Here is a 72,089-nt window from a genome sequence, read left to right on the forward strand (position 1 = left end):
GAAACTTTGACTTTTTCATTTCATGTTTTTATCCCCTTAATCTCCTTCAGTTATCTTATTGCTTTAGCTAAGCTGAAGAGACAAGGATTGAGAGAAGTGTGAGGAACAGAAACACCTAGGAAAAGAAGAATTAATTCAGGAGGAACATTGCAATGCCAATCTAGATAAATAGTGTGATCTCCTTAGTAGTAAGTGTAGAGAAAGTCTATTCCAGTCACCTTCTATCTAAGAAACCAAAATGGATAAAGATTAAAGAAATTTCTAGATTTGAGCACTTTGCGTTTGTGAAAGAACTATCATGAGAGCAAAAGAGTAATGGTGAACATTATTCATTTCAGATATTGGAAGAAGTTAGATTTCTTTTTAACATATTAGTTAAGGAAAAATAATATAAGCACAATAAGTAGGAAGAGATGAAAAGGATGTTGATGACCTATCAAAGAGAAATGTAAAGCAGTGGAATAAAGGCTTGCCAGGAACTAGACTTAAATTGATTTATAAGACATTACCATATCTGATACCTACTTCTCCTCAACCCAATGGCCATTAATGAGTGACTGGCTCTGCATTTCCTCACATTCATGGCTGTGGACTGGCTGGTAATGAATGAATTGAGCCTCCAAATCTGGGTATTTTAGAAATTTGCATTATGTCAATTTTTACTATGGATATAAACATTGTACCACATTAGAGAGATAATTTTGTCAAAGTCAGCCCTAAATCCACTTCAGATAGTAATCAGCTTTTAATTTCTTGCAGTATTGGTCTTTGAGGAAGTCTGGTTTGGTTGGGTGGTACTTTGCAGCTGAGACTGCAAGTATAGAACAAGGTTTGCTTCTATCTCCCTCATAGGCAAAATCTTCATTTAAACAGTGCCTCCTAGATCAAGTTGCTTTTCTACCTTAATCCTTATTTCCTATCAATAAGCTAAAGACTAATAACACAAATCTCCGAGTTCCTGGCCCAAATCTATTCTCATTACTTTAGAGACTAGTTGACTAAGTCACTCAACCTGAATTGGAATGGTAGTAGTACACGTGACTTTACTCTGCAACCATTGTGGGTTCAGTGCCAGGACTACCTCTATGAACTAGAAATTCCTAAGGGCCAGCTACATTATCACAGCCACCATGCCTGCACAGAAGGTCAACCTCAATACACACACACACACACACACACAAAACATGAACACACACACCTAAGGATGTCAGTGCATTGACAATTGCTCTGTCTTCTCCCATTTGATCATGAGCCATCAAAGAGGATGGCACAATCTATAATCTCTACCTAGCACACTACTCTGTACAAGGCACAAACATATTACAATGATGAAGGATTCTGGGCCCCTACTAGTAGGAACAGATATTTTCCAAAACTAGAAGCAGTTGCTTTGTTCCTGTATCTTGTCAGAGCTAATTGAGTCTTTGCTGATGATGTGACATGATATTGAGTATGACTTTTGCCTCTATAAAATGAACCCCCCATCTTAAAGAAAAGTTAATGAATTAGTTTTCAGATTTCTTCATTGCTCAGCTTTTCCAGACATCCTGGTTAGACCAACTTTTGACTTGCTTAAAGGAAAATAGTCTTCCCACTAAGACTTGAATTGTGGCTAGTGTGGGTATGACCATTGATGGGCCTATCTAGACTTCACTTTTCCCCCTCTGTAGAAATGTGGATGTGTTTGATTTCATTTTGTATACACTTCATAGATTAAAAAGGACAGATTAGTCATTTATTCAATTGAAAAATATTGTCGAGACCTTTTGTGTGTCAGGCAAATGGAATACAATGAAAACATCAGGGAATGATACAAACATGATCTTAAATTCATGAGATTTAGCAGTTGTTGAAGAAGTTGACATAAATAGGTGCATATTATAATACATTGTGATCACAGTACAAAGTCTAATAGATCTCTAGAAATTGTACAGAGTTTCTTTCTTCACCATTGCCATTTTCAGATACAGTCTACCCAGCATTCACATTCCTCTATTCTTTTACATCTCCTGAGTACCTGATTAGTGACAGGTACTGAAAATACCAGAACCAAGGCAACAATGACCTAGGCCCATGGATCTCACAGCAAAGTAGAAGAGATGGACAATAATGAAGCAAATAAATGAACATGAGCAGACTATTCAAAGAATAAATGTGGAACTGCTGAGATGGCTTCATTAAAAACTGTTTCCCACACAAGCATGAACCTTAAGAATTCATCCTCAGCACCCCTATAACAAGCAAAGCACAATGGTGTATGTGTTTAACCACAACTTGGTGGGGAAGAACTCACTAGCCAAACTTGGAAAATCCAGGCCCAGTGACATACTTTGTCCTCAAAAAGTAAGGTGGGGAGTGACTGAAAATGATACCCAAAGTCAGCCATCAAGTAAAATCACTCTAGCCATGAAACAAATGATGGGTTGTGGATTTCTCAGAATCCTTTCTCAGGCCCCACCTCCAGCCAGGTTTGTGACTACATCCTTCCTCAGGCCCCACCTACAGCCAGGTTTGTGACTACATCCTTCCTCAGGCCCCACCTACAGCCAGGCTTGGGGCTACAGCTCTGCAGGGCAGAAGAAGCAACTGATTACAATAGCCTCTGCTTTCAAATTAAGGCAGACCATTGGAAAGCAACACATTAATTTCTGAGGATTAGGTAAGATGCTAAGGAACCAAGATCCAGAAGTATCTTACTACCATGGTTTCTCTGACCTTGGCTTCTGCCCCACTATTTGAAAACCCCAACATTTTTCATTTTCCTGATATTCCAGTAGAATTTCTGTGTTGTTGGGCTAAAGATGCACCAACCAGGCAACTTTTTCTGCAAATCCCTTTCAGACAGGAAAGCCTGGGGCTTTTCTACATGTCTACTGATGACAGTAGGGAAGTGAGCTACTGAGCACATCCACAGCCAGTGCACACACTAGCAAAACCTTTGTATGCAAGGCATAGCTGACCTCTTCCTGTTGCTGGGCCCAGGATAAAGGGCTATGACTCTCGCCACCAGAAGTCATGGAAGACCTAAAGAGACCCTGGGCCATGCCCAAGGCCATGTTCTGAGCTGAGAGCCAAGCTAGGACCTGAGTATAGCTTTCCAGACTCCCAACTCCATACATTTTACTGCCCCACAGTGCTAATGGCCCATTCCAAAAAAAAAAAAAAATCAAGAGTCTGTGAATGTCTCTGGAGCAGGAAATCACAATTCCCCTGCCAAGCTCAGCTTTCCAGATGAACATACCCTTCTCATTTCTACCTTGGACATGTTCATACCTTCCTACTTCCCAGCTCTGAATTCACTCCAGGATGACCTGGGCTCTTGTTTAGCCATAATCAGGATGGGAAGACTATATTACACATTGAAAGGTTTCACTCCACTTTCCAGTGCTGCTACACATATTCCAGGTTAGAATTTGGATTTACAGGAAGATCACTTGTACCTATCTAAATGTTTGCATCTCTGTACTGACTGGGAAAAGCCAGCTTGCATCCTTCATCTAATACCTGACTTAAGAACTGGTCACAAGTGAACTGAGGTGGTGCTGAAGAAACGGCTCAGCAGTTAAGAGCACATACTGTTCTTGCAGAGGATCTGAGATCAATTGTCAACACACCTATTCTACAGTCCACAACTACAGAATTAATTATAGCTCAAATGAGACACCTATAAACTCTTTGGGCACCTGTATCCACTTGTACATATCCACACAGAGACCAAACACATACATATAATTTAAAATAATAGAAATAAATATTTTATTAAATGAACCAATATAACTGCTCTATCCTTCTACTGTTATTCTGCCTCCTTGTTAGAAAGGTTGTTTCCTATCGTCAGGCCTGAAATTAAACATGCCCTACTTTCTAACCTGCCTCCCATCTAGTGTGTCAAGTCAATGGACTGGCCAAGATGTTGGAATTTGTCTCTAAAATGGTAGAATTGAGTCACAACTCTGACCAAAATTCCTTGAGGACCTTGGTTAAAAGAGTATCCTCTGTGATTACAAGTGCATGACTTCCTGCATGTTGAGCACATTATGGTGGTTTGAACAAGAGTGGCTTCATAAGCTCGCTCATATATTTGAATGCTTAGTCACCAGGGAATACCACTATTGAGAAGGATTAGGATGTGTGGCCTTGTTGGAGAAAATCAGACACTGAGGTTTTAAAAGTACACACAGGCCGAGGCCCAGTACCTCTGTCACCATGTCTGTCTGTCTGTTTCTCTCTCCCCCTTCCCCCGCCTCTCTCTCTCAATCAATATGTAGATCTTACCTACATCTTCAGCACCACATCTACCTGATCCCATGCTTCCTGCCATGATAATGGACTAAGTTCCTGAACTATAATCAAGTCCCCCAATTAAATACTTTCCTTTATAAGAGTTGTTGAGAAAGTATCTGTGGAATAGGATGTCAAGTCCTTTGGGAGTATTCTAAGACAGTAGTTCTCAACCTCCCTAACAATGCAACCCTTTAATATAGTTCCTCATGTTGTGATGACCCCAAACCATAAGTTATTTTCATTGCCACTTCATAACTGTAATTCTCTACTGCTATGAATCATAATATAAACATCTGATATGCAGTATGGCCTTAGGTGACCCTAAGATATTGAACAATTCCAGCATTTCAGAGATAAAGTCAACCTGGTCATGGACTCTACCTTATAGTTTGAAACTGTCTCTTACTAAACCTGAGTCTCACCAATTCAGAAAAACTGACTAGCTAGGAAACCCTAGGAATACTCCCATATCTGCCTCCCCAATGCTGAAATTACAAGTCTGTGCTGCCCTGCCTCCCTTTTTATGTTAGTATTGGAGATCAAAACTAAGGTTCTCATGCTTACACTGCAAATATTTCAACAAGATGTTCTGGAACATGCCATATAGGAAAGGAAGACCTTGAACTTCTGATCCTCCTGCTGGAGTTACAGGTGTATTCCACCATGCTTGGTTTATACAGTTCTGGGAATCATTCAAACCCAGTGTTCTCGTGCATACTACATTCAAAACTGAAATTCACTGCTTTGTATGTTAACTTTTCTTCCTATTGACAGACATGCAATTAACACCCTTCCTTAAGTAGTGCCAAGGTGTGATAATCTCCATGGGCCACTCCTTCTGTGGTAACATTTGCTGTGCTATAATACTCTGGTACACTCTAAAGATTTGTCATTCGTATTGGTTAAATAAAACAGTGATTGGTCAGTATCCAGTCAGGAAAGAGAGGCAGAGTGACCAGACTAAGAGAATTCTGGGAAGAGAGAAAGTTGTCAGCCAGATGCAGAGGAAGCAAGGTGAGAATGCCTTACTGAGAAAAGGTACCAAGCCACGTGGCTAAACATAGATAAGAATTATGGGTTAATTTTTTAATTTAATTTTTTTATTATTTTATTACTTAAAAATACCAATCCAAGTTCCCACTCCCTCTCCTCCTTCCACTCATTCCACACACACACCCTCACCCCTCCCCCATCTGATGATAAGAGAGGACAAAGCACCCTGCCCTGTGGCAAGTCCAAGGTCCTCCCTACTACATCAAGGTTTAGCAAGGTATACATCCAGAGAGAATAGGATTCCAAAAAACCAGGACATACAGTAGAGACAAATCCCAGTGCCACTATCAGTGGCCCCTCAGTCTGCCCCAACTGTCAACCACATTCAGAGGGACCAGTTTGATCCCATGCTCATTCACTCCCAGTCCAGTTGGAATTGATGAGCTCCCATTAGCTCAGGCAAACTGTCTCAGTGGGTGAACCCCTTGCAATCCTGACTTCCTTGCTCATCTTCTCTATCCTTGCTCATCTGCTCTTCAACTGGACTGTGGGAGCTCAGTCCAGTGCTCCGATGTGGGTCTCTGCCTCTGTTTCCTTCTGTTGTTGGATGACGGTTCTATGGTGATATTTAAGATAATCATTAGTCTGACTACAGGGCAAAGCCAGTTCCAATACCCTCTCCTCTATTGCTTAGGGTCTTAGCTGGGGTCATCTTTGTGGTTTCCTGGGAATTTTTCTAGAGCCAGATTTCTTACTAACCCTGTAATGGCTCACTAAGTCAAGATATCTCTTTCCTTACTCTCATATCTGTCCTTCTTCCATCTTGACTATTTCATTCCCTTAAGTTCTCCTCAACCCTCCCCTTTTCCCTTTTCTTCTAGTCTCCGCCCCCATGCTCCCAATTGTGTCAGGTGATCTTGTCTGTTTCCGATTCCCATGTGGGTCTATATATATTTTTCTTTGGGTTCATTTTATTTCTTAGCTTCTCTAGGATCATGAAATATAGACTCAATGTCCTTTGTTTATGGCTAGTACCCACTTATAAGTGAGTATATACCATATTCATTTTTTTGGGTCTGGGTTACCTCACTCAGGATAGTATTTTCTAATTCTATCCATTTGCATGCAAAATTCAAGATGTCATTGTTTTTTACTACTGCGTAGTACTCTAATGTGTAGATGTGCCACACTTTCTTTATCCATTCTTCTGTTGAAGGGCATCTAGGATGTTTCCAGGTTCTGGCTATTACAAATAATGCTGCTATGAACATAGCTGAGCTTTTGTAGTATGATTGAGCATATTTAGGGTATAGTCCCAAGAGTGGTATTGCTGAATCCTGAGATAGGTTGATTCCCAATTTTCTAGAAACTGCCATACTGATTTCCAAAGTGGTTGGAATTATGGGTTAATTTAAGTTGTAAGATCTAGTTAATAATAAGCCTGGGCAATAGGCCAAACATTTTATAATTAATATAAGTCTCTGTGTGCTTATTTAGGACTGAATGGTTGTGTGGCTGGGAAGGACAAAAACTTCTGCCTACAACCATCTCCTTTAAAAGGGTAGTTTTTGCATCTAGGTTATCCTCACAAATAACAGCTTCAACATCAAATGTACTGACAGTTACTGAAGCATTTCACCAAAAGTTTTCAGGAGAGACAGGATGATGTATAGGAAGTAACTTCTCAAACTCTCTTGGCTTTTTTTCTGAGAATTTTACCTTCAGTGGCAGCTGTTTCTCTTCCCAGCTCTGCCCTTCTCATCCTTTCTAGGCTCTTGCTGTTGATAGGAGGTTCAAGGGAATATAGTCCTAAATTTTTCTAGATATGCAGTTCTGTAGCACCATTAATAAAAACCCAGAGACAGAAATTGGGAATGGTTCAACCTGAAAGAAAAGTGTGCACCACTACTGTGTGGTTTCTATGGCAAACTAGTGTAACTATTGGATTTAAAGTTGTGTGTTACCACTGCCTGGTATGTAAGGCTGACCAGTGAGACTGTTTCACTCTCTGATTTTCAGGCAAGCTTTATTTATTAAAATACAAATGAAATAATACTACACAGTTCCACACAGAATCTGCATATTATTGGGTATTGGGTGTAAAAATACCCCAAAGATGGTTTAAAGTACACAAGAGGATGTGCATATGAGATGTGCAAACACTTGGTGGTTTTATATAAGGCGCTGGGGCATCTCCAAACTTTTGTTATCCACAGCAGTAAGTTATCTTTGAATCAGTCCCCTGTAGGTAAGAAGGAAGTAGATGGCTGTCTATATGACAAGAAGACAGCTCTCACCATAAACAAATCATGCAGCCATATTGGTCTTAGACTTACCAAAATTTATGACAGCAAGGAAAGAAATGTCTGTTGTTTCAATCACCAGTTTGTAGTTTTTATTCTAGCATCACTAATAAGTATCCAGGGCTTTGCCTTTTATACGCATGTTCATCATCAGCTTACAAATCAATCATAGTGCGTTCCTCATTCTGGAGGGAGGAAATAAGTCCAGAAAGCATCCTCACTGATCCAAGGTCCCAGAGTGATGGTAGAGCTGTGACTCAGTTCTACCACTTCAGAGTTCATATCCAGTATCGTGGGCCTTTTTTTTTTTTTTTTTAAAGTGTGGCCCATGATTAAGAGAATCCCCTAAGGGAATCTTGTGCAAGCAGACTCAGGGCCCCTTCTCACGCTTGCCAAATCACTACTTTGGAAGATGCGCAAATGAATCTTCATTTTAACTAGTTGTCAATTTTCAGATTTCCTCTCACAAAAGAGCTGCTTTGTTTTACTCAGGATGCCATACAGAATGCCATGGACCAAGTGGCTTAAAAACAGACATGAATTTTCCCACTGTTCCAGAGGCTAGAGTTCTGAAACCAAAGCAGGGGCCGAGTTGGTTTCTTTTTTTTTTTCAATTTTTTTCTTTATTTTATTCTTTTTTAATTAAAATTTCCGCCTCCTCCCCGTTTCCCATTTCCCTCCCCCTCCTCCCACACATCGCCCTCCCCCCACTCCCCTCCCCATCCCCCCACTCCATTCCCCCTCCCTCTAGGTACTGAAGAGCAGTCCAAATTCCCTGCCCTGCGGGAAGTCCAAGGTCCTCCCACTTCTATCTAGGTCCAGGAAGGTGGGCATCCAAACAGGCTAGGCTCCCACAAAGCCAGTTCATGTATTAGGATCGAAACCTAGTGCCATTGTCCTTGGCTTCTCATCAGCCTTCATTGTCCGCCATGTTCAGAGAGTCCGGTTTCATCCCATGCTTATTCAGTCCCAGTCCAGCTGGCCTTGATGAGCTCAATAGATCAGTTCCACTATCACAGTGGATGGGTGCACCCCTCGTGGTCCTGACTTCCTTGCTCATGTTCTCCCTCCTTCTGCTCCTCATTTGGACCTTAAGAGCTCAGACCGTTGCTCCAAATTGGGTCTCTGTCTCTATCTCGATCCATCGCCAGATGAAGGTTCTAAAGTGATATGCAAGATATTCATCAGTATGGCTATAGGATAGGGTCATTTCAGGTTCCCTCTCCTCAGTTGCCTAAGGTACTAGCTGGGGACATCTCCCTGGACACCTGCGAGCCCCTCTAGAGTCAAGTCTCTTGCCAACCCTAAAATGGCTCCCTTAATTAGGATATATATTTCTCTGCTCCCATATCCACTCTTCCTATATCCCAACCATCCTATTCCCCCAAGCTCCCCCCATCCTCCCCTTCTCACGTTTCTCATCCCATTTCCCCTTAGCCCCATGCCACCTCACCCGCAAGTTCCCAGTTTTTGCCCGGCAATCTTGTCTACGTCCCCTATCCAGGCGGATGACTATACATTTTTCTTTGGGTTCACTTTCTTATTTAGCTTCCCTAGGATCACAAATTATATGCTCAATGTCCTTTATTTATGGCTAGAAACCAATTATGAGTGAGTACATCCCATGTTCATCTTTTTGGGTCTGGGATACCTCATTCAGGATAGTGTTTTCTATTTCCATCTATTTGCATGCAAAATTCGAGAAGTCATTGTTTTTTACCGCTGAGTAGTACTCTAATATGTATATATTCCACACTTTCTTCATCCATTCTTCCATTGAAGGGCATCTAGGTTGTTTCCAGGTCCTGGCTACTACAAACAATGCTGCTATGAACATAGTTGAACAAATGCTTTTGTCATAGGATAGGGCATCTCTTGGGTATATTCCCAAGAGTGGTATTACTGGATCTTGGGGTAGGTTGATCCCAAATTTCCTGAGAAATCGCCACACTGATTTCCAAAGTGGTTGCACAAGTTTGCATTCCCACCAGCAATGAATGAGTGTGCCCCTTCCTCCACAACCTCTCCAGCAAAGGCTATCATTGGTGTTTTTGATTTTAGCCATTCTGACAGGTGTAAGATGGTATCTCAAAGTTGTTTTAATTTGCATTTCCCTTATCGCTAAGGAGGTTGAGCATGACCTTAAGTGTCTTTTGGCCATTTGAATTTCTTCTGTTGAGAATTCTCTGTTCAGTTCAGTGCCCCATTTTTTAATTGGTTTAATTAGCATTTTAAAGTCTAGTTTCTTGAGTTCTTTATATATTTTGGAGATCAGACCTTTGTCTGTTGCAGGGTTGGTGAAGATCTTATCCCAGTCAGTGGGTTGCCTTTTTGTCTTAGTGACAGTGTCCTTTGCTTTAAAGAAGCTTCTCAGTTTCAGGAGGTCCCATTTATTCAATGTTGTCCTTAATGTCTGTGCTGCTGGGGATATACGTAGGAAGTGATCTTCTGGCCCACCGAGTTGGTTTCTTATAAGGCCTGCTGTGACCATGGATTGCTTTGTTCAACTTCTTGTGTCCTCACAGGTTCTTCTTCCTATGTATCCTAATTCATTCTCAAAAGGACAGCAGTCACATTGAGTTAGGGCCAAAATTAATATTTTCATTTTACTTTTATCACTGCTTTAATCACAGAACTTTACCATAGAAATTTTGAGAGAACACAATTTAGTTTCTACAGGAAATCTTAAAACAAAGCACAATTCTTAAGACATAAAAGCACAGTCAGTAGCAAATCATTTCTGTCTCTTTTTCCTCCTTTTAAATTCTTCTAAAATAACAGAATATATTTCACCCTTGCTGAGACAGGAGTTCTTACACTTGTTTCTACACCTCTAAACCCAATAGGGGTCTTTGGAAAACCTTAGGAGGCTGTGCCCAGCCTTTCTTCCAGGATATGTCTCTATAAGTAACACATAGCATATGACCTGGTTACTTATAAAGAAAGGCTCTTGTCTCAATGTGACTGCTGTCCTTTTGAGAATGAATTAGGATACATAGGAAGAAGAACCTGTAAGGACACAAGAAGTTGAACAAAGCAATCCATGGTCACAGCAGGCCTTATAAGAAACCAACTCGGTGGGCCAGAAGATCACTTCCTACGTATATCCCCAGCAGCACAGACATTAAGGACAACATTGAATAAATGGGACCTCCTGAAACTGAGTAGTTTCTGTAAAGCAAAGGACACTGTCACTAAGACAAAAAGGCAACCCACTGACTGGGATAAGATCTTCACCAACCCTGCAACAGACAAAGGTCTGATCTCCAAAATATATAAAGAACTCAAGAAATTAGACCGTAAAAGGTTAATCAATCCAATTATAAAATGGGGCACTGAGCTGAACAGAGACTTTTCAACAGAAGAAGTTCAAATGGCCAAAAGACACTTAAGATCGTGCTCAACTTCCTTAGCAATCAGGGAAATGCAAATCAAGACAACATTAAGATACCATCTTACACCTGTCAGAATGGCTAAAATCAAAAACACCAATGATAGCCTCTGCTGGAGAGGTTGTGGAGAAAGGGGCACTCTCATCCATTGCTGGTGGGAATGCAAACTTGTGCAACCACTTTGGAAAGCAGTGTGGCGGTTTCTCGGGAAAGTCGGGTTCAACCTACCTCTCGACCCAGCAATACCACTATTGGGAATATACCCAAGAGATGCCCAAACATACAACAAAAGTATATGCTCAACTATGTTCATAGCAGCATTGTTTGTAATAGCCAGAACCTGGAAACAACCTAGATGTCCTTCAATGGAAGAATGGATGAAGAAAGTATGGAATATATACATATTAGAGTACTACTCAGCAGTAAAAAACAATGACTTCTTGAATTTTGCATACAAATGGACGGAAATAGAAAACACTATCCTGAGTGAGGTAAGCCAGACCCAAAAAGAGGAACATGGGATGTACTCACTCATATTTGGTTTCTAGCCATAAATAAAGGACATTGAGACTATAATTCATGATTCTAGAGAAGCTAAATAAGAAGGTGAACCCAAAGAAAAACATATAAGCATCCTCCTGAATATTAACCTTCATCAGGCGATGAAAGAAGACAGAGACAGAGACCAACATTGGAGCACTGGACTGAAGTCTCACGATCCAAGGGAGGAGCAGAAGGAGAGTGAGCACGAGCAAGGAACTCAGGACCGCGAGGGGTGCACCCACACACTGAGGCAATGGGGATGTTCTATCGGGAACTCACCAAGGCCAGCTGGCCGGGGTCTGAAAAAGCATGGGACAAAACCGGTCTCGCTGAACATAATGGACAATGAGGACTACTGAGAACTGAAGAACAATGGCAATGGGTTCTTGTTCCTATTGCATGTAATGGCTTTGTGGGAGCCCAGGTAGTTTGGATGCTCACCTTAATAGACCTGGATAGAGGTGGGTGGTCCTTGGACCTCCCACAGGGCAGAGAAACCTGCTTGCTCTTTGGGCTGAGGAGGGAGGAAGACTTGATTCGGGGAGGGGGAGGGAATGGGGGGTGGTGGCGGGGAAGAGGCAGAAATCTTTAATAATTAAATAAATTAATTAATATAAAATAAAAAAATACAAAAAAAATAGCAGAATATATTTCACCCTTGCTGAGACAGGAGTTCTTACACTTGTTTCTACACCTCTAAACCCAATAGGGGTCTTTGGAAAACCTTAGGAGGCTGTGCCCAGCCTTTCTTCCAGGATATGTGTCTATAAGTAACACATAGCATATGACCTGGTTACTTATAAAGAAAGGCTCTTGTCCTCAGCTGTATAAGTCAGCTCTGTCTACATGTACCTAGAGCCATTATTAACACCAAACCAAGTGGAAGGTTCAATTCCAGAGGTAATTGTAAAACAACAGCTGCCCATTTGGTTATTCTACCTCCTGGTTACCCAAGGCTGATGTTTCAAGATTCACATTTTCCAGTGTTCCTAAATATGTAAGCGTGTGTGCACTTGACCTTTAAACATTCAAGAATCTCAGGGACATAACAAAGAGCGGGAAGGGCAGTTTTGAGGAGTTAAATGTGAGTTCTTACATACTGCTCATCCAGCAGCTAGAGGACCTTACTGCTACAGGATCAGAGCTAGCTGACAGGACTAAAGGGGCTTCTCAAGAAGCAGGAGGAAGGAGGAAGAAATGAGAAAAAGGAAGTAGAAAATAGAGGGATGCCATGGATGCTTTGCTAAATATGGAGTGTGCATGCTGGAGGAAACAAAAGCTCAGTTGGGGAACCTCTCATGTTTCCTGAGGCCACTCTGCTTATTCTTGCTGAGTTAAGATTTGGAGGTTACTCTGCAGACCTACTTCCTGATCCAGATGTGAACCCATTTTTTACTTTGATGGTAGAAATAGAAGGAAGGGAGATGAGATATCTGTCCCTGAGTGAACGTTTCTGAAGAGAGCCTGAGTATGCTTATGAGACCTATCCCCACAAACTCACGTTCAACAGACTGAGTATAGCAGCCCTGAAAGCAGCTGTTGCAATATCATCCCTTGAAGACAGATGTGTGTCCCAGTAGGGGTGTGATGTCATCCCCCAGGTATCTGCAGTGGGATTTGAGAGCTCCCTTCATCCTGTCTTTGCCTTATTTATGAGCACATGTGTTATTCATTTAACTGAATGCCCTTACAGACAACGATTGCATCTGATTCCTGTTTCTAGCACACTCATCCCACTGCTCACATCCCAAAACCTGGCTCTAAGTACATGGTTCAATGTCCACCAAGGAACCCAGTAATCCAAGAGGCCTATGAAGATGAAGTGTGAAGTCAACAGTGTAGATATGGGTCAAGAGATCACTAAATCTTGGACAGGCATCCTTTCTCCTGAGACACAGCTATGGCTAGCCCTGGGGCTGGGGCTGATGTGAGAACTATATGACTGTTTTTTGAGTGTAGAAGTGAATATTTTTAACTAAAATATAACTACATCCTCTCCCTCACCCTTCCAACCTCTCCCTTGTCACCTCCCCATTCTCTCTCAAAGTCATACCATCTTTTCGCTTACTTATTGCTGTTGCATATATATGTATTTATATACATATAAACAACCCATTGAGTCCACTTAGTATTGCTTGTCATATATGTTTTTAGGGCTGGCCTCTTGGTATTGGCCCAACTTACTAGGAATGCATTATCATCAGGAAACTTTTGAAACATTCTAAATAGGAAAAAAAAGAAGCAGAAAATGTCATCCACAGTCTAAGTCTAAAGATATCTCCAGTTAATATTATGAAACGTTATGCTCCTGTGTTCCATTGGATCTTTCTGAGCACTGAAAGTTGGTATATGTTTGCTTTATTTCTACTGCTTAGTGCCAGATGGCAACCAGGCGAAGGGACAAAGTAGAGTAAGACAATGCAAATGTCAAGAAAGCTTAATTTCAGTCCCAGCTGCTTTACTGATATGCTTCAAAGTATTGAGAACACATCAGATCTCTCTGAGCTCAGTGTTCTGGTCTGTATAATGGGTTATTGGATTATATGAGTTAAGAGGTTTCTTCCATCTTAGTGATCATGAAGTAGAGGATGTATCAAAGAGACGGTGAGACTAAATATGTCTGTTAAAGGTTTGGAAGAGAGCACTGTAGGATGCTTCTGTGAATAGGGTTGGAAGGGAGCATCCTTATGGAATGAAAAGGCAGGTGCAATGACCAAAAGAAATTGGAAAGCAAAGTTGACTCTGGAAGAAAGATCTGTAAACTTGATAATGTGGAAGATGTGGAAGATGAAACTTAGGCCAGACACAAGACAACTTCTGTCAAAAAATCACCTGGGCTGAAGATCCTTTTGCTCCAATGAACATGTAAAGCATAGCAGTTAGGAGATGACAAAGGAACAAAGCCAACTGTTCCCCACCCTAATTATGAGAGGTCAGGGCAACTCCAAGCTGACTGGCACAGCTGAGGTATATTTTGCAGAATTAGGTAAGGTTGCAGGCAGGAACCTTTGTAAGCAGTCCATAAGTCACAAATGTGGTAAAATCTGAGGGTAAAACTTTTAAAGTAACTAAAGTGAGAGAGGAGAGAGTGTTTGAAGGAAAGGGAGAGCAAAGCTTGAGTTATTTGATGACCTTGACACACAATTAAGAAATCACGTCTTCATCTCCACCAGCTATGGAAATGCAGGTAAAGGTGAAAATGTTTAAAGAAAGAGTTCTAGCAACAAATGTGCTTGGGATAATGATCTGGCATTCATTTAACTACCTATTCAGCAAGCATGACCACAGGGTCAATGAGTGGCCAACACTGGGAAAGATAACTAGTGAGTTCCCAATCCTCCCTTCTAAGACTCAAATCCGCAAGATGAACTTATCAGAAACAGTGTGCTATTGCCTAATACTTTGTTCAATTGAAATACATTTTGAGGGAATAATGGTGCTTGGGTTACTGCCTCAAGGTCCGAATAGTCTGGATTTTCATAAACATTAACGAGATCAAAGGAAATGTAGAAATTTCTTTCTATTTATCCATAGCACTTTATTATCATAAAACATAATAAGCAAATTTCATGGTGGAACTGGAATTTGAAAGCCATTTAGTTCAGATGCATTTTTACGCTGAGTTAAACAGATCAGTAGACACATTTATCAGCTTCAGTTGTTCTCAAAAAGAGGTAGTTTGCTAAATGAAACTAAGTACCCACCCACCCACCTCCCACTATTTGTCACCAAACAAATTACACAGCCAGGCTCAAGTGAGTGGCCCACAGAGATGTTTCTGGAAGCCTTAAGGTCTTTCATGGATTTTTCATAGTGTTTTCTTTCATCAGCATGACAGACCTGTAGCTGATAGCATAATTTGGAGATAAGCTTTCGGATAGCCCCAAGAACCTTTTTTCATCTCAGCTGTATTTTTATAGCCCCTTGATCTCTTGCTGCTCCTTTTGTATAGTGATGGGGGGGCAGTAAACTAGAGCCTATCATAAACACTCTATGGTGGACTTTTTCTGAAGGCAGTTACCTTCAGATAGTTGAAACATGCATCCCTGTATAAAGAGAATGCCAGGATCTAGAATCAGCTGTGAAAGACAGAGCCTTATTGATCCCATGGCTTATTAACCCCTACCCAGTTGCCACGCCTAACTCCCCTCTAGAAAAGGCAGGTAAATAATCTGACTCTCTATCTGTGGCCATTCTATTACCATTACTCTATAGGAGACTGGGTGTAAATACAGTCATTTCCTGATGAGTAGAAACAGTCCTGGTCATGGCCGTGGTGGTAGTTGCAATGGCAGAGGTATGAATGGGAGAAGCAGAGTAGCCTGACATGGTAGAATCACTAGGAGGAACTCTGCTTATCCCAGAAGACCCTCAACCCTGTCTATATCCTGGTGCTCCTCCTAGTCCTGGTGCCTGATTGCTTGCTTGCTGCCTTCCTCCTTTTAAATGCAGCACAGCAAAGGGCAGGGCCTGTAGATGTATGAGTTTTTCATGATGATCATAAAGTCACCTTTATTATTACCTCCCTTCATAAAACGTTATGGATCTCCCCTTACCTCTGTCTATAGCCATCAATACACTTAAAATTCAGGCTACAAATGATAAGTGGCGATGCAGCAGAGCAGAAATGCAAACCACCCTAGCATGGGCATTAACAGCTTATCCAACAGGTCGTCCAGATACAGGGAGCCCAGGCCCTGAAGAAATCATTTTCAGGTCTGTGGAAGTATGTCTAAGCTCACTTATGGTACATTGCTTCCCCAGGTCACCTCAAGAAGGAAGAGGCCAGGGAATTCGGTTGATACAATGAGATACTGGAGTTCTAGGAGAGCAAACCTACAACTCATCTCCATTTAATCACGAACAAGCATGGAACCCTCATTACAAAGATACACAAGGCCACCTATGCTGCAGCTGGAGCAAGGCAGAAAGTTACAGGAAAAGGTTTAGGTGAGGACCCATGGTTGTCTCTACTCCAGGATCCACACCAGTGGAAGGGGAGAAGGGATAGCCCTGTGGAAAGGGAAAGAAAAATGGGAACTGCTGTATTTGTGTGTTTCTACCACATACATGGTAGACAAATCTACTTCTGTCATGGTGTATAAATTCCCAGATGAACAATGAAGAATGTTAGAGACTCATGGTATGACTCAACAACTATATCTCAAGGGGTCCACCATGAATTACCTGCTTTTAAGGGAATTCCAAGGCATTTTCAAAATCCTTTCTGCTCTAAAATGAAAGATAGAGGTTGTGAATCCCCTGGGACCACATTGATGCACATACTAATTGTTCAATTCATCTCGGAGGCCTTTACATCATTGCAATCTGGCAGTTCTCATAGATGATTAGTCACACTTCCTTGAAGAAGGGCTCCCTCATGTCTCTGATGGCTGTGGTGTCACCAAATCTACTGTGGTTCTGACAAAGTGGAAGTGAGCATGCAATGCTGCCAATACTGTGGTGTGAATAATGACATACAGTCATGACTTAATTCCAGGCATGCTGTTGTGCATGGCTCCCATGGGTCTCTGTGTCCCTTCCCAGGATCATCCAAATCTCCTGAAGACATATTTCTCCCATCTTTAGCATAGGTAACTACTAACAGATGAAGAGCACTATATGAAAAGACTTATCTGTTCCCAAAAGAACCTTATTTAATGTATGGCTGTCGGGTCTTGGAGCCACAGGAAGCTCTTTGGCCATAAATCACCTTATTGACAGGATTTTCTTCTTCATGGATGAATGAGTAGATAACCAATAAGTAAAACAAACATATGATCAACAACATAACCGAAAGGCTTCTCCGAATCTTAAAAAGCATCGTATTGAGTTTGATAAGGTACTATCATGGACAATGGTTATTGCAATACTGAGTTGAAGTGTCACCCCAGCCCCTGGCCTGAGAATTGTCAAGCACTTGGACTCCAATTCCCAGCCTGCCAAGCACTTGGACTCCAATTCCCAGCCTACCAAGCACTTGGACTCCAATGCCCAGCCTGTCAAGTGCTGACCCCTCCCCTAGGGTGGGTCAGGACGACTCCCACAAGGTATTTAGGCTCCTTGAAAAAGGAACAGGTGGTTTCAGGTTTTGCAGGTGCTCTCCCTTTGTCTCCTCCTTCCCCCTACCCAGACACCTGAGAGCACGGTATTCATTAAACATGGTCATTTTTGATTTGGTCTAATCTGGTTTGATTGCAGTTCTTTGGGCTAGCGGAGAGACTAGGTTAGGAAATATTCCTAACAGTTATGTCTCCCATTCTAAGACTTGTTAACTTATGAGCCTTAACTAAAACTAGTCTGTCTTCATTTGAATCATTTATATTAATTTAGAATGGATTAATCTCCACACTGATTTCCAAAGTGGTTGCACAAGTTTGCATTCCCACCAGCAATGAATGAGTGTGCCCCTTTCTCTACAACCTCTCCAGCAAAGGCTATCATTGGTGTTTTTGATTTTAGCCATTCTGACAGGTGTAAGATGGTATCTCAAAGTTGTTTTAATTTGCATTTCCCTTATCGCTAAGGAGGTTGAGCATGACCTTAAGTGTCTTTTGGCCATTTGAATTTCTTCTGTTGAGAATTCTCTGTTCAGTTCAGTGCCCCATTTTTTTATTGGTTTAATTAGCATTTTAAAGTCTAGTTTCTTGAGTTCTTTATATATTTTGGAGATCAGACCTTTGTCTGTTGCAGGGTTGGTGAAGATCTTATCCCAGTCAGTGGGTTGCCTTTTTGTCTTAGTGACAGTGTCCTTTGCTTTACAGAAACTACTCAGTTTCAGGAGGTCCCATTTATTCAATGTTGTCCTTAATGTCTGTGCTGCTGGGGATAAACGTAGAAATCAGTGTGGCGATTTCTCAGGAAATTTGGGATCAACCTACCCCAAGATCCAGTAATACCACCATTGGGAATATACCCAAGAGATGCCCCATCAAATGACAAAAGTATCTGTTCAACTATGTTCATAGCAGCATTGTTTGTAATAGCCAAAACCTGGAAACAACCTAGATGCCCTTCAATGGAGGAATGGATGAAGAAAGTGTGGAATATATACATATTAGAGTACTACTCAGCGGTAAAAAACAATGACTTCTCGAATTTTGCGTGCAAATGGATGGAAATAGAAAACACTATCCTGAGTGAGGTATCCCAGACCCAAAAAGAGGAACATGAGATGTACTCACTCATAATCGGTTTCTAGCCATAAATAAAGGACATTGAGCATATAATTTGTGATCCTAGGGAAGCTAAATAAGAAAGTGAACCTAAAGAAAATCGTATAGTCATCCGCCTGGAGAGGGGAAGTAGACAAGATTGCCGGGCAAAAACTGGGAACTTGCAGGTGAGGTGGCATGGGGCAAAGGGGAAATGGGATGAGAAACATGAGAAGGGGAGGATGGGAGGAGCTCGGGGGATTGGGATGGTTGGGATATAGGAAGGGTGGATACGGGAGCAGCGAAGTATATATCCTAACTAAGGGAGCCATCTTAGGGTTGGCAAGAGACTTGACTCTAGAGGGGCTCGCAGGTGTCCAGGGAGATGTCCCCAGCTGGTACCTTGGGCAACTGAGGAGAGGGAACCTGAAATGACCCTATCCTATACTGGTGAATATCTTACATATCACCTTAGAACCTTCATCTGGCGATGGATCGAGGTAGAGATAGAGAGTCAATTTGGAGCAACGGTCTGAGCTCCTAAGGTCCAAATGAGGAGCAGAAGGAGGGAGAACATGAGCAAGGAAATCAGGACCACGAGGGATGCACCCACCCACTGTGACAGTGGAACTGATTTATTGGGAGCCCACCAAGGCCAGCTGGTCTGGGACTGAATAAGCATGGGTTGAAACTGGACTCTCTGAGCATGGCGGACAATGAAGGCTGATGAGAAGCCAAGGACAATGGCACTAGGTTTCGATCCTAATACATGAACTGGCTTTGTGGGAGCTTAGCCTGTTTAGATGCTCACCTCCCTGGACGTAGATAGAAGACCTTCGTCTTTCCGCAGGGCAGAGAATTTGGACTGCTCTTCAGTATCGAGAGGGAGGGGGAATGGTGTGGGGGGAGGAGAAGAGGAGTGGGGATGGGGGAGGGGAGTGGGGGGAGGGGGCAATATTTGGGAGGAGGGGAGGGAAATGGGAAACGGGGAGCAGGTGGAAATTTTAATTAAAAAAGAATTAAAAAAAAGAAAAAAGAAAAAAAGAATGGATTAATCTGAAGGCCTAAATTCTGCAATATATCCCTAAGGAAATGTACCTGGTGTTGAATTCCAACTATCCCTGGATAGTCTTTTGGAATTGTTGCTTAGAAAATACTGAGTTCACTCACTGGTATAACTAACCATTTAACTCAAGTTATGATACAGTTTCCTGAAAACGTCTGTTGCATTCAAAGAGACTGAACTTTTTCTAGACCTTGCATCCAAGTTAATAATATGCCTGAGATCCTTTAAGACTGTGTACTTAGCATATTATGTTATTATGGACTCAGCCTGTTTAAGTTTAACCTGCCTTTAAGAGAACAATGTAACCATCCATACTATATCTTTGATTGCAAAAGCAATCAGCTTTAACAATCTAAGTTAAAGGCATAGTTTTAATCTTACACTATATACTCTTTTGCCCCTGACCTAGGTGTGTGTGTGTGTTTTGTGGTAATCATTGCTGAAAGCAGCCAATGGGTTAAAAGCAACATTATACAACAAATACATCATAATGTTGGAAACAACATGTAGATATAACATCTGTTTGTGGTTTTGAGTGTTATTCTGGGTCAGTAAAATAACTTCTTGTCAGCTGACTGCACCATATTGGGCTGCCATTTGTCGGGGATGAGCCTCGACAAAAATACTTTTCTCCAGGGTAGAGGTGTAAAGATTATGAAGAGGTAAATGAAGATAGTAAAATGGAGAAACATATAGGATAGTATCGAAAGGGAATTCCAGTGAGTACTGAAAATTCAGCCGCGTTTAATTTCCAACTGCTTTCCCCTGACTCCATAATGTAGGACTGAGACAAAAGACTACATTAACATGATACAAGGAAATGAACATACCAATCAAAGGTTGTGGGCTACATTCACAACTAAACATTCTGTTGCTAGAACAAAACAAGTTACGCTTACATCCTACACCAAAACATTCGGTAAGCAAATCACTCCCTGGGTGGAATCCCAAGTTATCTCTATGAAGGGAACTGGAACTTAGTTGGATCCTTAGACTTTTGTTTGAGGTAGGAACAATCTACTTCTCTATTCCTGGAGCACAAGGGCTGGCTATTAGCCACACCTGTAGACAATAACCTTGAGAGAGCAGAACTCTCTGAGCAACCTCTAGGTAAGACCTTTGTTTGAGGTAGAAGCACAATAACCTTGAAGGAATGAACTAGAGGAAAGCTCCAACTGTCTGACCTTTGGTCAATGTGAAAACAGGCTCACATTTTTGGGCCTCCATGCTTCTTGTAAAACTTAGGAATTCTTATAAAGAATTCCCTGTTTCTTTTCCATACCATTTTTTTGCCGGGCGGTGGTGGCGCATGCCTTTAATCCCAGCACTCGGGAGGCAGAGGCAGGCGGATCTCTGTGAGTTCGAGACCAGCCTGGTCTACAAGAGCTAGTTCCAGGACAGGCTCCAAAACCACAGAGAAACCCTGTCTCGAAAAAACCAAAAAAAAAAAAAAAAGAAAAGAAATCCATACCATGTTTTCTATGCTGTTAAATGAATACAGAGCAAAGTCATTGGCTTGGAATAGGAACATATTCAGTCACATACACAGGTACACCACACAGCTATGCATCACAGGCAGCAGTGACATACAGATCAGACACACAAAGCAGACAAATTACAGACATGCCAGTAATCATAGAGTACAGATAAATGGAAGACATTAGAAGAGAAGTGGGCAATTCAAATCTAGGCTCGGCTCCCTCTTGGGCAGCAGTGGCAAGCCAGAAAATTTACATCCGTTTTCCTGCAAATGAGGTAATTTCATTTTTTTTTCTTTCTTGTTTCTCACTACATAGCCCCAGATAATCTAGAACTTGATATATAGATGAGGGCGTTCTTGAACTAAAACCATCTTCACGTGTCTTTATTTGTATTTGGATCTGGATCCCAGGATACTGCAGTGGTGATTCTAAGTAAATTGAGGTAAGGATCACAATGACTGGGGTAAGTGCTGGTGGTAGAATCTATGTGACATTTTCAGTAGCCTAGACCATGCGATAAGTAAGGGGAAAATCTCTTGGCAGGTGCCCAAACTATCATTAACTATGTTGAGCCTCAACTCTTACCTTCTTGTGTCATTTTCATAGGGTGGACATGAAAGAAAGAAATGGATGGGTACAAAAATCTTACTGGTAAGTTTCTTAACCAGATAACAAGCTTGTTTCTTCACCTGGCTTTCATTGTATGCTGGGTTTATTGCCTATGTACTCTCACCTCCTTAAGCTCCATCTCCAGACCTTATATATCCCTTCACTAAAAAAACGTCATTAATGAGAAGACAAGGAAGTCAGCATACTGTATCAAGCTTCTGAGCCTTTCTCATTGCTATCATCTCTCTCTGGCTTCTAGGCCCTTGGGCCTCACCAGTCTGGGCCTCACCTGTCTCTACAACTTGGTATACCAGCAAGTTTCAGTTTTCTCTAATTACCTTAGTATATATTCATATTTTCCACTCCCCTCTCTCTTTCCTCCTTCCCTCCCTTCTTCCCTCCTTCCCTCTCTTCCTCCCTCTTTTTCTCCCTCCCTCCCTCCCTCTCTCCCTCATTTCTGCTTCCTTTCACAGTGACTTTAGGCCCACTTTCCAAGAACTAAAACCTGAAGCCTGAAGTTGAGAGTATTGTAAGCTCCTCCCAGAAGCACCAACAGTTTTCCTACTGGATTTTTATTTTTAAAAATATTATTGTATTGTATGAGTGTTTAGCCTACAGAGATGCATATGATCCATATGATCTGTGGGCATGCCTGGTGCCTGTGGAGGCCGGAAGAGAGCATTGGATTCCTCTGGAACTGGAGTTACAAACAATTGTGAAGCTTTTATATGTGTACTGAGAATGGAACCTAGGTTCTTTGGAAGAGCACCCAGTTCTCTTAACAAAAGTTCTTGGAACATTCAGTGTCGGTGGTTTCACACAGGCATCATGAGGAGCCAAAGAAATTCTTCTAGGCTTTAGTAAGTGGAAAGGAGAGAAAAAAGCACTGGGATTCCTGGGGTCTTGTTCTGGAATATAAAAATGCATCTGTGCTTTTGATGTGGCATATAAGTAAGGGTTCCATTTAACAATTGTTTATTGAACATATTATGTACCAGACATTCTTCTGAGTATTATAGTCAGCTTTAAATAAGGCACAAAAGTTCTTTACAGTTAAAGACGTTGTAGGTTTATTGATATGAAAGAAAAAATAAAGAGGCAGATATTAAGTAGTAAAAGTATAAAGCTCTGGAAGATAGGTCCCAGGTGCAAGGAATATCTGTACGAGAAACATTGACCTAGTCTTAGTCAGGGAATTCCTCCTTGCAGGTGTAGTGTGTGAACTGAAACAGAAATAGGATGGATTGGTTGACTCTCATCCAAAGCAATCAATATGTGCATAAACCTTTCAGGAAAAGGCAGCATCTGTGTTTGATGACCAGCAAGGGAATCAGTGTAGCCAGAACCCAGTAGAATATGGGGAGAGATGCGGGAGATGGTGTCACAAGGATACCAGGTTTTGAAGGCCAATGGAAAAAAAAATGTCATTTACTTCTAATTGTGTGGAAAGCTATTGAAATGTTCTAAGGAGCAGAAGTTACAAGATTTGTAAAGATTCTACAGGATTATTTGCCAAAATACAATTAAGAAGACAGGAATACCACTTAGGAGGCTGCTGCAGACACCTAGAAGAGGGGTGGTGATGGTTGAAGGCAAGATGGTATCTAAGAATTTGAGATGACATATTTAACCTTAGGCCCACAAACCTATCCTGATAGCTGATGATGCCATGGACCTAGAGGAGAACCTACTACTGTCTCTTTCCTAAACCAGTATAATTCCCAACTGTATTCTAGATTTCTATCCTTATGTTCACAAATAAGTTTACCCATTGTGAAGCTTGTTATTTTTGAATGCTCATTTAAAAATAAGAAAGAAAGATGTGGGGCCCAAGAATTTTACAGACACACACATAAGCACACATACATGTAAACAAACTGTATCTCTGTCACAGAACATTTGAGATAATAGATAGATAGATAGATAGATAGATAGATAGATAGATTACAGACAGATAGATACATGTATTGCAAAAATTGACTCCCTCATTTCAGAAGCAGGCTATGCAAGTCTCAGCTAAAAAAGAAAAATGGTCCATAAGAAAAAGCAAATGAGAAACTCCCAAATAGGGAATAACACTGAAGTCTTTGGGTGGAATCTGTTCTTTATCAGGGGCACAGTTTTTTCTTAAGATTTCACAATTAATCAGCTGAAACATACCCATATTTACTAGAACAATTTCATTTATTTCATGTGGATTGATGATAAATGTTAACCGCAGCTACACAACACTTGCAAAACAGTACGTGGATTAGTGTTTGATCACTTGGAAACTCCAGCTGGTCTAAGGTGCACATAAAACCAGCCATTGGTCACAAGCACCTAGGAGAAGAATATGGAGGAACTTTCAACAAATATAGAGGGAGCACCATGCACTGTGGATGCACTTGTAAGCAAGGTAGAACCAGTAGAACCATATGCTTCTGGGATTGGAAATTAAAGAAAGCAAAACCTTTGTTGATGTTGCACCATTAGGACTTGTTGCCTCCGCCTCTCTACTACACTGTGATCTCGAGCTCCAGAGGTGGAGGCATGTGTGATTCGGTGCTGAATTCCCTCAGCCAGGGCTTACCATTGGATCTGGAAGCTCAAAGATGCTGAGTAAATATTGTGGTAATGAAATGAAGTGATGTGGGTCATGACTGAAACTTCCCTGCTTTGAGAAGATGCACAATCAGAACCTTATCCAGCACCCCTTTCTCAACCATGACACTCTGAATAAGGCAGCCTCAGCAGTAACTGGAGCACATTCCATTCCCTTGACTTAAAATGGCCCATTTCCCTCAATACCGTCTTCCCTTGGTGTGCCTTGGGAGCTTTTTGCAGCTGTTTCTCCACAGTCAGACACACTCAGATACCCCTCCACCCTTTGGATTCCAGCCCCTGGAGTGTTGCCAGAGAAATTATGACTCTGGTCTGAGAATTCCAATTTGGAAGCTACGGGGCCCTCTGGCCCAGGTTTAATCATTGCTAAGTCAGTATATATTTATCTCATAGAAAGCAGACTTAGAATGTTTGCCACCACAAAACAAATACAATACAGTGTTTATAAAACTATCACTGGTTTGGGGACCTTCAGAGAAAAGTGTATAGGATGTCACCTTCACATACAGGAGAAATATGAGGTCAAGACAAGCGTAAGGCAAACTGTAACTCAGTTGATAAAGTAAGCTAGAAGAGTGACAGAATAGCTGGGTAACCAGGAGCAGAAACACAACTGTTTGGAACCATCAGACTAGCAGTGACTCCTAAATAAATGACCCTGCCAACCCAACCTACTCTTTCAGGGAAGACCTATAAACTGCTCCACTGTCTTGGAGAACAACTCAGTAGTGCCCACTGAATTAAATATAATGAACTCTGATAACGTGAATTCACATCACGGTGTCTACCTTCACATTAACCCATCAAAGAATATCCGAATGGCTGCTGAAAACACTGTATGAAACTGGGAACAGACCTGTTCAACTACAGCTGGAGGACCACACTGACAGAATACTAAGCAGCATTGTGAAGTAAGCAGATGTGTTTGCAACATGGAGTGATCTCAAAATTATAGTGCTGATTTCTTTTTTTTAAGTAAGAAACAGAGCAAGATTTATAGCATAATAACATTTATGCAAATTAAAAACACATCCCCCCAAAACAACACTGTTATTTTATGAGAACTCATACATATTCAATGACTTATCTCAAATGCATTAGAGTGAGTACCCCTGGAGGGAGCAAAGGGTGTAGGGACTTGGGATAAAACAGGAAAACAATCAGATGGCAGGGGCTTTATCAGTGCCATATGTAATGCTGGCAACTAGCTTTGAAATGAGAAGTAGATAGAATTAATTCAACTCTGCACCTGGAGTCCACAAAGAAGTTTCAACGATAAATGATTTATTATTTAAAAAAATAAAGAGTAAGGGGAGACTGAGTGGCTGATTTGTAGAAATTTCGTTTGAGGTGCTAAATAAATGTTTCTAGAATTACAAAATCAAGATAGTCAGATTTTTTTAATTTGTGTGTGTGTGCATGAATATGTGCATGCAAGTGCCTGTGGAGGCCAGAAGAGGAAATTGGATCCCATGGAGCTGGAGTTACAAGCAGTCAGGCATGGAAGCTGGGAACTAGTGTCGGTGCTAGGAACTGAACTTGTCTTCTGGAAAAACAGAAAGAAATTTTAACTCCTTAGCCATCACTCCAACCTTCATATTTTACTGAGACAAGGTTTTTCTATGTAATTCAAGCTATCTCAAAAATCTGTGTGTAGTCCAGTTTGGCTTTAAACTCATAGAACCCCTCTGCCTGAGCCTCCTGAATTCTAGGATTAGAGATCTGTGTCACAACATGAAACTTTTACATATAATTTTGAATATGCTAAATGCCATCGGAATGTACACTTTGAAACAGTTCAAATGTTAGTAGAAGGTGAGAGGGGTTGAGAAGTCTGAACTTGCAGCTAAGTCTGCTCCCTTTTTGTTTCCGCTCTTCAAGGCAAGCCTGCTTCTCTACTTTTGGCCCTTGAGGCCAGCTTTCCTGCTGCAGTCCAAGGACTTTTGTCATGGACTGCAGTAATCAGAGCTGGAGTCATGAAGTCGGCTTGCTACCCTCATGTCTTTCTACCTCTCTGGTAGCTAATTCTCGGCCTATTTACCTCACAGACACATCGTGACAATTGAGTGGGCTGATGGATGAGAAACAGCTCAATGCCCGACAAAGCACAGCACAGTATGAAGGATTATTGAGGATACTTATGACCAAGCTGAATTGTTCACAAGGCAATTTTCTCTTCCTTATTCCTTTTCTGACATGGCAGCCAATTTCCATTTCAGTGACTTGGAATTTTGAGAAGACAATATTGCAATCTTTCCCTTCTTTTCCAGAGCTTGCCAAAAATTTGGTCATCCCTCCTGATGTCAAATTAAAACAACCGAGAGACATGCATTGTGTGCTGGGTGGAGGTGGTGCAGGGGTTTAAGATCCATCTCTCAAACACAAACAACCCCTCAAAGGTCACTTTTCCTCAGAGCCCTTGACGGAGCCTCCTGTTTCACAAGGAGGCTGTTCACATCTCCTCTCTTTTCTGTCTTCCTTTCTAGGAAAAAGCAATCACCATTAAAACTCTGTGTGGTGTGGTGTGGCATGTGTGTTTGTGTCTGTGTGTGTGTGTGTGTGCATCCACACATGCATACACATAAGTGCATGTATGCTTGTATTTATTTATGTGGAGACCAGTAGACCTTAGTTGTATCCCTTAATCACTGGCTATCTTATTTTTTGAGATAGTATTTCTCACTGAACCTGGAGCCCATCAATTCAGCTAGACTGGCTGGCCAATAAGTCCCAAAGATCCTCTTGTCTTCAGCTTCCCAGCATTGTGTGCGTGGTAGGTATGTATCACCATACTTATATTTTATATGACTGTTTGGGGATTCAAACTTGTGCAAAAAGGACTTTAATGACCAAGCCATCTCTCCAGACCTAAAGAGTAATATTTATTATACGTGTCCTCTGTATTCAAACATTGCAGGTGAACAACCTAACAACATGAATTCCTGTATGAAGCTTTCAAGGATATTTTAGTTTCTTTTCTGCTGCTGTGACAAAATGCTCTGACAAAATCAACACAAGGGAGAATGGGTTTATTATAACTCACAGTTCCAAGTTATCATTTGTCTTGGAGGAGAAATAAAGATATGGGGAGTTTCAAGCACCTTCATGTCTAGGGTCTGGGGCTCATAATGAAACTGGCTGAACCCCTCCATCTCTGCCACCTAAATCACACATAGATTTTCTCCTAGGTGGGCTCTATTTCATACACATGGCTCAAAATGGCAAATGCCCTAGAGTCTTCACTATTTTGGAGTCTTCACTGCAACTGAGACTGATTAACAGCTTCACACAGTTGACTCTCTGGCCTTATATTGGTTATTTTCTGTTGCTCTTATAAAATAATATAACCAAAAGCAAATTAGGAAAGAAGAGGAGTTATTTTGGCTTAGGATTCCAGAGACATGGAGTCCGTAATTGAAGAGAGGGAATAGTGACCCGGTGGACATGGTAGCAGGAATAGGAAGCTGATTGATTATAATTTTGTGCAGACACAGGAAACAAAGATAACATGTAGTGGGGCAAGGCTATAAACCTTCAAATTTTGCCCTCCGTGACACACTTCCTCCAGCAAGCCTCCACCTCGTAAGGGCTCCATGATCTCCTCAAATAGTACAACCAACTGGGTACCACAAACCTATGAAGGCTATTTTGCAAACTACAATAAGGCCTCTCTACAAGAATTATGACCCAGCTACACATTGCCTCAACTGCTCTACATAACATTCTCAAACTTGCATTTTTTATTCCTTCAAAATCAATGTATGACATTGCCAAGTTGTACTGCCAGCTTGGAATGGAGACTGGTGTGCCTGGGTCACCCTAGGGTACATTTTCCTAAGTAGTTGTTTTTGAGGAGCAAAGAACTCCTTCGGCTTAGGTTTTCTTCCTTCAAAAAAATCCATCTACATAAAATGGGAGCTCTGGTAAGTGTAATTTTGTCTTTAGAATATTTCTCTTATTGTCCCATTGCAGCACATGAAATTCAGAAAGCAGATGTAATTTTTAAAGATATCAACACCAAAATGGGAGCCAAGTGCAGCTTTTTAGTAGCCACATTTATTTTCACATAGGCTCCATTTGCTGGTGACAAGCAGAAGTGTGGCTCTTTTAAGAGAAGACTTCCTGATTCAGTATTAGCAGCAAAAATTGCATGGCTTAAGAGATGATGACTCTGGCTCTTTGGGGAGGTCCTGCACTTAAATAAGGTTTGTGCTACAAGTTGCTTAATGATGACATAGATCTGCTGCATCCCTGGAGCTAGGGCACTGAACATGGATCACAGAGATGGTGGTAAACATACCTCCATCATATTAAAATGCCAAGAGAAGCAAAACCAGTATCCATGGCTGCAACAATCACAATGCTTACCATTTTAAAATGCTTCTTGTCAGAAATGAATTTCAGATACACAATAGGACAGAGTCAGTCATATAAGACCTCTAAACAAGACAGTGTGTTTAAAAAATGTACATGTAAATAGAGAGTCTAGATTATCTATATTATTGTGTTTTCTTTGAATTTTTTAACTGCAGAAAGACATTTGATTCTGGGGACTGCTAAGTTAAACTAACACAAAGGTATCTTGACTTCAAAATTTGGATATAAGGATATGTTGCTTTAGAAAAGATGTTCTACTATTGCTTCCACAGAAGATATGAACCTATAAATTCCTTCCAGCCTAATATGGTTTGATGGAACAAGCCCCCTGAAAGGTCTCCATGAACCCTAAAATATTTTGCCCAACAAACAGCAGGAAGCAGTTTGGAGAAAACTACACCAAAATTCCCAAAATGATTGTTTATAAGTGTTTATTTTCATTTCAAGGGTACGGTAGAGTATAAGTGGTTAACGGTCACAGTCATTTTCTTTCTTAAAAAAGGAGGGGACATGATATAGACATGAATACTTTGCATTGGTATGGATTGTGGTCTCTTGATATAGATTTAAGGTTGACTTTCTTACATTGTGTATATATGTATTTCTGCTCTCATTTAAGCTATTGTGTTTGTGCAGCTCATTTTAAAATGTAATGTATAATTAAAATTGCAGATTAATAAATAATCATTTATAATAGCCAAACTTGTAATCATGCTAGTTAGGTCTTCTAGATATATAGAGATATATTGCAATTAGATAACCTTCAAAGACTTCAAAAACCTACAGAATATGGCAATTAAAATGTTTTAAGAATTTAGACTTTTCTTGATAGTGAGACATGTCTGCTTCTAGCAGCACCAATTGCTTCAGAGAGATTGATGGGCATCAAAGAAACTCATGCGATGAGACCAGGAATTTGAGCAAGAAATTGGTCTTACCTGGACTGCTTGATGTTATGCAAAGTTATGCTGTATAAACTGGAAATACAGGACTCACAGAAAAATGACTGCTGAACTTGCCTAAAGGTGAGATGGTCCATCAGGGTTTCTGCTTCATGAAAGAGTCTGCCAGACATTCTTCAGGACACAGAAAAAAGCAACAGATGAACTTTGTCATTACAAGGCAGAGAAGATCTTCAAATTTCCTGCTTCATGGAAAAGTCTGCCAGATACTATGGGCCTACAGGCTGAAGATGAATGCCCCAACATTACAGAAGAACTTTGGGTGACTGTCCAGGTAGTGAGATGTCTGCCAATTCTAGAGTTTTGGAAGTTGCTACAAGGCACTTCCTGTTTACTTGGCTAATAGTATATCCTCCTGGGGTCTTTGATGGAGTTGAAGACTAGATTGTTAAAATTATAGTTTTCCTTAGTTATGATAAAATATAAATTAGATATAAAACTTTAGACTTGAACATCAAGGTTCATTGTTGTTTTAGTCACAAAAGCTAGGAAATGGAATCAATTGATGAATGGATAACAAAAATGTGTAGTGCATATACACAATAAAATTTTATACAGCAGTAAAAAAAAGCATAAAATTCATGGGTAAATGGGTATAACTGGAAAACATTGGAGTAAGGTAATCCAGACTCAGAAAAACAAACATCACATATTTGTCCTTGTATGCAGATTTTAGCTGTGTGCATGTGCCTGTGTGTTGTGGAATATTACTCTATTTAAAGATGTGTTGCATTTGTTTATGTTGCAGAATATTACTTTAACTATGTAAAGGTGCATTACACTTGTTTATGCTGCATTTGTTTAACTATGTAAAGATGTGTTGCTTTGCCTGCCTAAGACACCTGACTGGTCTAATAAAAAGTTGAACATCTAATAACTATGCAGTATAGGGATAGGCGGGGCTGGCAGACAGAGAAATTAGGTAGGAGGAGGAATCTAGGCAAGAAAGATATGATGGAGAAAGAAAGGGAGACTCCCATGGCTATCCAGGTAGGCAGCTATCAGTCAGCCAGACATGGAAGAAGCAGGAAAAGTAAGACATGCAGAAGGAAAAAAAGGTAAAAAGCCCTTAGGCAAAACATATATGAAAAGAAAAAGATTAAATTAAGTTACAAGTGCTAGTGGGACAAGCATAAGATAAGGATGAGTATTCGTAACTAATAGTAAGTCCCTGTGTCATGATTTGAGAGCTGGTTGGTGGCCCCAAAGAAAGCCTGCTCTGTGTGTCTGTGTGTCTGTGTGAGTATATGTCTGTGTGTCTGTGTGTCTATGTGTGTGCCTGTGTCTTTGAGTGTGTTAGTTATGAAAGTAGAAAAGTGACCATAAGAAGGGAGAAGAGATATTGAGCAAAGGGACAAAATAGCAACATGTGACATGAAAACACTACAGTGTGGGGTTGAAAGATCCAAGGCAGGGGTGGTATGAGAGAATTTGGAAGTTAGTGAGAGTTTAACAAAAGTAAGTTATGGTTGAAAACACCATAATGAAACATAATGAAACAGGATACTTTGTATGATAATTAAAAAATAAAAGTATTTTTAAATCATAGGCAAGTGTATTAATGTAGTGGGAGCTGCGGGCTGTGTTCCTGTTGCCCCAGCTCCTGGTCGCCTGGCTACCTTATGCCCGGAAATAACAACACACAAACTGTATTCTTTTAAACACTGCTTGGCCCATTATATCTAGCCTCTTCTCAGCTAACTCTCGCACCTGGACTAGCCCATTTCTAATAATGTGTGTAGCACCCCAAGGTGCGCTTACTGGGAAGATTCTAGCCTAAGTCCATCCTGGGTCGGAGCTTCATCGCATCTGCCCCAGAGAGGAGCGCTATCAAGTCTGAGCTCACTTCCTCTTCCTCCCAGCATTCTGTTCTGTTTACTCCACCCACCTGTGTTCTAACCTATGAGGGCCAAGCAGTTTCTTTTATTTTTTAACCAATGACCTTCTTCCATCATTTCCCCTTTTTCTGTTTAAACAAAAAAAAGGAAGGCTTTAACTTTAACATAGCAAAATTACATATAACAAAACAGTTATCAAGTAAAAATTACAATATTTACATCTATTTTATCTTTATCATAACTAAGGAAAACTATAACTATAACTAACTATTCTTCAACTCCATCAAAGACTCCAGAAAGATACAATATTACCTAAGCAAACAAGAAATAAGCAACTTTCAAACTCTAGAAATGACAGAGACATCTCGCTGCCTGGACAGTCACCCAAAGTTCCTCTGTACCATTGGGGCATCCATCTTCGGCCTACAGGCCCATAGTTTCCAGCAGACATTCCCATGAAGCAGGAAATTTCAAAGGCAGTTCAGTCACTATCTGCTGTGTCCTGCAGAATGTCTCTTTCATGAATCAGGAACCCCGAAAGATCATCTCACCTTTAGGCAAGTTCAGCAGTCCTCTCTCTGCGGGTTCTTTGTGTCCAGTTTATGCAACAGTCCAGGCAAGAGCAGTTTCTTGCCCAAATGGCTATCAAATTCCATAAGGATCCTCTTTGATGCCCATCTTCTTCTTGAAGTAGATTGGTGCTGCCAGGAGCAGAGTGTCTCATTGTCATGAAAAGTCCTAAGTTATTAAAACATTAAATAGCATATTCTGTAGTCTTTGAAAGATATGAAGAATGCCTATCTAAAATATATCTATGTACATCTAGAAAATCTTAACAAACATGACTACAAACTTGACTATTATGATTATCTATTAACAACCTATATACATTACATTTTTAAATGAACTACACAATCACAATACCTTAATCAATATCGGAAATACATATATAACAAAATTGACCTTAAATTAATATCAGTAAACCAAGATTCATATCAATGCAAATTATTCACATCTATATCATCTCTCCCTTTAAATGTAAAAGAACATTTATAAACAATATTTGGGAATATGGGCACAGTTATTTCTCTCCAAACTGCTTCCTGCTGAATGGAGGCACTGTTATTTAGGTCTTTTATGGTATAACCTGTGAGCTAGATTCATCTCAGTCTCAGTCAGCAGTTGAGTGAAGTGATTTTTTGAAGGTGTTCACAGCAACCATATTGGGATAGAAACAATCCACAGGGTGTCATTGTCTGTGAAAACAAAAGAAGAAACTCTTTTCCAAAGTATCATATCCTTAGATCCAAATTCTGAAGTCAAGGTATTTTCAAAATATCTATGTTGGATTAGTTCAGTAGCATTTATAAACAAATATCTTTTAGCAGCTGTTGCTCCTTCCTCAGCATTCAAACAATTCAAACAGAGCATAATAGCATACAGTATCAAAATTCTCTGTGTATTTTCCATCTTTGTGTGCTTCATTTTAACCTCTACTTTGTTTATTTTTACTTTTATTTTTTGCTTTTTGAGACAGGTTCTCTGTATCTTTGACCTGGAATAACTCTGTAGACCAGACTGTCCTTAACCTCTCAGAGATCCACCCGTCTCTGCCTCCCAGGCATTGGGATTAAAGGTGTATGTTACTACACCTTGAACTCACAGAGATCTGTTTGTCTCTGCCTTTTAGGCACTGGGATTAAAGGCGTGTGCTACCACACCCTGAAGTCACAGAAGTCAATCTCCCTCTGCCTCCCAAGTGTTGGGATTAAAGGTGTGTACCACCACACCCAACTACTCTCTTTCTTCCTTTTTTTTTTTTACTTTTAAGTACTTTAACTTTTAGCTTGCATATATTTTTAACACACTGTAAATCATTTAAACATTTTCTTTGACTTTGAATCTTTCTTTTACTGTATAGCTCTCTTTTTCTGACCACACAAGCCTTGAAATTACTGAGTAATATGGGTAGGTTTAAAGCTGTGGCTTTGACGGCTGAATCCAGCCCATTCCTTAGCCTCCAGCCTCATGGCTGAGGTACCGGCTGTAGCCACGTTTATCGCTACAACTCTAGGCATTTCAAGGTCCCTGCCAACAAGCAAACTGCAACAGTTATTAAGCAACACTCAAAAAGCTCCGTAGTCAGGACCGCCTGCTTGAAAGAGTCAGAGTTTGCCCTGGCAGGACGGCCCACAAAGCCGGCATTTTAAAACAGCACAATTTTTTTCCTGCTACATCTGAAAACAAACAAGCATTCAGTCAGCTTTTATCAATACCATTTAAGTGTTTCGTGGCAGGACCTCTTAAGAGCTGCAGGGTTTTGCTGCTAAAGCTGAGTCAGGAAGCCTCTCTCAGATGAGAGCGCTTGCTTGCCTCTAGCAAGCAGAGCAGACCCAAGAAATTGCTGCTACCAAGAAGCCAGGTGCAATACTTTCATTTTGTTCCGGAATTACTTTCCAAGCTTTCTCAGGCTTCACGTTGGGGGCCATTCTGTTGTGGGAGCTGCAGGCTGCGTTCCTACCGTCCAGCTCCCAGCCACCAGCTAGCTTTACCCGAAATAACAACACACAAACTGTATTCTTTTAAACACTGCTTGGCCCATTATATCTAGCCTCTTCTCAGCTAACTCTCGCACCTGGACTAGCCCATTTCTAATAATGTGTGTAGCACCCCAAGGTGCGCTTACCGGGAAGATTCTAGCCTACGTCCATCCTGGGTTGGAGCTTCATCGCATCTGCCCCAGAGAGGAGAGCTATCGAGTCTGAGCTCACTTCCTCTTCCTCCCAGCATTCTGTTCTGTTTACTCCACCCACCTATGTTCTAACCCATGAGGGCCAAGCAGTTTCTTTTATTTTTTAACCAATGACCTTCCTCCATCATATTAACAAGTGGCTATAACTTTCACAACATTCAAAATGATTCAACACATGATAATATTTGAGAACACACAAAAATCAAGTTTGAGCCAGCTCCAAAAAAATCCCCGAATGTCTCCAGTTGGCACAGTGCATCTGACTGCACTGTTGTCTCTGTAATTGGGTTAACACCTCATCAGAAATCCAAGTTTCAGGATCACAGTGCTGTCATCTGAGGGATCAAGGCACTTTTCGGGGGCCATACATCCAAGACTGTCCATTTCAGAAGGGTGTCCTGCAGGCAGAAATGAAACTGTCCTGTAGCATGGACAATCACTACCTTGCCCAAATTGGCTTCAACCAAGAAAATCTGGGGTCAGAAGAGAAAAGAAGGGGCAATATGGAGCCTACGAAATGAACTGTGTTCCCAGGACTCTTTGCAGGCTAATTTTTTCTTTCCCATATACTATGGGATAATGCTCTTGTACACTCTAAAAATTTGACACTTGTATTAGTTCAATAGAATCCTGATTGGCCAGTACCCAGGCAGAAAGTATAGGTGGGGTGACCAGACTAAGAGAATCCTGGAAAGAGGAAAGGAAGAGATGTAGTCTCGAGCCAGATACAGAGGAATCAAGATGAGAACACTGCACTAAGAAAAGATACCAAGCCACATTGGTAGCATAGAGAAGAATTATGGGTTAATTAAAGTTATAAAAGTTGGTTAATAATAAGCCTAAGCTAATAGAGCAAACAGTTTATATTTCGTATAAGCTTCTGTGTTTATTTGGGGCTGAACAGCTGCAGGACTGGGTGGGACAGAAACTTCCATTTACACCCATACTCTTTCACTGTCAGCTATCCACTGGCTCACATCTTCACAGATCTCCTCTAATTGCCTAAAAATTTCCTGTTGTAAATGTAACTTCTTTCCTAAAGATTATACTGTACTGGATAAATGGAGTAGGACACAGACAAATCCACACACCTAGAAATCAAAATGATTCAGTGGTAAAAAATAAAAAAATAAAAATAAAAGCAAATGCTTTTTACCTGAGGACCCAAGTTCAATCCTGGGAACCACAGAATTGAAAGAGAGAACCAAATCCCAAAAGTCATCCTCCACATATGCAGCATTCCCTGCCCCCAGAATACACACACACACACACACACACACACACACAATCATGAAACACAGCAGGTTTTTATATCCTTTCAGCAAACATTTACTGGCATCTAAATTTAACGAAGTACTGAATAGAAACAGCAACAGGAAACTTGATCAAACCCCAGGAGGACTGCAAAGGGCCTTGAGCAGGAGTCTCAAGACAACAGAAATTGGATTTGTTCAAGAGGAAGAGGGTGAGGAGGCCTGGGACCTAACTTTGAGGCCTACAGTGAAGAAGCAATGCTCCTGGGCCACTGATGCTGTGTCCATAGCTTTTCCTCCATTTTCAAGGAGGAGCTCCAACCCAGCAGCTCGTTTGAAGCACATTGCATATCATAGTGCTCGGAGCTGAAATCGATCTGCAGCAGTGACTCAGAGGCAGACAAGCAGTGCAGTCACAGATCTCTGTCTGCATCCCCAATTTGCCTGCTCAGGTTCTCGCCTTGTTAATGTTATTTACCAAGCCCTATGGTCCTAATGGTTTTCCCAGCCTTTGCAGGAGCCCTCCAGCCAATATCCCTGTATGTATGTCACATCTTGTCACTGCCTCTGAATTCAACAGATTCTGGCAGCCTGTCTGCACACCTGCTTGCTCACTCTGGCATCCCAAGAGCCTGGAATATAGCCTAGTGTCCCCAGTCCTATCCCTCCCACAACAGACCCCAACCCTACACCTTCCCAGAACACAGCCCAGCACTATCCCTTCCCAAAACAAAGCAGAGAGCTGAATGGCCCAAAACTAAACAGCTCCTCCGTCTTCTAGGGCAAGAAATGGAATAACCTGTCACCAACAGTGCTGCAGCATGGACTTGTGCTACTAGCATATGTGACCAGAGGTTCCAGCAGTGACAGAATGGGGCAAGGGGCAAAATCACCAGAAACATGGGGATAGGGAGATTTAGAGCCAACATTTGGAAAGCTTATTCTTGCTTGTGCTCGTGTCTGTTCTTCCCAAATATTTTGATAACTAAGGGTTTTAGTGTAGCCCCCTCAGTGAAATCCAGGTCACAGATAAGGGCTTCCGGTATATGGAGAGCAGGTAGAGGCTTGGTATCACCTGTGGTACTACTTGTGGTGCTAGAGCGCCCCCACGATACTCTGAGACCAGAAACAGAACAGCACATGGGATGGCTTTCTGGAGCTTTGAGAGCAGCCTGTAAACTGTAAGGCAGTCAGCTAGGAGAGCAGCCTGTAAACTGTAAGGCAGTCAGCTAGGAGTCAGCTAGGAGAGCAGCCTGTAAACTGTAAGGCAGTCAACTAGGAGAGCAGCCTGTAAACTGTAAGGCAGTCAGCTAGGAGTCAGCTAGGAGAGCAGCCTGTAAACTGTAAGGCAGTCAACTAGGAGAGCAGCCTGTAAACTATAAGGCAGTCAGCTAGCTGCAGGACTAAAGTGCTGTTTGGCTCCACCCACGCAACATGTTCACACCACCTGGTTTGACCTCTGAAGGTATGTGCTTCAGTACGGAACAAACCAGTAACAAAGCAGCCGCTTTACCATGAACAACATCAGGAACTTATGATTAGTAACATCTCACTAGTGTTCCCATCCAACCCTGGTTCTAAAATCCTGGAACTACCCACCTTAACCATGCTTTTAGATCAGAAAGAAGAGCTTAGTCCCAAGAGTTTGACCCCCAAGAACTAGAGGGATACCCAATGACCCCAGGATACCCACTCCTCTGGCTTCTCTCTGGTTCCATCATTCCAGGAGAAATTGGAAGGACTTGAATGTGGCATAAGATCAGGTTATGAAATCAAGTTGGCATTTAAATGACCTAACAACAAATTGTTCAATTTAATTTGCTTACTCAATCCAATAAAGGAGAAACAAGAAAACCTATCTAATTAAAAACATTGATCCACAGGAACTGGCAACTCCAAAGGCCTTGCTGGAAGTTAGCACTCCAACAATGTGATACAAGAATATGAGAGAAGACAAATAGATTCTCTTCCTGCCTCCAGGAGGGCTGCAAAGGCCCCTGAAAAACTCTGAGCTCAAAAGACAAATCAATTTGTTCAGCTTAACCAGGGAAGCAAGGTAATTCTCAGAATTGTAAAGCCCAAGAAAGAATTAAATTCTTGTTCCACCCTACCCACTGGCAGCCACGGGCTCCACCAATTCCCAGACATAAACTGGGACCCTTCTTGTGGTCTTACATCTTTGCTTGGTTGGCTCCCTGGTGTGAAATTCTATCTGGTTTGCCAGACTGCATCTTTCAAGACCAGTATAAGATTTTCAGGAAAAAGTAAATATGTCCACAAAACAAAACAGTCACAGTCTCAGGCTCTTTTATAGCACTTTATACTTTGAGCTACATTAAAAATGCCAAAAATAGCAGGGTCTCACAAAGCCTGGGAAAAAAAACACAAGAAGCAGTGGCTATAAAGATGATGCTCCCAGCCGGGCGGTGGTGGCACACACCTTTAATCCCAGCACTTGGGAGGCAGAGGCAGGTGGATCTTTGTGAGTTCGAGGCCAGCCTGGTCTACAAGAGCTAGTTTCAGGACAGGCTCCAAAGCTACAGAGAAACCCTGTCTCCAACCCCCCCGCAAAAAAAAAGATGATGTTCTCTCCCCCAGATTCTGCTTCTACTAGATCTTCCATAGGAATGGTCCTGGTTCTAATCTCAGAGCTGAGACCATTCCTGAACTGTGCAAACCTTTTAGCCCCACATGCATCTTCATTGTTACCCTTCCCATTGAGGCCAGCTATAGCTGGCTTGCTGAAGGACCCTTAATCAGGACTAGATTGTTCTTCCAGGGAAATGTCCAATTCAAAGAGAAGCAAAATCACTTAATATTTGGCAGCTCCGTTCCTTTCAGAGGAAAAGTGACCTGCAAGTGAACCCATAGCCAGTATGGCACATCATTCCTCCTGCTGGGACCAGATGGCATCCCAACCCTGCTTATCCCTGCTTCTTGTTCTGGTTGAAGAACTCTGCCTTCAGCAGAGCCCTCCAGAGCCTAAGTAAAGCAACACAGATACACACCACAATACACGACAAAGAAGGCTACAGGCTGGCAAGATTAATTCCCCAGAGATCTCTCCTTAAAGAAGAAAGGGGGAGAAAGTTACCAATACCCATGAGCACTAGCAAGAGGAATATACATCTACTTTTAAGAGATAAAATGAAGTTTTGGCGAGAAGGTGACTTTAAGAGGTGGCCTTAAAGACAAAGAACAATGTTTCAGGCAAAGATTGGAAGCAGGGAATAGGAGTAAGCTGAATACCTTGTAGAAGTATTCTGGGATAGGCCGTGGAATGCCCAGGAGTTGTGTGTGGATAAAGCACACCCAGAACTGAGAACAGGCAAAGAAATTCAGTGGAGAAAGAAGAGAAAGTCAGTACCTTAAGACTCTACCAGCATTTCCAGTTAGAGACATTGACATTCCAACGGCTGCTCTAGACCCTAAAGACGCAGTGGGAAAGCAACAGTAATGCTTATCTTGGGGAGTTGATATGATGGGTGCTGAGTACTAAAAAAGGAAAGTCAAACAGGATAGCATGACTGAACACCATGGAGGAATTGGGATTCTTTTCATGGTTAATCTATAAAGGATCCTGTAGAGTCCTAAAGGGAGAAGAACCAATCTTGAGAAGATCTAGAAGATGGAAGAGCAAATATGAGGCTACAGAGGCAGAAAGAAGCTTGGTGTGGATGAGGAATCAAACAGAGACTAGAAGCCTGGGGTGGAGAGAAGTAGGTTGTAGAAAAGTCAGCAGTGTCAGAGACCCTGGCAGGGCCATATCTATTAAAACTGGAGACATGAGTTTAGATTTTATCATAAGAATAATGGAAACTTACTAAGAGATTTTAAGTAAAATGACAGGATATGGTTTTCTTGTGGATAATGGACTGAAAAGAACAAGGTCAGAAGCCAGAACATCTCTTTAGATGTGACTGAAGCAGTTATGACTGTCCAGAAGAGACCTGGTGGTAGCCTTGACCAGAACAACAGGAGTACAAGTGAGAGAGGTTCTGGGAAAGAGACTGTTCCAGCAGCCATGTGAGGCCCTGAAGGCACCACCTAACTGTTAAAGTCGAGCCTGGTGTGGTGCGGTGTGGTGGTGGTGGTGGTGGTGGTGTGTGTGTGTGTGTGTGTGTGTGTGTGTAATAGAGGGGATGTGACAAAGAACCCACCACATTTTCTTGATGTTGGTGTGCCCTCTGGTGGCTGGGTTCCTTGTCTGTGCCTTGAGGACTTCCTTGGCCTCTCTCCAAGGAAGAATGTAACAAGTGGTTTATCTTTCAGCATCCAGCTAAGGAACAGATAGCTTAATGCTGCAGATGCTGGAGCTCAGTTCGGGCCAGGATGGGGTGGCAGTCTGTAAGAAAGGCAGGGGCCAGCAAGGGCCAGACACAAAGGGAAGCAGTAGGAGGCACTGGGGGGCTTTTGTTTCTATAGAAAGTCACCAATACAAAAGAAATTTGATGACCATGGATGAATGTGGCAAATTATTATTGGTGGATATTTTCAGAGCAAAACAAAACCATTCCAATTTAAACATTTGTAAATTAAGAGCAGAGAACATCAGGTTGTACTGAATAAACACAGCACATGATGGAAAACGTACTTCAGTTCCTACACTACAGTCACAGGAGAGAGGCGGGGGTGGCGGCCAGCAACAGGCAGCAGAGAGTCACGATCTTGCTGAGAGAACAGAGGAGGGGGGTGGATAGGGCTTGGTCAGAAATAGACACTGTCTGACTAGGCTGACGTCCAAAGACTCACCGGATGTCTGCAGTGTGTCCAAACAGACGCACAAACACAAATAACAACTCTCTCTCTCTCTCTCTCTCTCTCTCTCTCTCTCTCTCTCTCTCTCTCTCTTCCTCTCTCTCGCACGCACACACACACACACACACACACACACGAGAACATAGAATTTGAAGCACAGCAAAAAGTGGTGGAAAATTAAATACAAGGATGTCTGGGGAAAGAGAAGCTGAGCCCTAAAGTCTGTGCCTTAAACCCGGTGAAGCAGAGGGGCACCATGCTTTGTCAAACCAAGTAGCTGTGAGGCGTGATTAAAGGTGAGCCAGACTCCATAAAGAAACTATCACTTTCTTGCTGATAAGAAGAAAAGCATTTTCAATACAGCTATCCACCTGTTTCTGGCACCAGTGATCTTCTGAGCTTACAAGAATAACAACTATAGGTTCCAGCGCTTGGTAAAAAATGAATTTAGTGCAGCCTTAGCAACAAGCATCATGGCAAGCCATTGCCTAGGGCTCCAGGGGCTCCTCCTTAGCTTGGCTGCATCTTTCTTAAGCTGGAGAACTTAGAGTCTTTTTCCAGCACAATACCAGAACTGAGAAGCCAAATACACACAAAGTGGTGACCCTTCATCAGTGCCATCTCCCTACTGCCACCTCCATGGGCTCAGGACCTGAGTCTGTGTGATATTCCTCCAGGTAAGACTTCCTCTAGCTAAAGCTTCCTGCTATAGGCCAAGAAATAAGCATTAAATTTAAAAGAAATACAGTTAAAAGTATTAAAATTCATACATTGAAATATACAGTCAGAGGAGTAAAAAGACAACTTGAGGGAGAGAAAACACATATTTGCAAATGTGGTAAAGAGTTAATATCTATAATATATAAATGACACTTACAGTTTGATGACTCAAAAGTGGCCAAAGAATTTGAAAAGATATTTTTCCAAAGAAGACATCCAAATGGCCAGCAAACGAGAAAAAAAAACTGCACAGATTCATAACTCATAAAAGAAAGGCAAGCCACACTAAAATAAAGAACTGTCTTGCGCCCAGTAGAAGGGCTCATATCCAAAAACTGAAAATAAATGTTGGTGAGGATGTGGAAAAATTGGAAAACTGAACAAGCGTGGCAGTTCCTAAAAATGAAAGAAACCACAGGACCCAATAATTTCTCCTCTAGACATGTGTCTCCCCAAAGGAACTAAAAACAGGATCACAGAGAAATTTGCATATCCATATTCCCAGCAGTAATTTCAATAGCCGAATCATGGTCAGAAACCGCATACTCATCAGCTGGATGAATAAGTAAAATGTGTCATATCTATACACTGGAATATTATTTGGCCTTTGTAAAGGAAGGAAAATATGACATGAGATGTAACATGGATGTATTTTAATGATGCTATTTGATAAGTTGACACGGAACAAATGCTACAGGAGCCTATCTATGTGACCTTTGTAGAAATTAAATGAGTGCTGCAATGAAGCTGGTGGGGTGGAATAAGGAGTTGTTTAATGCATATTGAGTTCTTGATGTGGAAAGGGTTTGATGATCGATTTTACACAATGATTAAGATGCTAATTTTTACAGCTATTTTCCTATGGTGAGTGGATGAGTGAATGAATGAATGTAGGAGAGAATGTTCATGTCTGACCATGAAACTGGGGTTTGTATGTAGACGGTACCCAGTAGCCAGGACTTATTTCTGTAACTCCGGATCATCTGGCAACACCGAATCGGATGCATACCTTGTCCTCCAGAATCAGTATGTGACTGTTTGCAGGTGGAAGCATAGTGACTTTCAGACACTTCTGGTTCTTCTTTTCCACATTCATTCACTTGCACATTCCCTTACTGTCTAGGTGGATAAACATTGAATGCCTCCTCTGTGGAAGATGTGTCACCAAGACTGCAGCCAAAGCAGTGACCTTTCCTTCAAGGAGCCCACAGTCTGTCAAAACTGACCCAGGAAAGAAAGTGCTCTGAGAAGCACAGACACCTAGAGAAGGTGTGACTGCCTAATTAGAACAGGGGTGGAGGCAAGAGGATCTTCTCCAAGATTCTGGTTCTAAAGGCCAGTAAGGCTCAGGAGGGTAGAGGAGGATGCTCACATATATGCCAGGAAAACTCTTGGGAGAAGAGAAGAGAAATGTGAGGAAAGAAAGAATTGAGCAATAACCACAAGTACCTGAAAGGAATTTATTAACTTCTAAGTGCCTCTAATTCACAGTACTATAGACTTCACAAACTCTTCAGAACTTGTGTGCATAGAGAGGTGGTGCCCAAAGCTGCCAGCCACCTCTTTCTCACAGTGACATTGTCTGATAAGGAGGTAATGACTCTCAGCAAACACACTCAAGCCCACCCTCCATTCCCTCACAGACCTTGCATACCTTGGAAAACAGTATGCAGGGCCCAGTGTCTGCAGCCACTTCTTAAATGCATACACATGCATGAAAACAGACTGTTTAGAGCACATGTTAGAAAAGTATGGGGCAGATAGGGAGTGGCTAGATAGAAAGAAGCCAAAAGCAGGAGTCAGGCATTGTGGTGCACACTGTTCTTCAGAGAACACTGTTCAGACTTCTGGTCCCAGGAAATCCCCCCGAAGGACAGTTCAGTTGTTCCCTGGTTCCTTTTCAGACTTGGGCAGTAAGAACTTGGAAATCCAACCCACAAAACCTACACTGTCCACAAGCTTGACCATTTTCTGGGTTTGGAGGGGGACTCCAAGACATTGTAGCCAAAACCTTAAGCCCTAGCAAGGCTTTGGGGGAGAGCTCAGAGAGACATGAGGACAGGTGTTTGTAAACGTGGAGTTCTATTCAGGACTTCTAACTCGGGGTCAAAGCAAGGCTGGATAGGCATCTCTGGCTATTCATCAGCAGCTGCCTCGGGGGTATTTATTCCATCTGATAGGTAATCGTCCTCATGGTTCTGTTTCATCTTGGTCTCCAGCACTGTGATGCGTTGCTTGAGCTTCTGCTGGGCCCCAGTGTACTCAGCCAGCAGGCGGGCAAAGCGAGTGTACAAGGTCTCCATGTTTGTCTCCAGTTGCTCCAACTTCTCCTGAACATCTACCTCCATACTGGCGGCCACCTCATTCTCATCCAGCAGACCTTCCTTCATCAGGATCTCCCGACCCCTCTCCTCAAGGACTTTCTTGGCATCAGGGTACTCAGTCACAGCTTCCATGAGATCATCCTTGGACAAGCAGAAGAGATCTGAGTAACCCAGGCTACGGATATTGGCAGTGCGCCGATTGCCCATTTTGCTGCCCTTAATGTTAAGGATGCTAATCTCTCCAAAGCAGCTCCCAGCTGAGAGCAAGGCATACTGAGTCACACCATCATCGGCTACTACTGCCAGCTTGCCCTCCTTAATGATGTACATTTCCTTGCCAATGTCCCCCTTACGGCAAATATAATCCCCAGGACTGAAGACCTGGGGACGAAGCTTCAGTACCAGTTCCACCAGCAGGCCAGCCTCACAATCCTGAAATATGCGTACTTTCTTCAGGGTGGACAAGTGAACGTTAATGGCTATCTCAGCCCTGAGCTTTGCTGGCAGGTTTTTGAGGACTTCTCGTTCATCTACTGTCTTCTTATTAGTCCACAAGTAGTCAAACCATTTGATGACCTTAGCTTCCATTTCTTTGCTGACCTTTCGGAACTGCATGTAGTGTTTGACAGCATCAATCTTGGCCTGGAATTCTGCTCGTGTGGCATTCATGTTGGAGATCATGGAGCCCACATTTCCCACAATAGTGGCAAAGATGAGGACACCGATCAGGAAGTCAAAGATGACAAAGAGATACTCTTCATCCTTTACAGGGGGTGGTGTCTCTCCAATGGTGGTGAGGGTCAGTGTCGACCAGTAAAGACAGTAAATGTATTCCCTAGCCAGGTAGCCATACTCAGGGTCAGTAATGTTGGGGTATACCCAGGTGTCAACCCCAAAGCCGATGGATTTGGAGATGGCATAGTAAATGCAGGCATTCCAATGGATGATGACCAAGATGTAGAGGACCAGATTGCTGATTCGAAAGATGTTGGGGTAGCTGGTGCGTGTCTCAGTGCGGTCAAAGAATTCAAACATACGGGCAAAGTGCAACAGACGGTTGAAGCGCACCTCAGGGCTGTGGATACCCACAGCAAAATAGATGAGGTCAGTGGGGATGATGGAAGCCACATCAAGTTTGAACTGCAAGGTGTGGATATAGTTGTCACGCAATTTCTTGGGATCTTTGACCAGGAGTCCCTGTTCTAGGAAGCCTGATAGAAATATAAAACAACATGTCACTTCTGTCCTCAGTCCAGTGTCTCCCTAGAAGATAATTCTCAGCAGGGAACAAACTACTACTTAGCTTTCCTTCCCACAGAGGACTATAGATCGCATAGGGAGACTGGCTAGAAGAACCCTAAGAAACCACTCTCAGATATAAACTTCTGTAAGTATGTGAGTCCATAAGAGTATCCTAGCAGAGGTCCACTGAGGAGATGGGCTTCAATACCATGTCCAGTCAGTTTCTTCAAATTTTGCCTTCAGTTCTTTGGATTTAGGAGTCCAAATGCTGCTGTGCACTCACCTGTGCGCAGTCGGATGAAGACGTCTGCAATGTAGACAGTGTCTGAGAAGTAGTCCAGCACCAGCCACACCACAAAATAGTTTCTCTGGAGATCACTGAAGCAGGCTCTGTAAGAGGACAGGGCTGGGCTTCACCGACAAAGCCCTAGTGGCTCTAAGCCATATACATACTTCTGTGGGGAGAGCTTCACATGGCCTCCAGGGACACCAGTGTGTCACAGGCCACTTGGTAACAATGACTAGTGACTTCTACCTCAACCCTTATTACTAAACCAACATTGCTGCATGTGCATCACCATTGATCATTGCTAGTCTTCCTCATCCCCTGGACTGTGAGCCTCAGAAACAGGACACATCTTAGTCACTACTATATGCCAAATCACTGTTCCAGGGCCTCAGATTGCACGTCATAAGTAATTTAAATCCAATAAGTAAGTAAATAAATAAATAAATAAACAAGGCATTAGAAGACCAGCTGACTCGCTTCTGTATTCATTACTTCAATGGATTCTTATTGAACACGTCATCGAACCCTGGCAGGATGAGAATATAGATAGTAGTGGGGTTTAAGCTAGAGGTGCTGAGACCAGAGAAAGATTGGTGGCTACAGGAGCTTTGGAGGAAGAAATCGGCAAGATTTTGAAAATGAATGAGTAGTACCTAGGGAAGGGCCTAGGGAGGGGACAGAGGAAGGGAAAAATCTGATTATGTACTAGTCCAAGGGAAGAATGGTCACATTTAGAACCAAACTCCCATAAAATGTGCAGAACAAAGTAGACCACAGCCTTCAGCCATACTGGGCCATCAAGAGATTAGGGAGCCTTGTTCAAGTTAGTCCTTCTGTCCAGAATGCCCTCTCTGCCAACCTCATGTATTTGAACCAATTGCTACCTCCCACCAAGATCTCAACTAAGGTCTCTGTCAAGCCCATTATGAAGGCCTATTTCTCTAGCAACTTGCTATCTCCAGTCCCTGGTAATATCTTGCTCATTTCTTTTGTTGCATGTTTATATTCGGTCTAGCTGAGAACACTGGGGGAAAAGCAGTGATTGTGCCTGTCCTGTTTTCCATTGTACACCCAACACAGAGCACAAAACCCAATTGTAGGGATAAGCCCCACCCATTAGGAGGCATGTTCGCCTTGGGCTAATGTTTACTGATAAATCTGCCGGGCATGATCCCAGCAGCCCCTTTTCTGCTTTCCTGTTCTCCACGGGAACCTGTGGTCCTGTAAGTCTATTTCCCCATTAAAGCTGTATATATTTTTATAATCTGTCTGCATTCATTTACGCCGTTACACCCAATTAGTAGGCAGGTCATTCTTCCTGCATGAATGACTGGCATAGGGCAGTAGTATGTGGACTGCTGTCAGGAAAAGAGAGGACCACGTTCAGTGGACCTTGAAGGTCAACCTTAGAGTTTTATCATGAGAACAATGGGGAGCCATTACATGGTTTTGGAAGAGAGAATAGTATAACCCAATCTCAGTCTCTACATAGAATATTAGTTGCAAGTGTGGAAGATGTATTTGAGGGATTAAGTATACCTCCAAGGCATAGAGGTGGGACTACTGTAGTTTTCCCAGAGAGAGAAGGGAGATGATGGCCTAACCAAGGACAGTACTGAATGTACATGAAAAAGCAGCCGAATATTATAGGAAAGGAGCAGGAAAAGGACCAACATGAAGACTTGATGGCATATTGAATAGCGGGAGCATTGACAACAGGGGGGGTGAAAAGAGAATTCAGCAATCAGAGACTTCAGAAAGAACATTGGACTGTTGCATACTCTTTGTTCAGAGTTTAGATTTTTGTGTGATCTTAATTCCATTTGCTGTGGACTCCGCTTCTGTAATAAATTCCACCTAGACCCCTCCATGCTTACCTGGCCACCAGCAGGCACCAGTTGTAAAGAACAGGCATGGCAATGACAAACAACCAGCGGTAATACCAGTCTCCAGCTGGGTCCAAGACAAACAGCTCAAACTTCTTCCTGTAGAGACAAACAGTGGTTACTAGAGTTCTAGGGCTCCAGGTTTCAGAACCACAACCTACCCCTGGACCCAGCAATACCACTCTTGGGAATATACCCAAGAGATGCCCTATCATATGACAAAAGCATTTGTCCAACTATGTTCATAGCAGCATTATTTGTAATAGCCAGAACCTGGAAGCAACCTAGATGTCCTTCAATGGAAGAATAGATGAAGAAAGTGTGGAATATATATATATATATATATATATATATATATATATATATATATATATATATGTACTACTCTGCGGTAAAAAACAATGACTTCTCGAATTTTGCATGCAAATGGATGGAAATAGAAAATACTATCCTGAGTGAGGTAACCCAGACCCAAAAAGAAGATCATGGGATGTACTCACTCATAATTGGTTTCTAGCCGTGGATAGGGGCCACTGAGTCTATAATTTGTGATCCTAAAGAAGCTAAATAAGAGGGTGAGCCCAAGGAAAAACATATAGTTATCCTCCTGGCTATGGGAAGTAGACAAGATTGCTGGGCAAAAAATTGGAATCTTGGGGGTGGGGTGGGATGGGGGTAAGGGGAGATGGGGAGAGAAAAGTGTGAAGGAGAGGATGTGGGGAAGTTGGGGAAACGGGATGATTGGAGATAAAGGAAGGTTGGATAGGTGAGCAGGGAAGCACATATCTTAGTTAAGGGAGCCACCTAAGGGTTGGCAAGAGACTTGAACCTGGAGTGGCTACCTGGTGCCAGGGCAATGTCCCCAGTTATTTCCTTGGGCAGCTGAGGATAGGGAACCTGAAATGACCCTATCCTATAGCCATACTGATGAACATCTTGCATATCACCATAGAACCTTCATCTAGCGATGGATGGAGATAGAGACAGAGGCCCACACTGGAGCACCGGACTGAGCTCCCAAGGTCCTAACAAGGAGCAGAAGGAGGGAGAACATGAGCAAGGAAGGCAGGACCACGAGGGGTGCACCCACCCACTGAGACAGTGGGTCTGATCTATTGGGAGCTCACCAAGGCCAGCTGGACTGTGACTGAAAAAGCATGGGATAAAACCGGACTCTCTGAACATGGCGGACAATGAGAGCTGATGAGAGACCAAGGACAATGGCACAGGGTTTTGATCCTACTTCATGTTCTGGCTTTGTGGGAGCCTAGACAGTTTGGATGTTCACCTTCCTAGACCTGGATGGAGTGGGGAGGACCTTGGACTTTCCACAGGGCAGGGAATCCTGACTGCTCTTGGGGCTGGAGAGGGAGGAGAAGAGGAGTGGGGGGAGGGGAGAGGGGCGGGAATAGGGGGAGGGAAATGGGAGGCGGGGAGGAGGTGGAAACTTTTTTTTTCAATAAAAAAATAAATAAAAAATAATTCTCAAAAGTATTAATGAATTAAAAGATTATGGGTTGAGGTGTAAGCTGTCTTCTGGTTTCCTTTTGCTGTGACCCACAGCCAAATAGCAGGCGTCCATTCTGACTGAGAGCAGGCCTCTGATCCGTTCTGATGCTCCCCTGCCCTCTGAAAGGGCCTTGCCCAGAAGATACATCAAAGACAGAAGTTGTAGCACAGATAGTCTTTGAGGGGATTTGAGGAGGGTGTATCTTAAGATGGTGAAAGAGCTTTAAGCCTGTTCCCACAGTCCCTTTGGGGAAAGAAAGAAACTCCAGGCTAGCGTATGAGCTTCCTCCCCTTTCCATTCTTTAGACTTCAGCCTCTAAACCACTTTGCCAGATGCTTCATCCTAAATTGGCAAGAGCCTTTTCCCTCCGCTGACCAGACGTGGGGGATGTCAACTTGGCCAGACATTCACTATCTTCTACTGATTCTTCGAATATCAGCCCCTCCAATTATTCTGCTTTACTTTCCCTCTCTGTCCCCCCTCTTCTGTTTAATCATCTAGGTCTCATGTGTCTGACTCCCACATAAGCCCCTTCAAAAACCTGTTTTCTTGGGCATGGTGGAGCTGGAATGGGCAGGGCTTCAACAGTACTATGTGACTACAGCCTCCCTTCCTGATCATCACATACTGACTGTTGGAGCTAGGGCTGAGGTGGTATGCCCTTGGATGAGTTCCTCTCCTGTCGAAATCCACTCCATGGGCAGCAAGAGAATGTATAAAAGGGTACCACTATGGCATGCAAAATATACTCCAGTTTCCCGTGGAAAAATCACTACTGTTTGAAAGGCCCTGGGTGAGGACAATGGGAATGTTTAGAGTAAAAAGAAGCATAGGCGGTCATCTCCATCCGTTCTTTATCTGCTATTACAGAGCTTGGCACAGCGCTGGAACCACCCCTGATGATGTCTAGCATCCCCACTGAGCTCTCCCATGGCAAGTATGGGAACTTTTGGAGATCCCAGAGATTGGATAGATATACTTGGTGCCCTTTCCATCGCCGTCCTTGTCGCCTTTGCCATCCCCCTGATGTGTTGTCACAGTCTGGAGCTCAGGCCCACGGAAACGCTCTAAGAATGAATCGGGCCTTGGTTCCTCCTCACGGAAATTCTTGTTGGCCCAGTCTCTGATGACCTCCACCAGGCGAACAATCCTAAAGGGGAAAAAGAAGAAGTGTGTGCCAAAGAAATGACCTGTGCTGTTTAGACAAGACCGGTCCAAGAGTGTTCACTGCCTGTTGAGGAAGAGGAGAAAAGAGAAAAAGCCGGAAATAGAACAGGCCATGATTTTCTGTATGCTAAGATCTGGAAAGAGGCCAGCATTGTGGGCAAGACTTGGGGCTTAGGCATTATCTGAAGTACGTCCCGTGGGGGAGGATAGCCCTCCAAAGATTTCCTATGTAATGGAACTTTACAGTTACTGTGAAACACAAACAGGAGGTCTTCAAGGCAAGATTGAGACTGTAAAGAGTCAGGACAGGTCAGTATGAAAACAGCCCCAGGCTTCTTTATTTCTCTATGAGGCCTATGATCTTAAGACCCTATATATAGTCCCTTTTGCCATAAGGACTCCCCTCTTCCCAGTGCTAAGGCAGCCAAATATGAAGGGAAGTCTACTCCCAGCTTGCCTCACAAGAACCTCTAAAGCAGTGGAATAACACCCAGGCACTGGAATTTCTAAACGCTCTCCTGGTGATTCTAAGTCAGTGCTTCTCAACCTTCCTAACACTGTGACCCTTTAATATAGTTTCTCATGTGGTGACCCCCTCAAGCATAATACTATTTTGTTGCTACTTCATAACTGTAATTTTGCTACTGTTGTGAATCATAATATAAATATCTATGTTTTCCAATGGTCTTGGGTGAAAGGGTAATTCCACCCCCTCAAAAGGAATCGCAACAAGTTGAGAACCCCACTGCTCTAGAGTCTTGTAAAAAGGCCTAGTGCAGCTGTGAGAAGAGTTCATAGTAACCATTTGACAGGCCCCAAGAATGGAAGGGGTAGCAGCAAGTCAGCTGAAGCGGAGAACTCACCTTTGGAAGCCACCCCTCCCCCTCTGTGGGGTATCCATCTCCGCCAGCCTTTGCAGTTCTGAGGAAGTATCATCATCAAGCGCCACAGACTGTGGTCTGCATAGAAAGAAACAGAGTTGATCCAGAGTCTCTCAGAATGAGTTGTCTTTCCTCTTAGGACATGCCTATACATCTCACAGTTCCCTTGGAAGATATCTTGGAGCAAATGGAGCTTGCTCTATGAGTGGTAAGCCAAAGCTCCAAGGAGATAGTGGAGACTCTGTGTTATTGATGAAATCACCCAGGCTGAACTGAGAGTGCAACTCAGGGGTAGAGGGCCTTCCTGGTAGGTACAAGGCCCTGATGTTCTGCCCTAATTCTGGCAAAAGGAAAAAAGAGGGTGGGGTAGGAAATGAGAAGGAGGAAAGAAGAAAAAAGATAAGAAAAGCAAAAGTCACCCAAGTTCAGTTCACTCACCTGCTACCTGTCCTGTGGTCATCTTTGCCATTGGCCTTAATGGAAGGCGGAGGGTGATGGTTGTGGTTATTAGCTGGAGAGCTCTTCACACCATTGGGCTTTTCAGTCATCCTCCATGTACATGCAGGGCTCTCACCTGACAAGGAGATAACCAGTGGACTCTATTACCCATAGAGAGCAGGGCAGCTAGAGGCGAACAGAGTGACCTTAGTAGTTCATGCATCAAAACATTCTCTAGGGTAAAGGTAAGAAAACTGCATTGTATAGTTTATCACCATTTAGATTTTATTTTATTTCTTTTTATTTTTTTTCACCATTTAGATTTTAATAACACACCAGAGTAAGGAAGTAGAATCACTTTCTTGGCCCTTAAGGGCCTGACACTGAAGCTAATCCTGAGTCTGATGGCTTCAGATTGCTATAGCAGTTGTTATTCAGGCGATTGTGAGGTTCCTTCAGACATGAAAGAGATGTGCAGAAGAAGACATATTCACAAGATAGACTGAGAAAAAGAAGCTGAGCAAGAAGCTTGTGTACTACAGTATTTCTCACCACAGTCAGGAAGAACGGGGGTCAGAGACCCTCACAGTAGCTTTTCTCTTCTAAGGCGGATCCGCATGCCCCACTAGATCCGCATGTAGAAATTGTCAACATGCCTCGGTTTCTCATCACTTCTTCTGGACTCACAGCTACCTCTGACTCCACATCACTGCTGTGAATTCTCAGACCCAAGAGAGTTGAGTAATTAAAGACTCCTGTGATGCAAACTGGGAGTGGGCAGGGGAAGGCTTTTCTTCGTGCTTGGATGTCTCAGTACTGGGAAAGATGAAATATCCTTCACAGCAGAGAAGCCTACATATAGGATCCCAAAATTGTCGTCACAGAGCCAAAACTCCATTTGGAAATCAGGTAGTGTGAGGTAACCTTTATGCTGGCCTCATATGACTGAACACAATGTCCATCTCATCCTGAATATCTTCCTGTTGTTACACAGGAAATCTTGTGAGGACATCCACCCCCACAGCATGCCTGAACCCCAGCACTTGCCCTCAATGCTGACCTCTTTCCAGCTTCTTTCATTTCCTCCAGCATCTGAAGCTGTCACCATGGTGACAGCAGGCACGTCAAGCAGCCTCAGAAATGCTCTCCTTGTGCTCTCTGTGGGACTATAGCATCAGGATGCTAATGAGGACACCTGAGGGAAAGGAACCAGCATCCACAAGTACTTGTTTGAACCCTGGAGGCAGTAGACCATGGAGACAGAAAGTTCCAGGCAATGCAAACAAATCCAAGGCCGCTCACACTGGTCAGTTTCAAGGCTGGTGGTGTTGAAGTGCAAGCTTTCAGACCAGGAGAGACTGTAGTACATGTGTTCACTCTCTATGCTTCTGACATTAAAAAGGTTTCCTCTCCTGTGACCCCCTGCATTGTATCTACCAGGAACAGGCCCTTCTATTTTTCTGATTCTCTTGTGACATCACTCAACCACGCATGCCCTTTCATCAGAAAAGTCCACTTAAGGGAGCAAGGACAGGCAGCTAACCATTGCTACAGCTCACCCAGTCAGCCAAGTGGTTCTCGCAGGCACACTGCACACACCTCACCTACTCCCAAGGCATTTGTTACCAACGGGTTTCTAATCAGTTTGTGCACACATATCTATTGCCTATTAACCAGTTCCTTTGAGTCACCTCCGACCCTCAAATCCCACATAACAAAAACCACATTTGAGACATTCACTAATAAATTAGCCACCTTTTCATTTTGCCAGTCTCCTAACACGGACTTCTTTCTGTCAAGTCACTCAAGCCTGAAACCTGGATTTCACCACAATTGTTTGCTTCCTTGATCTCATCCATGAGCGTCACTCAAGAGCTAATCCATCCTCCTTCAAATTATTGAGCATCTGTCTTTCAATCACCCTCTACCAATGCTGCAGTCTCATTGAGGCTCCCAAAACCTGTTGCAACTGACTCTTTGATCGGCACACCCTGGAGTCTGGCCTGGACATTGTCAAAGTTTAACTGAAAAGAAAATTAACTTCTCTTGGGGACAAATGCACTCTCATATCATGAATGGACAAGGATGGAGGATAAAAGCAGAATTTGGAAAACCTGAATCTGTTCAAATAGTCCAAGTAGTTAACCAAAGTGAAAACAAAGATGAGGACAGGCAGAAGCCTTGAAAAAGCACAAGAAGCACTCCTAAAGAAGACAGATGCCTAAAGGTCAATGCCCACTCTTAATAGGGAGTCAATGCTTCTATCCCCTGAGATGAGAGGTGGAATAGAAGGTGGAGAGAACAATAAGTTCCTCTGTGGGAGAAGAGTAAAAACAGCATAAATGAATTATCTCTCAGGAGGTGAGGAAGTGTAGGAGTTTGAGGGACAAGAGATAGAGCTGTAACTAACTCTGCAATCTTGGCTCATAAAGGGCAGAAATACAGTGGAAACAAAGGGAAGATGTAGGGCTGAGAAAGATTGGTTCTCTTTGTGTAGTATTGTTAATTTTTACTTTTGTGTTGCCACTGGGTTTTTTTATTGTTGTTTGCTTATTTGTTTTTTGGGTTTGGGGGAGATTTGTTGTTTTGGTTTTTTGGTTTTTTGTTTTTTTTTTTTCAGCAAAGAGATAACAAAGCAAGCTGGGATTCAATTAGAAAATTTATTTTTGTGCTTGAGACCAATTCCACTAGAGTAGAGCCTATGAATGGTGGAAATGATATGTAGGGTTAGATACCAGATAAAATGAGATGAAATTTATCAGGTGCATCAGGAAGGGCTGTTGAAAAAAGTCAAGAAAGAAAGTACTAATTTTGATGGGAGTAGGAATATAAAGAGCATCGGTTGAAAGGGTTCACTTCTGTAAAACTCTAATATTATATGTGAAGAGGGAGCGGATTCCATCTTCAGGGATATCAGTCTTTCTTGTGCGCAAACTTTGGAAGAGGCAAGATTTGCAGTAGGAATGAGTAGGAGAATCCAAAGTACTTTAGGTACAAACCCAGCAAGACAACAGACTACAGAGTTGCCACTGAGAAAAGAGATGGACCGGAGATCTTAGGTGGGTGGAATATCCAAGGAAAGTACCTTTCAAACCTAGAGTAAGGCGTGCTGATGCAATTTTCTAAAGAGCCCAATTTCAATCATGAGGACTTTCTGGGCCTGTTTTCATCCATTAGCTCACTATCTGAGTAACTAGGATTATATAGATAATCATCCTGACAAAATGAATCCCCGGGCTGGCACAATGAATCCCATGAACCTTGGCTAAAAGTATTTTCAGAGTTTCTTCAGAGTATACATAGGGATGTGAAAGCCAGAAAAGCCTAGAAGTTCTGCTCCATAGCTCACTAAAATGATTGTTGCTGTTCAATTCTTTCATTCACTCGTCTATCACACACCAGTCACCCACTGGGAGCCAGTCCCTGGGCTGGATGCTAAAGCTAGAGACGGTAGTGTCTACAGGAACCTCAGGATCAGTGTCAGATGACCTAAGGAGACAACCAGGAACACAGTCTAACTTAAAAGTCATTCTCTGTTCATATTCTATTGTGATTTCAGCAACATATCAGCAATTATTCTCTGAAATAATGTTATTCACACCTTATTCCTCATCTTCCTTATCCACTGCTTCTCCTGTTCTTTGAGGAAATGTCCACTTCTGCCCAACAGTAAAGTTTCGGTTGTGAGCTCATCCCTTCACTGAAGCATTTATTTTTCTATCATTTCCTCCGCAGAGTGGTAGCTTTTAATGCATCTAAATGCCAGAAACTTCAAAACCTCTAACAGCCAGTAGCCCAAACCTCTTCTCTGGAGCTCAGTTTGACCCCCTGACATGAGCATTTTGATGTGGAATAGATGCCTCATGATTAACATGTCCAGAATTGAGGCCTTGATCTTCCCTTCCAGATACTATCCTCTCATACTCAACTGCATCTCAGGAAAGGCAAAGCCATACTTCTAGCAACTCGGGTCCAAAGCCTTTGTGTTTGTGTCATTCCTTTCACTTCTGTCCCACTACACATTCAAAGCATGCAGGCTCTACATTCAAAACATCATAAGCTCAATATCTCTATCACAGTTAAATTAATCCCAGCTTGGCACTGTAGATAATGAATGACTGTCCCTTCACTCCTTCACCGTTTCTAAGCTTCCTCTCCCCCTTTCACTATTCACCTTATGCTCCTTTTATATTAGATAGGTTAATTTAAAGGAATATACCACATTATTTATTGGTTAAAATGGAGTAACAAAGATCAATATATCCTCCAGAATGCAATAACTATACTTAGGGAGAAAAGATATGAAACAACATTTCCCAAAACTTTAAACATTAAGTAACAAAGAGCAGAAATTCTTAGGCAGAAGGAAATAAATCAAGGGAGCCTTGTGATCAACCATCATTTTTCTTGTCATCTTTTTAGGCCATAATGTAGAGGGAGAAATGAAAGTGGACCTTAATGGATTCCCTGGATTGAGAAGAAAGGAGAGACTCCAAAGAGACCAGAGCATCAAGGGTGTGCAGAGCAGAGTACTGGGAGAGGAGTGAACCTCAAAAAGAGAGTTACAGAGAGATTCAGCAAGACAGAGACAGAGACAGATAGACAGAGACAGGAGACACAGAAAGGTAATATAAGCAAGATCAGGGAAGTTAAAAGTGGACCCTATCACATATTCAGCTTAGTACATATACCATCCTACTAAATTCAGTATTCCAGGTCTCAGTCTTCAGATGGGGTCTAATGCCACCTGTCAGGAACATCTGGTTGTTTGTGTGGTCTTGGTTAGACCACCCAGAAGAGCCTTGACACCAGTGAGGAATGAGTAGTTCCTACACTGAACAATGTTATGATCCTACTGAAAACTTGTAAAAGTATAACCCAAATGCATTAAATTCTTCCCAAACAACTAAAATGCAATCCAGAAAAAAAAGCCCCAAAATGTTATCAGAAATATAAAATTAGGCAAAAGAGTCAGAGATGGACCCTCTCCACTGTTAGGAATCTCACAAACCATCAAGCTAAGGACCACAACAGATATACAGAGAACCTGCTGCACACATGCAGGACTCATGCTTGCCACTTCAGCTTCTGGGAGCCCACATGATACCTGCTTAGGGGATTCTGTGGGCCATGTTTTCTTGGTGTCATCCATCCCTTGTGACTCCTAATGCTTTTCCTCCCCCACTTCAGTGGAGTTTACTATCTCTGAGGGGAGGGCCCCAAATGAGACCTCCAATTTAGACTTTCTCTTGGCATAATATCTGGCTGTGGGTCTATGTGCTCACTCCCATCTGCTGCCAGAGGAAGCCTCTCTGAGGACAACTGGACAGGCACTGACATATGAGAATAGCACGATATCATTAGGAAGCATTTCATTGATTTTTTTGACTTGTCTAACCTCAATATGAAGATTTTTGCCTTATTTTATTGTATCTTTTTTTATATACTGTTTGACTGGTTTCATGGAAGCCTGTGTTTTCCTGAAGAGGAAACAGAGGGGAATGGGTCTGGGGAGCAGGGGAGGTGGAGGGGAGCTGGGAAAAGGGAAGGGAGGGGAAACTGTGGTTGGGATATAATATATGAAAGAATAATCTATTTTCAATAAAATATAAAAATAAAAATATAAAACTCCAACATTCAATAAGGTAATATCCATAATGTATCCACGTAAAATGACAAGATATGCAAATAATTTCCCCATAATGAGAAGTAAACAAGCTATTCATTGAAATGAAATAAGTCTAGAATTGGTATAAATGTAGAATTAACAGACAGCACATTGAAAGTTCCTACAATTTTATTTGCTGTGTTCAAAAATGGAAGTTTTAGTATGGAATTTTTGTTTAAAGGTACTCAAATCAGATTCCTAGATATTGAAAATGTATTTTATGAAATTAAAATAAAACACCACAGTGGCATTTCAATGGTCATGGGTGGTTGAATCCAGGGTCCCACTGAGGGTCAAGGAATCTGACAATGCTCAAATCTTTTTCAGAAAAGGGCTAGCAGCATATTTACATATAAGCCAGGCAGTTTCTCCCAGATTCTTTAAGTGTCTTAAAGTGATTTATTTTATTTTATGTGTTTTGCCTGTACGCATGTATGTGTACCTCGTGGGTGCCTGGTGCCCAAAGAGGTCAGCAGAGGGCATTTGCAGACCCTGGAACTCGAATTACAGATGGTTATGAAGCACCATGTAGAGGCTGGGTACTTAACAGGGATCTTCTGCAAGAGCAGTGAGTACTCTTAGTTGCTAAGGCATCTCTCCAACCCCTCCCAAATTCTTTAAACTGACAGTAGATGCTTTAATACCTAAGGCAATGCCAAAATTATAAAAAAAAAATCTGAGCAAAGTATCAGTAAGATGTGAAACAAGTTCAGTGGCCTGCTCTATGTGTCCATAATGTTCCTACAGGAGAAAGAGCTAAAGAGATAACTTGAACATTTTTCCAAACTTGATGAAAGCTATACATCTACAGATATAAGATCAATGACACTTAAAGGGCACACACACACACACACACACACACCATGAAGAAAACTTCATGGTGGCAAAGTATAATTAAATTGTTCAAATTCATTGATAATGGGAAATTTTTAAAGATAATTTGCAAACTAAGGTACATTATACACTGAGTGGCAAGCCTAAGGATAGCATCATGTGCCCAATAAGGACAACACAAACATATCTGATAAACTTCAGGCTTCCCTTCCAACATTAAATCAACAATTTTTCTCCAGTTGCCTGTAAAAAGCTAGAGCCCATCTTGTCCCAAGTCACACCTAGTTTATCACACCCCTCAGCTCTTTGATAGCAGATGTTCATGAGTGGCCTGAACGTCGAGACTTTTTTGACTGTCAGTCTTCAGGATGGCTTGGCATTCAAGCTTCCCTGTAAAGAGGATGCTCAATCTCTTCCTCTATGTCTACAATTTTCTACCCAGTTTCCCAGGTCCAGTAGTGAAGGCTATATCCAAACCATACTATCCTTATTGAAAGTTCCCTTCGGTACAGTACTTCATGCAAACAGCCCTACTCAATGTTAGAACTTTCTCCTGAAAAACAGGCATGCACACTGGTGAAAAGAAAGGAGAAGAAAAGCATGGAGGGAGGAAGATAGGTAAGGATAGAGGGAGGGGGCATAAAGAATAAATTTGATGAGGTTTTGTGGATCTCAGAAGACAGACTTTAAAGAATGGAAATGCTGGTCATGAACTATGGAGTAAGGGAGAGTAGTCATGATAGGTCTTCTGAAGGCGTTCATAAGACCCTTTAGATGACTAGATATCACAGATTCTCTCACAATATTCAGCTCACCCAGACTTCTAGCTCAAGTTTATACCAAGTCTACCCCAAGATTTTCAACAATGTTTGTGATCTCTTCCATGACTGACAACATAAAGAAGCAGACTCTAAGTCTTAGCTAGAAATTAGTCCCCAGCTCTGGTCTTTGCAGAGGCAAAGTCCTGAGTGGTGAAGAAGGCATGGTACCAAGTGCTATGTCATTACACTGTAAGCAGTAGAGCATCAGGAAAGTTGGCAGGCACAAAGCAATATGGGGGACTAAAGGGAAGCAATGGCCTCCCACTAGGCAGCTGGAGCCTCATGATTCAGGGTTGAGAGCACACTTACTGTGCATTTACCTTGTTCTAAGCCATTGACTTAAATCAATTTCTTTAATCTTCATGACAACCTCACTAGGCTGATGTTATGCTGCCCACTGCACAGATTCATAGCCTGACACTCTGTCTCTAAAAGCACACTCAGCCACAGGCTAACTTGGAAGGCACATAGAGCCAGGGAGTTGCTTATTAGTATCAAGGAAAGAGCTGGGGTCAGAACTGTGCAAAGGGTGGCAGGCTCTTGAGGTTCGCCTTTGAGAGTGGAGCTGAAGTTGCTATGACCCAGGAGACACAGTTGCTTGGGGCCCGACTGTGAACAGAGCCAGATGAGTTATGGATAAGAAGAGGATAAGTGACTGGTAATTACGAGGTGGGCTCACTCAGCAGGTGAAAGTCCTTGATGTTTTCATTAGCAGTTGTGAGCCCAAGCTCCAGTACCTCCACAAAACTGACATGGCCTGGCTCTGTGTTTGATGAACAAAACCCTCAGCAGTTGGGTTTGCCCAAGAGTTCTGATGGACGAGTGTAGTTGCTCATTCCTTTAACAACAACTGGCACATGTACTGTGGATTCTTTGGTATCAGGAACTTGTGTCTGGTCTGTTCTTTGCAAGACATATTTCATATCTTTACAGCAAAAGATAAGGGTGGGGTGACATACCTAGTTTCAGCTACACACAGTCCATGCCCAAAGGGAAGACCTTCTAGAAGGCTGCCCAGGATAGGCTGGACCCCAGCAACTGGAATTTATTCCAAGATCCCTCCTGTCCTCATATCCCCAAATGCTTACAGTCTGTCTACGTCTCCTGGGAAGGGACAATAGGCCATGAACTACATATATGCCAACCTGATATGACCCTGTATTTCTGAGACCAGTTTCCTGTCTTATCGCTCCAATGTCTCAGCTGAGAAAAGCTAGTCTTTTCTTACATCTCAATCTGGAAACCTAAGCATTATTTTTTATATCCCCTACTATATTCCCCAACCTATCTTCTCTTTCCCATCCATACTGACTACTGCTGCCTGAGGGTTTGTCTACATCCTTGGCATAGGCTTCGACTCCTTGTTTCTCTACAATGAGGTCCCCAGATTTTCCTTTCCTCTACCTTCTCCACCACCAGATGAGCCAAAGTAAAGGCTGAAATCCCAGCAATATTGCTGGGAGAAGCACCACGTGACCCCTCCCCATATCATGGCATCTTTTTCACAGCCACAGAGCTCAAGCTGTGTGCTCCCCATGATCTAAAGTTTGGAGGCCCAAAAAACGCTGTAGGCCAGGAAGACAGAGGAGGAAAGTGCTTAGGATGGACAAGCTTCCCACTCTCCTGAAAAAGTCATGTGTGCCAAGCTTTCTGGCATCCTTTTCACCATCTTCCTATTGGAAAACAAAGTTTAGTTGTCTCAGGAAAAGTCTGGTGTGACATTTCCTGCCACCACACTCCTAGAGGACCCAATACTTCACTCGACTGCTTTGATAAGGTACAAAATTTCCCCACAATAGACAGTTGCCTCTATGCTACTGAGGAGCTATACACAGGAGGGCCCTTGCAATCACAGCTTTAGGGTCTGTGGGTTTTATTCTCATGAGTCTCCGCCCTGACCTCTACAGAAGCCATCAGCTCATGGACACAGGAAAGTTTCAGCCCCCTTTACTCACCAGTCAGATGGCTTCAGAGGCAGAGTTCCGGGGCCACAGTCAACATCTGTTGTTCCGTCCACACCACCTCCAATCAAAAACAAGCTCTTGGGAGCTCATGAGCACTGAAACCTGCAGAGATTTCCAGCTTCTTCTGTTGTCCAGCCAGGGAAGGTTTTTTGAGACCCCCAACAAATAGCAACAGCTTCCCAATCAGAAAGCTGCTCCACGTTGCCTGCTGCCAGCCCAGGAAACCAACAGAGATCCAATGGAACACATACTCACACTAGGTGAGCTTGAGAGCCAAGTCAGGGTGTTCCTGGCCCCTGAAGAATCTGTCTTCAATGAGAACCCTGCACACCCCAGGCTGCCGACAGCTGAGAACTAGACACTGGTCTAACTGTTGAAGCGGCTTCTCTGGCCCCTCCCAAGCTCCCTGAGGGACTCTCCCTTGTACAGAGCAGGTGCAAGCAGCTCTCTGTCTGAAGATTGAAGACTAAAAGCTCAAGGCCACCAAACCACTGCTTTAAAATGTTGACAAAGTTCCAGACAGCCTACTGATTGGAGGCTAAATCAAGGAGATTGGGAGAGAAAAGAGAAACCCAGAATGGAGTCAGTCAGAGTGGGAAAATTTGATGGATTTAAGCTCTCACAAGGGCCAGGATTTGGGAACCAGAAGGTACAAGTAATCCTTTGGCTCTTTTTAAGAGACCAGGATTCCAAGCTGCTCCTAGGCCCCTACTCTCACCTTTCCTTCCCACAACCAGCTGTCTTCTCCCCTTTGTTTATCCAGCTACTAAGAGGCCAACCTGAGAAAGAAGTGTTGAAATATTGGGTTTCAGCCTTTGCCCAGGGCTGGCACTGACTAGGAGCCAGATTGATAGGGAGAGCCCTCCTGGAAGCCTCCAGTTTCCACACCTGCGCAGGTGGCTTGGATGGCTAGCTCCTCACTCAGGGGACAGCCAAAAGAGTTCTAACTGACATCCTGGGCTCAAAGGCTAGGACAAGGCCAGACACATATAAATCCTGCATAGGACAGCACGGAGAGCTTGTAGGGACATGGAGGGGCATGGCAGGAAGAGTTAGGGGCTATGTTAGCTGACATCTGCTAACAAAGGAGAATGTATTCATGTGTGGCATGTATAACTGGAAATTTTGAGACTGTAACATGGGTGGTACATAGTGATATTTACCACAGAAAAGTGGTCGTTAAAATGAACTTACTTCAGTGGAGAAGGTTTCTTCATAGAAAGTGGTCCTTAAAGCCCAACTGCATAACTGAACAAAATTATGCTCTGAGGACACTGATGGAAAACTTCTACTAGCCCTTTCCTTCTGCTTGGTCTCAGTGATGCAGAACACAGAGAAAACTAGGCCCTACACACTTCCAAGCTAATAGGCAGTAAAATGCTTCTGTGTTCCTCTAATCCCAGGCCTAGATGGTATAGGAGATGGTCCATGGTGATAAGCAGCAATGTCCTAGGAAAGTTTTCTCCCCTGTCACCAGATGTAAATGAGTTTCTTCTCATATCCATGCCTACTGGACACGCAGCTTTCCCATGGGGAGAGTCACAATTTTGGATAGAGGGGAATATAATAAGAAGACAAATGTTTCAGATGGATCGTAGCCTAAGGGACAAGCAGAGGATCCTGCTACTAACCATTTTGTCCCTGTGCCTCAGTGCTGACTTCTCGGGCTGCCACAGAGATAAACCAGGAAAGCTTTGACTGCAGTTCAGGTTTGCTCTGGGAGACCTCCTAGGTGGGGCAGGCAATTGGAAGGAACCCACCCCTAGTCTTGTCAGAGGCAGCTGAGCAGCCACACTGCAGGGTAGAGAGAAGCAGACAGGGCACATGCAAGGACTCCACCTGAGCTCACCTACCTCAGGAGGTGTTCCTCCAGGGAGGCCACCAGGCTGTTTGTTTGCAACTCAGCTAAATTGTTCCCAGGAGGGAGCCTTTGTTTCACAACATATTTGCAACCAGACTTTTTTTGAAAACATGTCCTGTCTGCACAGGCACAGGAGCACCCGGGCACCAAAGGGCAGGTTCCACTCAACTTAGTTGCAGCCCTCTTTTCCTTGTAGTTTCCCCATGGAGCCAAATTGGGACGGAATAAAAGAGGTGCCCTTAGGCTAACGATATGAGGGATGACATCTTGGTGTCTATTGAATAAGCCTATCTCTCCTCTAGGTTCGCCTTTCACAGTACCAAAGGCAGTGGAAGCATCATGATGGTGGCAGGAAGTGCCACATGATGCCTTTGTGTGAACTGATGGGTTGTTCCATCTAGCTGTTTCTCTGCATTGTGGATCCCTGTTGTGGGTTATTTGTACACTGTGTGAAAATGCATTGCTGTTACTGGTATAATAAAAAGTCAAATGGCCAATAGTTAAAGAGGAGGTATAGGTGGGGATTTCTAGGCAGAGAGAGAGGGAGTGAGAGATGAATCTAGGCACACAGGAGATGCAATAAAACATGGAGGGAGTCAGAGATACAGAGTGAAAGAAAGGTAAAAAGCCGTGAGGCAAAATATAGATTAATATAAATGGGTTAATTTAAATATAAGAGCTAGTGGGACAAGCCTAAGCTATAGACTGAGATTTCATAATTAATAAATCTCCATGTCATTATTTGGGAGCTGGCTGGTGGGCCAGAGAAAGACTCATTACATTTCTCATTCTTCCCTGGGGCTGCAAAGAGTAGAGAGAATGTCTTCCACAAAGTCTCTCTATCCCACTCTTAGCTCTTGGGTGTGCTCTGAGTCTCCAGGGCCCATTTACAGGGGCAGATAGAGCTCTTAGCTCTCCTGATGCAAAACACTTATGATCAGGTAGTGTCTTTTTTATTCTAAAGGGGTTTCCTCTAGCACCCCACTACCCTCTCTGCTCTGGGGCCAGAGAGAAAACCTGCCAAGCATCTCTTAAGTAGCCTTATGTCACCTTCTAGCAGGGTGAGGCTCTAAGACCACATGTCTAGGGTCCCACTGAGCTGACTACAGGCCCTGTATCCTCATCTCAGAAGCACATCAGCTCCCAGAACATTTGGAATAGAGGAAGCCTTGCACTGCACGGAGTTCCCTAAGGATGAGAGAGAGGTAACAGGGTAATGGCCAAAGAGAATTTGGAACTCAAACCTCTTCTCCTTTTGCCATTTCTGTCTCACCTTCTCTCCCCTACTCTCTCCCCTCTTTCTATCCCCCACCCCCTATACACAGTTCTATCCATATTTGATGACATGGTCTACAAATGGAGAAGTCTTGATAGATTTGGCTGTCTGGGCAAGTTCCCCTTAGCCACAAAGGTGATGTAAAAGTTCCCGCACCCACAAAGATTCGCCTTGGTTACTTTCTTGCCACTGAGTCCCTCTCCCATCCATTCCATCAGAGCTCTCGTGAGCTAAGCATCTCTGTAGATGAGTCTCTCGCATACACAAATCTGGACTCTGATAGTGTAGACGTTAACTCCAAACCAGAAAGCAATCAACCTTAAAGCCATAAAATGTCTGTCATCCACTTGGTCCCAGGGAAAGGAGTAGCAGCCAAGTAAGCCTTCTCTGTTAACTGGGCTATCTGAGATGTGACTTTTAGGTCTTCAGGTACAAAAGGTAGTACTGCGGCCCCTAGAGCTCTCTCAGGACCTCATCCTCAGACACTCAGTAGGAAGCAGACCATTCCCTATCCTGGAATGTGGACGAGCCTAGCCTACACACAATGTTTTCCTGTCTTGCTAGAAAACCCCAAAGACCTGTAGTTCTTCTCAGGAACTCATTTTTTTCCTTGGGAAAATGGAAATATTTCTGGCCCTTTCCATGACATTTTTTCTGATTGAGTCTCTAGAACACCCGACCTGTCCTTCAAGCAATCATTGACATAATACCAATGAGAAGGACTGTCTGAAGCCTTGCCTGGGCTAAAGACAGTGAGGGTGGGGAATGGTAGACAGTAGAGGACACCAGGAACCTTGGGGCAATGGCAACTCAATCCCAGACATGCTGCCTTAGACCAAAAGGCTATCTATCACCTTGGGTATCTCCCCAACCCTGCCAAAAGTGAGGTTTAGATAAAGAACTTCTGGCACCAGGCTTTGCTGTGCTCATGAAGCTTTTATTGAGCATGTTCTCAGAGCAAAGGTTTGAGCAGTGTGGGGCCAAACAAAAGAAGGAATACAAAGCCAAACCCTGTCCACGGAGGATGGAAGAAAAGAAACGCTGGCTTACAAAGGCCAGGGTCACAGAGCCCTGCTCTATGGGCAGTCAGGTTAGATAGTGTTTATGCCAGTGTTTCTGTTAGGGCTTGTGCCATCCTCTAATCTCTCCAGAGGAGTGACAGCTCAACCCAGGCATACCTGTCTGATGCTACCCCGTGGTTACACCTGTCTGATGCTACCCTGTGGTTACACCTGTCTGATGCTACCCAGTGGTTCTCCAGCCTTGCAGAAGCTAGAATCTCATAATAGAGGGAGCTCATCTCCAGGCAGAAGGACTGAGCAAAAGGCTAAAATGACCCAACTGCTACCTGGGAGCTGCTGGGAGATCGAATAGGGTGGATAAGGGCATCTCTGAAAGCAAATGGAAGAGGAGAGGAAAAGATGGCTCTAGCAAGGCTGTGATATTTGTGAAATTTTACTGGTGCATCCAAAGCCACAGGTTGGCTACGCAGAGTGACACCAGCAGACTACAGAGCACAGCCTCCTTATGGCACCAGATGACATCCCAGTCCTCAAGGGCATGCAGCCGCCCAGAAATCACTTGCATCTATGGAGGGACCAAACACAGGCCTTGTGAAGAGGAATCTCTCTTATGAGAAAGGCAAGACTTAACGGTAGGGGGAAAATATGACCTTCAAACAAAATGAATCTTTGTTCCACCTTCCATCTCCTTTTCTCTTCCCCAATTCCTGTCCAGCATCTCCAGCATAAAAGAAAATTAAGGGTGAGATCAACATGAGGTACCCAAGCCATAAGGCCTGAGAAGAGATAGGTGAGCCCAACCTCACTTCATTTGCTACAGATGATGTGACAAAGGCTATGAAAATTCAGGGGGTAGCTCTTTTCATAGCTGCAAAAAACACACACTCCAAGACACTATGATGCTTTTTCCAACTGCACAGCAGATGCATACTCACCTGCTTTCTCATAACCTCTATCTCCAGCCCACTGAGTTCTTCCAGGCCAATCTCTGCCACTATATCTGCCTCCAGACTGTTGGGAGGAAAGGTGACACAGGTCAGAGGTGCTGTTGGTCATAGAAAATAGACATAGCAATCAGGTAAGCCTGGAGGCTTTTTGGATAAAACTCCAACCCATCCCTTGTGTAGTAAAGAGGGCTGAGGGTTTGCCAGAGCATATGAAGATTCCAAATGGCCAGGAGGCAAAAGTACCCTAATACTTAAGGTACATTCAACTATTTCTTGACTTGGATGTTCACCAGTCTCTATGACCCTGACCCTGGCATGTTCCTCCCCAAGTAGCCAGGAACAAGACAGTTGCGCTCTTACCGCTCATAAGAGGACCCTGCCCCTTGGAAGTTGCCAGGAAAGTCCTGGAGATGGGGATCCCCATCTCTGATCTCTTGGCACCGGGGCATCTGCATTTGGTATCCCTAAAGAAAGAAGAAAACACCATTCCAAGTCACCTGTTCAACCCCACATTGTGCTAGAATCAACAGTGCACTCCACAATGTCATCATCTTCCTATACTCCCACACACACTGCCTATTGGTAGCTTGTAGCCTTGCATGCTGTGTCAAGAGAAATGCAGTATTGTTCTTTGTCCTCTGGTAGAACTTTTACATGCAGGTATCCCTTGAAAGGCCAATCTACTTCTTGAAGAAGAATGTAAACCCTCAATTTGATTTTAAGTAATTTAAAAAGAAACATTTCATACCATGGAGGTTTATAAAGAATTGTATAATCATTCCTTGGTTCCCATGGGGACTGTTTCTGGAACAACCCCCTCCCTGTGGTTACCCAAATCTGGATTCTCAAGTCCCTTGTGTAAAAGGTCATAATATTAGAATATAGTACAAGCATATCTTCTTATATAATTGAAATAATTTTATATCACTTATAATGTCTAATAAAATGTAAATGCTATCTAAGTAGTTCTTATACTGTATTGTGTAGAGAATCATGGCAAGAAAAATTCCTGCATGTGTTTTCTGTAGATGCAATCATCCCACTCTGCCCCCAGATATCATCCAGTCACATTGCAAAATGACTGTCCTGAACCAGATCCAGCATGTTTTTGTTCTGCCCTTTGAACATCTTTGGATTCCCCCCAGTGACCAGGACTCATGTTCCCGTCATTTCTAGAAAAAAGAACAGAGACTGCGATGACTAGTGTTAAAAGTTGTATGAGAACTTTCTGGGTACCAAAGACAGCAGAAATCACTCACTATCCATTTACTTCTGACCTCCAACCTATTTATTTGTCTGTTCAGTAAATATATTTACTGAAGACCTGGCTCTGGGCCTAGGATTCTGTGGAGTGGGCAATGATCAAGAAATGAAATCCCAAACACCAACCATCTCTATGTAAGGGAGAATAGGAAATACAAATAAGAAAATAATCAAGGGGGAGGTGGCAGGAACGAGAGGAGGGGAAGAAGGGTGGCATGAAAAATGAATAAAAATTTAAAATAGAAAATGATAAAAGAAAATATTCCATTCATTTAGATTCAGATAAGCAAATAGCTCATGAATGATTAAAACCCCCAAACAGGCTAATATGGAAGGAGAAAAGCAAGAGTCAACACTGAAAGACCTAAAACAAATACCTTCCAGACTAAGTGAACAGCGTACTCAATTGCTGTGGGATACTGTGGAAGAAACGTAAGTGAACCCACATGATTGACTATAGTCAAGAGGCATTTTAGGAGATTCTCACCTGGGAACACTGGCTGTTCTTGGTTTTGAGCGATGTTTCCAGTCCCTAGATCTTCAGAAGTGAACATTTTTAACTCTTCTTTGACACGGGAAGGGCCTCCTGCCATCACCACCAGGTATTCGTTTGTAAGGATACTCAGGGTGGAAGGCACAGAGAAGACACCGGAAGCTTGCCTCTTTCAGGAACAGAAATGCAAGAGAGATATACTGGCACAAGAAGGTGGAGCCAGCTCTCCCTCTCTGTGCTTAGGCCTTGGATTGGCACCTTGTGTTCCCACTATATCTTGCTGGTGGGTCTCGTAGCCTTCTTCTCTTCTGCTATGTAAGAAACTTGGAGAAGAGATAGGGCTCCAGACTGTGCTGTTTGTGGGAGTTGCCCCAATTCATCTCCCCTTGATTTTGCTAGTTGTTGGTAGGAGGGGCTCATCTTCCATTATGATCTAAGACGAGACAAGGACTGGCATAGGGCTCAAGCACCCATAAGTGCCCAAAGCAGTGATGGGTCCCGTGCTTATCATAGTTCCTACAAGCACAGCACTGGCCAATAATCTAGGGTACAGCACTCTATGAGAGGAGATTCTCTGTACAGAACATCCTGCTTCCTCCAATAGAGTCTCCAAGCAAAGTACATGGTCTTCTCTGAAGGTGTAAGTCATAAACAATCCCGCACCAGTTTGGAATTGTGATTAATAGGGTGGTATTTATTTAAAGGGGAATAAACTTACAGATCACCGTCCCAGACAACAGCCCTCTGCGCAATTAGGAAGAAGTCTAGTAGCCGGAACCGGAGCAGGAAGTAAAGAGAGCGAGGAGGGAAGCAGCCACTTTTTTAAAGGGAAAGAGACCACGCCCCAATGGGCTGGTATCTCAGCGGCTGTTGGCTGGAGGAGCGGAAGGACCTCCCGCAACACTTCTCTGATCTGAATCCTGGGCATGAAGCAGAGAGGGACAAGAGGGACACATGCTTGGCTTGTGTACCCTGATGTATGTTTCAGTTCTGCCTCAGTTTCCCTACAGATTAGACCAGCTGCATGTGTCAATTTAGTCAGATCCTGATCCCCAGTGAGCCCATGAGACACTCAGCTCTCAGTATGACTGCAAAGGCATACTGTAGCTGTGATTATTATCCCTAGCGGACTTTAAGCAAAGGGCTTTCCGCTCAGTCAGGTGCTAGTACTCAACCAATTTGCTGAAAGAATCAAGTGTAAACATTAAGGTTTCAAGAGGAAGATAAAGTCTGCCCCAGGATTGCAGCAACAATTCTTGCCCAAATTCCCAGCTAGCCACCTTCCCTGTAGTCCCAGGAGCCAATCACCTAAAGGAATGTCTATATTCCTAGGCATCTGCATGTGCATTCTGGCTGCTATAGTTTTCTGCAGCGCCTTGGGTTGATGTCATTAGTAATGGTCAAAACTGGGCTCTAAGTCCCAGAGCCACTGAAGGAAGAGGGGGTTATTTGTCAAAAGAATCAATCACAGCTGAGCCCAGCTTGGAAGAGGAAAAGAGAAGCAAGACAAGGGGAAGAGGAGAAGAAGAGGAGGAAGGAAGGGGAGAAAACCCGACTAGTGGAGAGAATGTGGCTTGCTGACCCCTCCCCGCCAAACCCACTTATCAAACACAGAAATAATATAATAAGTGAGACCTTACTGCATTCCTGAGGGCCTTAACAATTCTCCCCTTAGAAACAGTCCCAGTGAAACCTGAGCTTTGTGGAGGAGCAGATCTTAGCAGCAGAGAAAGCGCCCAGTGCCTCCGGTTAAACCTAGAGCTCCAGGCGCTGAGCCTTACATTTCTGTCAACGACAGAATCAAAATATGCAAGCCAATAAATTTGAACTTTAGGTAAGAAAAATCATTATTAGCATCAGTATTGTGTTCCATGCAACATTTAGATTCTACTTACACTAAAATTATTCATGTTAATCCAGCATTCAAATGTAAATGGATATCCTGTATTTTATTTGACAGCCTTGTACTGCCCTTCCTCCCCCTCTGTATTGGTTGAACAGTGCTATTGCTTGTGACCTAGTCTGTCTGATAGACAATGGAGCTAACAGTCTTCTCTTTCTACAGGGGCTAGATGGGGAGAAGAGCTCAAAAGTCAGCAGCACTGACTTGCCACATGGACCTGAGCTAAGGTTCCTAGTCCAGATTCACCTCTGCTACCTACTGGACTTGACCCACTGGGCCTTCCTGGGAACAGAAACAATGGTCCTTGTACATGTGGAGGCACTGCCCCCTGGTGGCAAAGGAAGCCAACACCTGAATCAAAGCAAGAGTAAGGAGATTTTGTTCCCCATTCCTGGGCCCCCAAGATCATCCCAAAACACTAGCACTTTATTTTTAATGTACCTTCTTCTCTTGAATTGGGTGCCAAGGATGGCTGAGAGACAAGACACAGTCCTCTCCATGACTTTAAATTTGTTTCATAGTACACATCTTTACATAACTTTATCCATAACATAATTTCCATTTGAAATGTCGCTTAACTTAAAAACCAAATACTCTGAAAGTCTTCCACTGTCTAGTCTGCTAATCTTGGTATTTTAAAGGTCTACAGCTTTGCCAAGTCTTCCATAATACTCAGGTCTGGAAGGATGGCCATGGCCAAGTGTGCAAAGTGAGGTGCAGAAAGCTGGTGCTTCAATGGTAGGCTCCCAGAGAAGAAGCCAAGGTGTTCTCACATGGAAGTTAGACAGATGTCTCTGCAAACGGGAAGAGATCAGAGCATTTCTGGATTAGAGGTGTGTCTCTATGTCTGCAGTGTACAAAGAGCTCACACAGATGAAATCCTATCTCTGAGGACCATGCTATTAGCCAACTTATATTGTAAGTGAACAGTATGTTCTGGAGTCCCCAGCTACATGTGAACAGAAGTATTAAATTTCTTTTCAACTCATCCCACTAGCTTCCTCCCCTGACCTGTGAACGCCATGAGTGCTCAGAGCTGTTTATTCTAGAAAGCAGTGGGACTGAGTGTTTCTGGGCATTCCTCTTTGCACAAATGGATCCACAGAACAGGAAGAGACACTGCAAGGTTCAAAGTCATGTGTGTTGATAACTGGGAGTTGTACTTGCCAACTACTATAAAAGTGCATCCAAAGAGGCGGCACAAGGTGGGACCCACCAAGGAAATAAAATGTTTTTTTTTTCTACAGCAGTATCAACAAAAGATGTTATGGGACTTATTTAAATGAGCATCATTATGATGGGTGAAAATGTTATCTCATTGTTGTTTTAATTTATATTGCTTTAATTATGAATAAACCTGAACCGTTTTTCATTTGTTTATTGATCTACATTTCCTCCCTATGAAGTATCTGCTTGAGGGCTTGAATCTTTATTAAAATATGAGCTGTGTTATTAGCACAAGGGGATGGAGGGTGAAAGCTTTCTCTCCCTTCAAGTCAAGTTTCTTCACGGGAAATGTATCAGCTTTTCCTTAAGGTGTTGCTCCACTGGGACCAAACATATCCAATTAAAATTATATGCACGTTTCAGTCTGAACCCTGAAAAGTATTTAGTTTCTACAAAGAGAAGGCATCTAACCACACAAACTGAAATGTTGCTCTCTCTCTCTCTCTCTCTCTCTCTCTCTCTCTCTCTCTCTCTCTCTGTGTGTGTGTGTCTGTGGTGTTTGTGTGTGAGTGCGTGTGTGAGTGCGTGCATGCGTGTGCTTGTGTGTGTGTGTTCTCAGGCTGCATCACCTGCTTCCAATAAAGCTTCTCAGCCCTTCGCCTCTTCCAGCTGTTCCACAAGCTGAGCACTCTACTCGGATTCCCCTTTCCACCTGCTCTGGCAGCAGTGGTGGGAGATGGCAGAAGCCCAGGCCTAGAGTCAGTTAGCAGCAAGTGACCCCTAGGCTAATCAGTGGGGCATCTTGGAAAAGTTGCTTCTTTTTGTTCTCTGAACTGCAGTTTCCTATCTTCATGTGGAGGATTGAGCCAAACCAGAATTTTAAACTGTATTTTGTTGTTTCAGAAAAGTACACTGGAAGAAAACAGGGCTTCCTAATAGACCTAAGCTTATTCCATGTAGGACAGTATGCTCTTAGCCAGTTTCTTCTTTGGGGTCCCTATATGTTCTAGCTTCATTTCTGTTCATCTGATACAATACCCTTGACAAAAAGCACCTCCGGACATAAAGAGGTGATTATTGGGCTCACAATCCCAGTTTAGAATTCATCATTGGGGGAAATTCAACTCACAAACTTCAGACAGCTGGTCACATTATATCCACAGTCAAAGCAGAGAGAAATGAATGTATGTGTGCTCAGCTCAATCCTTGCACTCTTGCATTATTAATTTAATTCAGACACCACCCACAGGCCAACCTGATGCAGACAATCCTTCATTGAGACCATTTTCCCAGGTGATTCTATGTTGTGTCAAACTACAGTTTTAGCCATCACAGCATGTAATAATTCATTAACAAAAGGTCTTGACGGAAATCCCAAACACCATAGGGTACAATGACCTCCTGCCTCCAAGGCCTGCCTATAGCCCAGTCTTAGTTGCATCCCCCAACTCAGGCAAGTGAACCCACCAGATCATATCTGCTAGGCAGCTGGGAGCTTCCTCTCTGCTTGCTAATGAGGTTCATAGACCAGTAAACAATTCTTCAGCCTCCTGGAAGCAGCTGGTACTGATGTCATACTTCAAGCCCCAGGCTGCTACCCCCACTAGACAGGAAAGAGAAGGGAGTCCAGAGAAGCCTTAAAGAGACAGGATGTACAAACAAAAGGGCCCTGGGTCAAGCTGCAGGCCTGGAGGAGGAAAGTCTTTGTGAGCAGAGGGAGGGCAGTAAAAAGTGGTAGCCCTTTTCGTAGTAGTAGTTCTGTTGATCCATGAGCATGAGAGGTCTTCTAACTCTGGTGTCTTCTTCACTCTCTCCAGCACTTTCAACTTTTCATGGTGTTTCTGCCTCTCTCGTTAAATTATCTATATGGTGTTTTTGAGGCTTCTGTGAGTGGGATGCTTTTCTTTTTCAGTATGTTTGTTATCGATACATAGAAAAGCTACTATTTGCAGACTGGATTTCATAATGTGCTACTTTGCTGAAAGAAATACAACAGACTTGGATAAACAAATATGAAGTTTTCTCTCTCACATGAAAAACACAC

The 72,089-nt window shown here is 42.8% G+C and overlaps 1 protein-coding gene across 1 annotated transcript; it reads right to left on the bottom strand.

The window, feature by feature from the left end:
- Nucleotides 1–43,224: 43,224 nt before the first annotated feature.
- Cnga2 (cyclic nucleotide gated channel subunit alpha 2) lies at nt 43,225–50,939 on the bottom strand. Its single transcript, XM_057760275.1, has 6 exons — nt 50,827–50,939; nt 50,371–50,466; nt 49,320–49,490; nt 46,822–46,929; nt 44,939–45,045; nt 43,225–44,624 (listed from the first exon to the last, which is right to left on the bottom strand). Exons 1-6 carry the CDS (start codon nt 50,934–50,936, stop codon nt 43,225–43,227), a joined length of 1,992 nt encoding a protein of 663 aa, XP_057616258.1. The 5' UTR covers nt 50,937–50,939.
- Nucleotides 50,940–72,089: the final 21,150 nt, after the last annotated feature.

The sequence above is a fragment of the Chionomys nivalis genome, chromosome X, assembly GCF_950005125.1.
Source record: "Chionomys nivalis chromosome X, mChiNiv1.1, whole genome shotgun sequence".
NCBI lineage: Eukaryota > Metazoa > Chordata > Mammalia > Rodentia > Cricetidae > Chionomys > Chionomys nivalis.

What these genes read in the sequence shown, in the direction of transcription:
- Cnga2 (XM_057760275.1), bottom strand. Translation starts at nt 50,936, where the DNA reads ATGACTGAAAAGCCCAATGGTGTGAAGAGCTCTCCAGCTAATAACCAC. An exon ending in GACCACAGGACAGGTAGCAG is followed by an intron (nt 50,467 to 50,826) that starts GTGAGTGAACTG and finishes CTTTCTATGCAG; the next exon opens with ACCACAGTCTGTGGCGCTTG. An exon ending in CTTCATCCGACTGCGCACAG is followed by an intron (nt 44,625 to 44,938) that starts GTGAGTGCACAG and finishes TATTTCTATCAG; the next exon opens with GCTTCCTAGAACAGGGACTC.